Consider the following 71,878-nt stretch of genomic DNA (forward strand, 5'->3'; position numbering starts at 1 on the left):
CTGACTTCAGTTGTGGGATGCATTAACTCTCTTCCCTTCTCCTTATCAAGGATCTGTCCAAATGTGGGGGAATAGAAAATAGAAGGTGGCACGAGGGAAAATAAGATGCTGCTGGTGTGGAGCCCATGCCCCTGAACAGTGAGGCAATAGAGAGAAGGATAAAAGTCACTAAAGGACAGAGAAAGACATTCTCCTCCTGGTTTTGACTTTGTCAGGGACATCAGGAGGTTTCTGGTTGGCAATAAAATAAAAAGAGGAAAAACCCAGCAGCCTGTCCTTTCACTCAGGAGAACCACAGCTGCAGGAGAGCTGTGACTGGTTCAGTGTCTCCCATCCACATCTCTACCCATCCTGGAACTCACTCCTTCCCTCATCCCCTCTGCACAGTGCCGGTTGAGCCCCACAGAAAACCATGAAAAACCTCACACCTCTCACCATCTGAAAGCAAATTTCCATTCCTGGGAGCCCACATCCACAGGAGCTGAAAGCATCAAGCTTAGTTCAGCCATGGCATTTGCACCCCTGACAGCCACCCAAAATAATTCAGCACTTCCAGGCTAAAATAAGGGAATCTCTTCCTTGGTTAGGGGATCTGACCCCAGGACTGCCACGAGGCAAAGCAAACCAAATGCTATCTGGGCTGCAAATGAATCTTTACATACCCCAACCAGGGTAGGCATCTGTTTTTTGGGCAGAGGGACAGCTGCCACAGCAGGAGAGAACAGCTCAGACCCAGCGTTCAGTCTTGGCTGCAGTGACCTGGCTCCTCAGTTTCCACATGTGAAATTTCTTCTGATGTAAACAGGGGAGCTCCAGGTTCTGAACAGCTGCAAAAATGCAGATCTGAGCAGCAAGGTGCTTCTCCAGGGTGCCCAGGTGGCTCACCCAGCTCTGGCTGTGCTCTTACCAAGGAGCTGTAGGCTGTGCTCTTACTCAGAGGATTTGCTGCAGGATGCAGGGCTGAACCCTGAATTTTTCCCAAAGTTGGCATTTCACCCTCTTCTCTAGAAGCAATTGCAGAAGCTGACCTAAGACACCCGCGTGGGGGATATTATATAACAATGGAGATTGTGTGTGTAGTTTATGTAAAAACACTTAATCTCACAGCTGCTTCCCTCCCCTACACCCTGAGCAAAAATTTTCCTTCCATCTCCCATTTAAATACCTGGTATTTGATCATTTCACAGGGTTGGCAAAACAAGCACAATGGAGGTAATATTTGCTCAGATCTATTTTTGTGTGTATGTGTGCGTGTGAATTTTTGGCAGAATCAGTGTTTGCAAGGAGCAGATAAAACTTTTCTGTTGAAGAGCCACGGACAGCCAGGAATTGCTGCCTGCCAGCAAATCTCTGCTTACTGAGGGAGATCATGTCATTGTCAGCCAGGTGGATTCTGGAATCTAGAGAGCTTCCTTGTTAGGCTACAAATGAAGGAGTTGTTTAGCAATTACTTTAAGACAGTAAATCTGGGTATGGACCCACTTCAAGATAAAATCCAAACTTGCTTTTCCCTGCTTACACAGCACAGATGCATATGCATCCTGGAAGCTACATAACCCAGTCATATTTTATTCACATCACACTCCAAGGAGCTCACTGACTGGAATTCAATAGAAACTGTTCTCTGTGTGAAAGTAATTTCAGAAAGTAATCTAGTTTATGGAAATGAAAGGCATCAAAACACAAAAAACACTGTTTCTGTACAAGTGCTTTGCTTCAAATATTTGACATGGAAATTTATATAATCCCTCTGGGGCACATGGGTTTCACGAGTGTTAACATCTTTTGAAATGAATTTCACAAATGTTTATTTGGAATACCAGGCATACAAATAATTTAGAATATCAAGGCATCTTGTTGAATCAGTCTTAATGATACAGATCTCAGATGGCTGTGGAGGTTAAAAGGTATGAATTTTAATTGGGTGTGTGGAAGATGTCATTTTCAATCATTGCACTGCATTGCCAAAGCTATCACTTTCCAATTCTAAGCTTCCTGCTACCTCCTCCTCTGCTCCTTCTGTTGCTTAAAGACCAAAATGAAACATTTTTCACGTTTTATTTGTGTGCTGGGCATGTATTAAATACGGAGTTTTGCTGCCTATCTTGGTTTATACAGGACCCCATCACCGTTGTATTGCAACACTTCCCAAGCAATAAAGAGGTTGACTTTTTCCAGACAGATAGTGCTGTATTGTCATTCCAGTTTTAGAAAAGTTAAATTATTGAAGGCAAACAGCATTAAGGAGGGAAAAATGGTTGCTAAGACTGGTCAGAGTCAGATTTTACAGGTGCCTCCTCTCTTCCCTGTTCCCTTGGTGGGCCCTGTTTACATTATGGGATAAATCAGAAGTAAAATGGTTTTGCCATTTAAAATATGCATGTTTTTAATTAGTAGAGCCACATTTACATCTGGCTTTGGACAACATGATGGATAAGCATGAAAAGAAAAACCAACTGCGTACCTGTGAAGAGATCTTTGTCCATCTTGTGTGGCAAAGGAGCAAGGATCCTGCGGGAAAAGATATTGTGTGATTGGGTAATTAAAAATTATCATAAGCCATAGGCAGTAGGAAGGCAAATTAAGCCTGCAGAGGCAGTGTGAGTTCTGAGAGCTCCTCAGCCACTGAGTGCTCAATATTGCAACTTTATCACTCATTTTAAGTTTGTTCATAACCCAGATTTGTAATCAGCAAGATTTTATCCAAGATTTTTATTTTATTTTAGTATATTAAAAAAATAATAATAATTTTGAGAGTGGTTTATTCACATGGAACAAAGTGTTGGGCTCTTGTTGACTTGCTCAATGGCTACCCTTAGATGTGCTCCATCAACACAGGGAGCTAAGTCAGACACATTTTGGGGAAAAAAGTCCCTTTCCCATTCAACAGCCTTGGGCAGACCATGTCTTCAGAGAAATGAAGCAGCCAAATTTCAACAAACCTCTGAAGAACATGCATTCGACTGATAACTTGGCCAAACATGGGTGGATTTCAAGGAGGGCGTGAAAAGCACTTTGTTCACAGGCAGCACGCAGCCAATTTCCTTTCTGCTCCCAAGAGCAATGATAAAAGCCCAGCAAATGGCTCTGAGATTTTTTTTTTCTTTTTACAAGCATATTTTATTCCAAGAAATCATCATTGTTTTCTTTGAAAATGCCCATTGTCAGCAGCAGGAGCAAAATGAGCAAGGCAAACATCCAACCCACACAAGTCTGAGCCACTGGCAGGGAAAAAAACCCTACATTGGTGTTCTGCTGGAACACATTAAAGATGCCCTGGTATAGAATTGTCAACTCTACCTGCACCCAAAGTGATTCTGATTTCAAACACTTTATTTCCTAAGGCTGATGGCCTAAAATATTTAATAGCAGCCATTCTGGGTCAAGCAACTGATGGCCAGACCAATGGCTTTGGCCACTGTTTACAGAATCATAGAATCAGATGGAATCCTGGAAAGGTTTGGGTTGGAAAGGACCTTTAAGATCATCTCATGCCAACCCCTCAGCATGGACAGAGATGCTAAGGAAAAGAAAACATTAAATATGTATTTGTGCTTCCTGCATCTGGAAATCTGTGTCTTTAGGACTTATGGACATGCTTGCCATAAATTTGGAGGATTGAAGGAGACTGACCTCCTGTGTCCAGAGCATCCCTGGGAGATGCTGCACAGGCCCTTTGATGAAAGAGGAACCTGTGAGCCTTTGATCTGGCTCAGGTTATCAACACATCCACAAGCAGAAAGAATTTCCCAAAAGCATCTTTAAGAAACTCCCACTTTAGAAGGTGTGGATTTTCCATAAAATTCCCCTTTTTTTTAATCCCCCAGTTTTCTGCTTGTCCCCACTCTGGTGGGAGGCTGGGCCTGGTGGGGCAGTCCTCTCTCCATGGTGTGTGAGCACACACTCCCCAGTGCCAGCCCTGAAACTCCCCCCTCGTTAGGGCACGGGGCAGGAACACAAAGCCCTGTGTCTTGCTTGAGTCCCTCCCGTGAATAGGCGGAACAAATGATAAGCACAGAAAGAAAGAAGGAAAGTTGTCCGAAGGAGGCATCAGTTTTCCTCCTGGGAAAGGCTTTCCAAGCCCTCCCTTTCCTCTCTGCCCTGATTGGATGGGATTGAGCTTTCTGCTGAGCAGCCTGGACACCATTTCCCTCCATCCTTCACCTTTTGTTCCCCTTCCTTTGCACGTCTCCTTCACTTCAGCTTCGCAACACTCATCAGCAATGACAAGGTGGTTGGGCTGACTTCCAAAACTCCTCCTGTGGATTCTCTGTTTCTTTTCTGCTAAGGTTGGGATTGAGTGCACAAGACAGTATTTTTTGTTTGGAATTAGATGTGTATTAGTTCTTATATATGTTACAGTCTCACAAACTCTGATTTCTACAGCACTTTAACAAACTAAAAATGGAGGCCTCTCTCTCTCTCTCTCTCTCTCTCTCTCTTTACAATGCCTTTTAAGGATAAACTGTCCAATTAAGAAATGACACCTAAATTATTTTTACTTTTAACCCAATAACCAACCACTTGTGCCCCACAATGTGGACTTTTTTATCCAATTACACAAAACCACCCAAAACATGAAGAAGAAGATGGAAGAGGAAGAAGGACCAGCCTCCACCCTAAATCTTCTATCTTGTTTTATATATATTACTATATTCTAAAACCTTAAACTCTAAGTTTTCCACCATGTGATATCATACACTTCTATTCAAACTCCACACCCATAATCCCAGTTCTATCAATCAATTTTGGAAGCCTTCTCCTCAGCCTCAGGTCAATGCAGTGTTCTCTTGGGGGTCTGTGTCTGACAGCACAGAAAGTCTGAAATTCTCAGCAACCAGGGTTCCAACATCCTCCCTTAGCAGAGCAGTGGCAGAAGCATCCTTTGGAAGAAGAACCCTGGCAGGAGATCCTCAATTATTTCCTGAAGAATGCTTGTGATGTCCTTTCTGTGCAGCAAAGCACCCTGTACAGGCTGCAGAGCAGGGAGGAGGAGAAGGGCAGTACCTGCCACAAAGCTGCTGGGTTGGGGAATGAGTTCCAGCAGCAGGCTGGAGTGAAGGAAAGAATTCCTTTTCTGGAAATGAGGCAGTGAAATGGATCTTCTGCCATGAAATTACTTTGCTGTCCTCCCTCAGGGAAGCAAATCACCCCCTGGTGCTGCTGGTTTCTGGTGAGGTTTGGCTGCATCTACCATCAGTAACGCGTGGAAGATCTGTCCCAAGGACACTCAAAGTTTTGGGGTGCAAGGGGGTCCCTGACATGGGGAAAAGCTGAGGATAGATGATCTGACCCTGTCTGACCCTGCAGTGGCTGCCAAGATGTGTCCCTCAGCAGAGCATCACTTTTGTTTACAAGAATGTCCTTATTTGTTAATATCCACCAGAAAAATAACTTTCTACAGCTTCTTGGAGAGGGTTTCACCATTTCAGGGATGAGTTCAACCCCAAGTTTTCATTTCACACTGACAGCAGCCCCATTTCACAGGTCAGGCCCACTTTGTTCGTCTTCAGTGCACTTCATCTGCTTGCCTGGCATTGACTGATGCACTCATTCTGCTGGTGGCACTGATTTTACAGATGTCTGAAGAAGAGAGAAACCAATCCAGGAATAAATATTTCTGCTTTAGAGCATCTGTGTGTCTGTATATAATAGACTGTAGGATATAAGCCTCTGGGAAAACCCAGAGTCTTTAGGAAACAAAGGTTCTGTAAGATCCCTCAAGTGAGTGGCTGGGGAACAGCTGAGAGGAAAAAGGAATGAGGATCTTGAGTATCTTCCTACAAGACTGCAGTAGAAAATGAGCACCGAGCAGCTTGAGCTATCAAATCCAGATTCCTGATCCAGACTTGTGTCATGTGCTCCCTTTCTCCAACCAAGTGCCAAGATGCCAGTTTGTATTACAGAATGCACAACAGGCAGCCACTGGACTGGCTACTTCAAATGCAACATTTAAAATGCTGAAAGTGCTAAAAATGGTCTTTTGCAGTGTATGTGATGATACATTAGAGACCCCAGTTCAAGGGAAGGGCTCAAAGGAGTCATTGACAGTTTCACATCTTTTGAGGATGTGAAAGCAGCACAGACCACCGAGAGGTCAAGATGGAACATTTGATTGTACCGAACCCACAGCCCTTCATTCCACAAGCAGAGTGTGCCAATCCTTACAAGGAGGTATTTCTTTAGCCAGGGCACACTCACTTCATCCATGTCTGTCAGAATGTGCCAAAAGCCTGAAAAGCAGCGTCGATTGCCATGGTCATCAAAACATGACAGCAGCTCCAGGACTTTCTGGGAAGCACCTCCAGCACCAAAGAGGAAACTAAAACATCCTAAAACCCATTTGAGGACAAGAAGGGTCCCCTTTAATCACCAAGTCCTTCCCGTCACATTCCCCAGCAACCAAGTCATACAATCCCATTTCACAGGCTGAACGAGCCTCAGCTTCAAATGAGCTGGAGCATTTGCCCCAAGGCCATTCCCAAATCTCTGTTGTCTGAGAGTCTCAAACTCCCTTCTGATATCCAGCCTGAATATATTCTCCATCAGTTCCCGTCTCTCTGTATTTGCAGCAGCACGGTCCATTAAAGCTCGGCAGCCTCAGCCCTGCCACAATCAGTGTCTGCACAACCAGCAGCCTTCAGCACGCATCAAGCCAGGATAAATCATCCTGGATAAATCATCCTGTCTGTGCCCAGCTCTTCTCTTCATTCCTGCCTGAATTTAAACCAGTCCCCTCTTCTGTTCCCATCAGATGTCCCCAGTCTCAAACTGAGGCATTGCCCTAAAGGAGCTCATTCAAAGATTTATCCCCAAAAGCAGAGTGATGCCAGAGTGACATCACATCCTTCACTACAGAGATTAAATTGGGGTGGACAGATGTCCACAAAGCCTCCAGATGCTGGGACAGTTACACCAGCCCAATGCAACCTTGAAGATTGTCACCCTTTGCAGAATATCTCCTCTGCATGCAGTGCTGGTAATTTTGGGAATCTCTCTTAAGCTGGGCCAGGTGATCTCTGCTCTCATTGCAAATGTTTCAGAAATGAGCTTCACCAGCAGTCTGGATCTGTGTTGCTTGCCTGGTAATTGGGGCACACATTTTTTCCCCCCCACTGGATACAAAGCCCCAAATAAGCCAGCTGTGCAGGTCAGCAGGAATTGGAGTTTCTTCTTTTTTTTTTCTTCCTTCCTTCTTTTCCTCTTCATTTCTTGTTGAATTGGAGGTACTGGTTAAAAATAGCTTTGTAAACCCACTGCAGGGACTGAATGTCCTTCCCTCAGCACTTCCAGGCAAGTCCAAAACTGTTTACCAAGGCTGTGTGTGCCCATGTCTCTCCCACCCAGCAATCCCATTCCTCACTTTGGAATAACAATCCCTCCTTTGGCTAAGAGCAAAGGATAATTGGTCTCTCTTGCTAGACAAGGCTCTCAGGCATGTGGTAGGATTGTTGGGGTGTCCTGTGCAGGGCCAGGAGTTGGACTTTGATGATCCTTGTGGGTCCTTTCCAGTTTGGGGTATTCCATGATTCCATGATTGTACCTGTCAGGAGGAAGCTGGTCTTCAGGGCTGTGTCCTTGGGACAAATCACACAGGAGAAAAACGGGACTGCCCTAGAAATGAACGGCTTCAAATTAAGAAGGTGATCAAGAATCAAAATTCCTTCCCAGCCATTGGTTTTATTTCATTCTTGCTTGAAGAGCCTTTTTGGTAGAATTTCAGACCCATTCCAGTATTTGTGTCAGTTTGATCACACTCACTGCAATCAGCATTTATTTAATTTGGACAAAGATTGTTGAAAATTGTGGTAAGGGGAGATCACATCTACAGGTTGTCATCTTGCTGGCAGAAAAATAAGTTAAAAAAACCTCCAATCAGCATCAAATAGATTGCTTGGGAAATAATTTTCATTCCTAAATGCAATCATCTATATTGGATACAATGTTTATTTGTTAAAAAGAAAATAAAAATTGAGTTGGGGAGCTCTCATCTCTATAAAAAGACTACTTTTCCTGGCATTTATAAATATTAATTTGGAATGCTAGAGAAGAACAATACATAACAATAATGAGAATCACCAAATCCCATCATTTTTGACATCGTCGTATCAACAGCTTAAGGATTAGCAGGTGAACTTTAAACATATTGCTTCCAAATAATAATAATAATAATAACAGTAATGATAATAACATCAGAATGTAAAAAAAAACGCAAACCCTTACTGCATTATATATTCCTGATGGCTTTCTTCTTCTAATAGCGTTTGCAGGATCACTGCTTTGAACGTTTGGATGACACGCTTAAAAAATTAACCTGGAGAAGGGGGAGGTCTTCTTATCTCCCTCCATTCTTGCAAAGCTTTGCTTAGCCCTGTCTTTGTTTCCCACTAACCCCTGACACTGACAGAGTCAAAGGCCTATCAACTAATACCCTAATTTCAGCAGGATTTTATACACGCGGTCTATCTATGCGCATCTGCAAACGTTTTGTGCACGTGGGGACGTCTGTGCATAAAACGAGGCAGTGTTTGCAAAGATAAAGTTGCACCAGGTGTCAATTTTCACACCTCCCGCTAAATACGCGTGGCAGAAAAAAAAAAAAGATGCCACAATTTCATTGAAAATCCAAGCTATTGAGATCTAATCGCTGCTTAAGCTGTGGCTTTATTCAAATCTGGATCACCAATAGGGCTCAGGATGTAAATGAAGTGCAAAGAGAAATAAAGCAAAGGAAGGAGGGGGGAAAAAAGAAATCTATGATAGCCCTTTCCTTCAGCCATTTGATTCCCAAGTCCTTATCAGTCAATTAATGCATACTAAAACTTTAGTGGCAGCCTCAGTTTAACAGACCTAATAGCTGCAGCGAGTCCCCAGCATTAGCCAAACAAAACACACTTTCAGCTGCCTTAATATGAGACTGAAAAAAGGTCAAAATAGACAGGCTTTACAGAATAAATCCTGAAGATCCATTCTAATTTCCACTCAAGGATCTTTTAAGCAGTTCTTGGATGCTCTTTATGGTACTTTGATCCAAGCATAGTTTCATTAAAACTTTGTGGCTTGGTATTTTTAAACCTGATAGCTTCACTAAACTAGTTCTCAAAATGTTAGCTAAGCCGCTATGCATAAAACTACTTTACTGTCATGGTGTCTTCTAATATCACCTAAGTACAGGCTGTTGCAATTTTGAAAATGAACCTTTTCTACATTCACCAGATCTCAGCTTGGGAATTTCTGCTTTCGCACTTGAAGGCTGTCTCACAGCATAAAGGGAAGGTGCTGCCTTACCCCCTTCCTCTCCCCCTCCTTGAAACCTAAAACTAAAATTAGCTGCTGTACCTTATTTGTTCTGGAAGCAAGTTACACAGTACTTCTATCCTCTGTGGTTTCCAATTGCAGGATTAACACTGGATGCTAAAAAAAAAAAAAAAGAAAAAAAATCAACCAAAAAACCGACCCAACCACCTGAGAAAAATAACAAAACATTAAATGGTGGTTTAAAATCCAGTTTAATGATGACAGGATAAATTCCCTTAAGACCCAGGAAAACAAATGTTACTTCCCACCTTCATAACGTGGCATGTTAATAAATCTGATTTAACTGCCACAGATTAAAAAAAAAAAACCCAACTCCAGAGACTGTCCTTTGCTTCCCTGAAAATGAGGATACCTGAAAGTTTAGGTGACAATTTTCTTCCTCAAGCCTGGTGTTCACAAAAACCTTGATTTCTCGAGGAGCTTTTGTGGTGAGTTTGCATTACAGTAGTTAAGAGAATTACAGAAAGATGGCTTCAGAAGGGCTGAGTTTTGGAGAGAAAATATAAGCAAAGGATTATTAAAAAAAAAATGTAGTTAAACTGAAGAGACTGGTTTAAAAGTAGTTAAACTGAAGAGAGGCACCCTCTTCCCATCTGAGCCAAGGGACAAACTCCCACTAATTTTCATGAGAGCAATGGTCATTGTTGGGAAACAAACAATAAAAACTTGCAAGACAGCCCCAAAAACATCTCTGGCTGGGACATTACTTTCATGCATGATGGTCATTTAAGACCAAGGTGGACAATTAAGGCCAAAACAGGAGCTTACCTGTATAATCCTACATGGAAATACAACTTCTGTTATCTGCAGTCACCCCTGTCCTGGATGGGTACAAATATCACCTGAAATGGGCCTGGTGCTGGTTTTAACCACAAACCAGTGACTCTCCAGTCTGAGCCCAGGATCGCCCTCTAACCACAGCTCTGGCCCCAAAAAGTGCTTGATGGGACAGATTTTGCTCCAAACCCACGAATATGAGTTTTTATATGCCCAAGGCTCACTTCTTGGGCCAGGGTTCCTATTGACTATGTTATAGGAAAGGGCACCAACTCTTGGCTCTTTAATTCTCTCAGACAGTCTCTCCAAAAAAAAAAAAAATTGAATTACTGATTTTTGTGAGCAGCCTCTGCCCAGTGCGTCGGGACAAGACTGTCCCACTTCTCCTCCTCACCTGGCAGAAATGGTTCGGTTGTTTTCACTGCTTCACACACCTCAGAGGGGTCAGCAGAGAATCCTGTCAGCTGAAGGGCTGACAAAAGCTCCTGATGTCAGGTATAAAGAATGCCACCTACAGCTTAATGTCTGCACAAACCCCTCCGACTTCGGGCAAACAATGAACGTTTTTGTCTCCTTAATGCCCAGTATGCAATCGAGTGGAAATGCTACTTCCATCCTTAATCTACAAATGAAATTAAAGTTGTTGAAAGACACACGATAAACCGGGATCCTTTGTTTCTTACAGAAGAGAGGGAAAAAATTGAAACCACTAAATATTTTAGCAGATTTACTAAATTTCCAATTAAATCTGGAATTATGGCAGAGCCTGTATCTCCCCTCTCACTCCACCACACGCGTTTTCTATTTGAATAAAGTAGGTTAGACACAGCGCTCCCTCCACCCGCCCACCCCAGCAGGAATATTAATGAAGCAGATCCGTGCTGGGCCAGCGGGGATGCTCGGGCATCCCTGGACCCGAGCATCGTCTGGGAAGGGCTGGTTTATAGGGGAACAGCCTCGGCCATCCGGAGGGAGCGGGATATGCAAGGCAAGAGCACCCTCTGCCCGCTGGCAGGAGGGTCTGGCTCTGCTAACATGCCCCCCATCCCTCCCCCTCCTTCCCTGCGCCGAGGAAAGGTCACGGGAAGCAGCTTACACAAGCCAGATGAGGTGGAGACCAAATCGGGACCAAGATTATGTGTCAGGGACTTAGAGAGGCAGCGGAAGGGCTGCGTGCGGTGCCAGTGCGTGCTCCCTGCCCGGCTCCAGCCCTTCCTGCCAGCCCACGGAGCCCTGCCCGGGACAGGGATGGGTCAGGGGCATCCCCTCGCTCAGGGGGGTCCAGGGCACGGGGCCACCTTGGCCAGGACTTGGTCAGAAAGGTTTGAGACAGGTGGATGTGCTTATGGCTCTTCCAATCTGGTGTCCCGTTTAGAATTGGAGGTGTTGGCCTCCTTCTCCGAAAGACTGGCTTCTGCCCTAAAACCTCTATCTTGCTATATTACTATTTATTCTAAAACACCAAACTCTAAGTTTTCTACTTTGTGATATTACACACATCTAAGCAACTATACACTTGTAATATTAGTGGTATTATTCAATTTTGGAAGCCTTTTCTAACACCTCGGGTCAAATGCAGTGCTCTCCTAGGAGTTAGTTTGTCAACATAAAAAGTCCAAAATTCTCAGTATCTATACTATATTCTCAGTATCTATTACTATATTCTAAAACCCATACTTTTCTACTTTATGATATTACACACTTCTAATCAACTACACACTTGTAATCATTATTAATCAATTTTAGAAGCCTTTTCTACCACTTCAGGTCAAATGCAGTGCTCTCCTAGGAGTTAAAATTCTAAAATTCTCAGTGTCTAGGATGTCAGCATTGAAGGGTGAGCACCCCCACGCTCAAGGGTGTCCAGGGCACATGGCTACATTGGCCAGGACTTGGCCAGAAAGGTCTGAGACAGGTGGATGTGCTTATGGCTCTTCCAATCTGGTGTCCCGTTTGGCATTGGAGGTGTTGGCCTCCTCCTCCAAAATACTGGCTTCTGCCCTAAAACCTCTGTCTTGCTACATTACTATATTCTAAATCCCCATACTTTTCTACTTTGTGATATTACACACTTCTAATCAACTACACACTTGTAATCTTAGTGGTATTAATCAATTTTGGAAGCCTCTTCTACCACTTCGGGTCAAAAATGCAGTGCTCTCCTAAGAGTTAGAAAGTCTAAAATCCTCAGCATCTTGGACTCCAGCACTGAAGGGTCAGGGGCATCCCCTCGCTCAGGGGGATCCAGTGTGTGTGGCCACGTTGGCCAGGACTTTGTCAAAAAAGTTTGAGACAGGTGGATGTGCTTATGGCTCTTCCAATCTGGTATCCCGTATGGAATTGGAGGTGTTGGCCTCCTCATCCAAAATACTGGCTTCTGCCCTAAAACCTCTATCTTGCTCTACATATACGTATATATATTACTATATCCTAAAATCCCAAACTCTAAGTTTTCTACTTTGTGATATTACACACTTCTAATCAACTACTACACTTGTAATCTTAGGGTTATTAATCAATTTTGGAAGTCTTTTTTCAGCATGCAGCAACCAGGGCTTTAGGGCTGCCTTGATCCAGGATGCTGCATTTGGGACCATCCCCTTCATGTTTTGGCTCTGTGACATTTCTGATGTCTGTGGGGATGTCACCTCAGAGGCACACAAACCCTGGAGAGCTCAGGGAGACTGTCCCCATGCAGCCACAGGAACAATCAGGCAGCTGAGTGAGGAATGCATGGGGAAGGATGCACAAAGGCATGGAGAGACCTTCCAGAGTGGCTTTTGGTGTAGCTTATCCTTGCACACCTTCTGTCACCTGGAGGTGACACTGCTCACAGGCACAAAGCTCTGCTCCACCCTCACGTCCTTGGACACCCTCTGCACCTGCAGGGAGAGCTGAGGAGTTTCCTCCTGGATAATGCTGTGGCACCTCACCTCAGTGGGAAGCACGGTGGAAAATGCTTCTTGTCTGATGGTGACACCTGAAGAACCTTGAGCATTTATTTACACAGCCAGAACTGAGCCTCTCCTCATCAGCCACTGTGACAAACCCAGACACAACAGGCACTTCTCCCAGGATCCTGAGCTGAACTCTGTGACCCTGGACAGCTCTCAGCACACCAAGAATTCCTCAGGGCCACCAGGGACAGGGCTGTGTGACAAGAGGGACTCACATAAGCTGCCTTTGCCTCCCCACTGTGTAGCATTCACATTCTCTGGAAAAAATCCCTTTGCTCAGGATTTTTCTCTTAGGAAATCAAGAAGCTTCAGAGAAAAGGAAAACAATTCTTATCTCATTTGCTTCTCCTGTGTTTTGCTCCTTTGGAATGTGGTTGGACATTGTTTACCCACAGGTGATTGTTTCGTTGGTTTCTGCTGTGAATTGTTTTGACTCAATGGCCAATCAGGGCCAAGCTGTGTCTAGACTCTGGAAGGAGTCATGAGTTTTCATTATTATCTTTTTAGCCTTCTGTAAGTATCCTTTCTGTATTCTTTAATATAATATAGTATCATAAAATAATAAATTAACCTTTTGAAAACATGGGAGTCAGATTCATCATTCCTCCCTGCCACAAAGCTTCCTGCAAATACAATACCACTGACCACATATCATTTTTCCTATGCATTAGACAAGGCTTTACCTCCCTGGGCTCTGTGTCCCTCCAATCACCCTCACTCCCTGCTCTGGGTGCTCATTGCAGGGCTCAGGAACATCACTGCCCTCTTTTTCTATTCCTTAGCATCATCTTGCATAGGAGAGATGTTTTTTTCCTGCCAATAAAACAAAATAAAAGAGTGGAAGATCCTTTTCTTTTCCTTACATAGCAGCTAAGCCTGTGCAAATTCATCACAAGTCTTTGCTATGGCACAGAGCACTTGAGAACAAGGCCAAATAAATCAGCAATTGCCCTTATTTTCTTCTCTTAAAAACAGCTCAATTGGCCCATTGCAACTTATTCCTGCTGTCTCTATTCATATTTTTTCTTTCAGGCAGCTGCCAATTGATGCTGCACATTTGCTTGGAGTGTAATATACCGGTGGGCCTGAGCTCTAAAATGTTGTTTCAGTCATATCTCAATATTTAGCTTATACACATCTGTATAAATCCTGTTTTTTCAAAACCTTGTGCACAAAGAGAGCTAAATGGGGTTATTTCCTTGTTTGCTGTGGTCAGAAATGCAAATTCCAGCTGCAGAAGGTTTTGCCACCTTGTGTGGACCTTAGGATGGGATGGATCACCTGGCTCTGTGCAGCCCTTCCAGGAGATCCTTCCCTGGGAAAGGCTGAGATGCAAAGGGGGAATTGGAGAAGTGTCTTCATCCTGTGCTGCCCCAGCCTGGAGAGCCACTCAGGAGCCAGGCCAGGATGTGTGCCATGTTCCAGGAGACATCAGTGAAGCTGAGGAAACAGAGGGAACTGTAGGAAATTCCAGTGGAACCTACAGAGACATGATTTTTTTTTTTCCTACCAAGTATATATTTATCATGATTTTATATTTTCAGAATTTAGGTCTGAAAATTCAGGGGTGAGGGGGTTTTGTTTGGATTTTCTTTTTTTTATACAAAATATATGACTTCTCATTTTCAACAGTTTTCATTCTAAAATGGTCCTATAAGGAAGAAGCCTTTGAAATCAAAAGGCTCAAATAATTCTCCAAATGGGGCAAATTATTCCACTGCTGTTGAGTGGAGCATCACAAAGAAATGTTTCAACAGCAGAAGAAAAGTGACCGAGTCTAATCTAAACTGGCTTCAAATAATTTCCATATTTCCCAGTGGGAATTCCTGTTTACCAGTGCCTTGTGAGTTGTAGAAATATCCACTACCATCAACCTGCCACGAGCCTGAGGAGAGCAACCACCCTGTTCTTAGCAAAGACTCAAAACCTCCCTCATGGCATTCAGGCAATCCCTTGGCTTTTACTCCCTCTAAAGGGAAAAGGAATTGCCTGCCAGGGCTGCTGCACATTTCCAACATATTGGGTGAAACCCAGGGCAAGAGCAGCCTTCCCTCCTGCTCAGATCCTGCACATCCAGTTCCAGGGGGTGTTTTGGCTCAGTCCCACCAGAACAGCAGCCCCTTTGCTCTCCTGCCTTGCTGGAGCTGCAGGTTTGCCCTTCTCAGCAGCCTCAGGCTTGGCAGAAGGGGTGGGAGGAATTGGGGTCTGAGGGACAGCTCAGTGGTTGCACAATGGCTTGGGATTATGAGAGTTGGAACCAGGGATCATTTAGGTTGGAAAAGCCCTCTCAGATTCCAACCATTCCCCCAGTACTATATTTGTGGGATTCCCAGAAAAAGGGAGGAAGGATGAATCTCACTGCATGTTCTTAGAAGGTTAATTTATTATTTTATGATACTATATTATATTAAAGAATACTAAACTATACTATACTAAAGAATACAGAAAGGATACTTACAGAAGGCTAAAAAGATAATAATGAAAACTCATGACTCCTTCTAGAGTCTAGACACAGCTTGGCCCTGATTGGCCATTGAGTCAAAACAATTCACAGCAGAAACCAATGAAACAATCACCTGTGGGTAAACAATGTCCAACCACATTCCAAAGGAGCAAAACACAGGAGAAGCAAATGAGATAAGAATTGTTTTCCTTTTTCTCCAGGGCTTCTCAGCTTCCCAGGAGAAGAATCCTGGGCACAGGGAATTTTCCAGAAAATATGACTGTGACACCCCAGCACTGCCAAGGCCACCACTGACCCATGTCCCTAAGTGCCACATCCACACAGCTTTCAAATCCCTACAGGAATGGGGACTCCACCACTTCCCAACTTCACAAATTTGTGGATGCTTTTTTTTCTTGTAGAGATCTACAAATAGATCCTGGATCCTCCTAGCCTGGACTGGGGGACTTTGATCTCTGTCCCTAAAATCAGAGACAACAGAATCCTGGACAACGTGCTCCTGCAGGTCTTGTAGGCACTACCCTGGGTTATGTGCTTAAACAGCAACACTGAGTCTGCAAAGCTGTCAATCCCATAACTTTCATCAGCACTTCATTCACATTAAAAAAAAAAAAAATCACACCAGCCCTTAAAAGCTTTGGAGCTGCATTTCTCATGGCTGCAATAATACTTACTTACAATATGGACTCTAGCTGCTTTTTATGTAACTGCTGCTCTTAATCAGCTCAGTATTAGCAGCTCTAACCTGCTCTTGCTTGATTTATTTTATTTTATTTCTAAAACAAACATAGCTTTACAATCTCTCTGATTTCCCAGCTTTTATGCCACTCCACTGAGGCGCTTTAAACATCTCATTTATCTCCCATACGTTGGGAAATTACAACCCCCCTCCTCTCCAAAACAAACAAGCAAGCAAAAAAACCTCCAGCTAAAATCTACACAGTTGGAAGGTGTTGATTTAAACAAAAAGCCTGAAACAAGATAGGGAGAGACTAGAACATGAAAACAGACTCCTTTTTTTCCTTGCACAGATTGAGCTCTGAGGTTGTTTGCATGAAATGTTGACTTGTTCCAGGGCAGCATCTATTTAGGTGTTGGGAAACTGGAAGGAACCAGTGTGAAATACATTTTTCAGTTGTTTGAGAAAGACTGTGCTGTTGTATTTCTCTTCACACACATTTCCCTCTCTTCCTTCCTTCCCACTTGTGCAAAGGGGGCTGGAAGCAGTGGGAATAATTTGAAGTATCAGGCTTTCCAAACGAGGATGGGTGGGAAGAACACGTTAACAGGGTGGTTTTCCTATCTGTATTATTTAAGAAAAAAATTCTTCCCTAATCAGAGAGGCTGATTTAAGGGTTGTGGTTTATGGTTTCCCCTGGTTCCTGGGGATGTGCTTCTGAATACTGACTGTACATAGGAATACCTACCCTCTCTGCACTAGTGAAAGCACTGCTGTGCTCCAATGGTCCATTTTTCTAATTGCATAATTAACTGAATGCAAATTTCTAAAAAAATCTGTTGTTTTAGGCTTCTATTACATGTTCTCCCCTCCTCTTCCCTGCCTAGTGCCATCACAGGATTTATTCTATAGTGTGTGAAACTAATGGGAAACTTTCTCTTCCCAGTCACCGTTTTGTTATATATTAACCAGTGACTCACACTTTTCCATAAATAAAAGTGACAATATTCCCCTCCTTATAATTGTCTCCAACCTGTTTTGCCTTAGGGATTTTTTTTCACTCTGTAACATTTTTATTTACCCCTAGAAACCCACACAAAAACACTGTTGGAAGAACACACTACCACAAGATACATCCCTGTCAGCGGCCAAGATTTAATTTTTAACTGAAGACGCCACTCAAAAGACCAAACCAGCTTCCCACACTTTACCAAACCAACCCCAGCAATTTAACAAAACACAAAGTGGGCAAAACACGAAAATGTTTTATGGGGCTGATGGGGGAGGAAGGGTTATAAATCTAAACCCTCTATTCCAGACCACATCCCCAAATGGAAATAAGCACCAAAGCATGTTGCTACATATTTTTGCAGAAAATAATTCCGAGCAGCCTTATCAGTGGCGGCGGATCCGGCGTCTCACCCATCACTTATCTGTTGTGCCCTCTGCTGGATGCAGCACACAAAGGCAAGGAATATTATTTCCAATTAATTTTTGGCATCATCCCTTGGCATCTGCGTTAGGAATGCAAAGCGTGAAATTTGTAGTAGCAGGTTTAATATTTGATCCAGCCAAAAAAAAAAAAAAAAAAAGAGAAAAAAAAAAGAAAAATGTTTTTTTGCTACAAGGACTTACCTTTGGTAGTGTTTTCCTCCCTGCTCACCCCCCTCCTCTGGCTTTGCGTTGTGTCGCTGCCACCGAGCCTTGTTTGTGGTCCAAACGGAGAAATCTGCCGCCGAACGCCATCCATGGCAGGAATAATTTCATGCTGTGCAAAATTTGTTTCATTTCACATCCTGTAAGAATAATTACTTAGCATAATGCCACTTAAGCTGTATTTCTAGCTGCAAACATTAAGGAAATGGTAAAAAGCTAGATCGCGGTTGGGAGAGGGGGGAAAAAAAAAGGGGGATATTCAGGGGTTCCTGGGGTTTCTTCAAACTGGTTGTTTTTAGCACCAGGAACAACTGGAAGAATTAAAGTGTTGTGAGCGATGTCACTGAATTTAAAAGCACAATGAACCCCAATATTTTCAATGATATTTGAAGTCACCCATGTGCTGGGGACCTTGATAGGACACTGCCTTCAGAAAATGAGGACAAAACATGTAGCCCATATTGGCCACCTTTCTCATGTTTTCTGCAAATAAGTTTATTTGAAGGTGACCGTTGCTCAAAATGGTTCTAAATAAAACAGCAAGTGAAGAAGCTTCATGTCACGTCACAGATTCCAATTTTTAAGTGACAAAGAGCAGGTCTCAGTAGGTTTGGAGGAGAGTCAATGGGATGGGTGAGCAGGGCGTATTGACCAAATATCAGCATAAGCTGATACACTGAGCCAAAGAAGGCTCCGACCTCCCTCCTGGGCCCCCACAAGATAGAAAAATCCTCTTTCATATCTAGTCAGAATTATCCATGGTTCATTCTTACCTTCTAGCAAAACCAAGCTGCTGTCTTCAATCAAATGCAAGACTGGCATGGTCTAATTGAATTAGTTCAATTAAGTTTAAAGATCAAAATTATGATTGTGGATTTCTAAAAAAACCCCGCTTTCTTGATGCCAAAACCTTACAGCTTGTAACTGAGTAGTAAATTCTGACTTGTTCTTTCCCAAATGCTGGAAATAATCACTTCCAAAGAACTTCTCTTCCTCCAAAAATGGCAACCCTCGTGTACACAAAGTATCGGGGCTGACCTTCATCTTCCTGGAGGCCATCATGTCTCATTCACCAGCAAAGCCCAGTTTTGAATGGGAACATCAAGGATTAAAATACACATACTGATAAAATACACTGGGAAAAGTATGTTTGCCTTGGGTTTGTTCAACCCAACAGAAGGCAAAATCTCCAGTTTGTTAGAAGCAGGCTGTGAAGGATGGATGGATGGATGGATGGATGGATGGATGGATGGATGGATGGATGGATGGATGCTGTCAATCACAGCACCCTCTCCAACCAGCCCTCCACCGGCACAAATTCCCTCCATTCATCTGAATAAAGTGATTTTGTATTGATTCTTTGTTTTCATTCTGTTCCAAAAAAAGCCTTTATTGAAAAGTCAACTTTGAATGTAACAGGAGCTTCAAGATGCAGCAAAGGAGAAATAATAAATTTTGGGAAAAAATTTGGGCAGCCAAATCCTTCAGGCTTGAAGCAGACAGCAGATCCTCCTTGGGCTTCATGAGCAGGGGTCTTTTCAGATGTGGTTTTTTTGTTTTTTGTTTTTTGTTTTTTTTCAAGTGGTTTTACTACTTAAATCAAAGAACATGACCCCAAAACTACCCAAACCCATGCTCCTCTTACATGTTTTTTCCCCAAATTTCAGCAAGCTGCTGCTCTATCTGACCAGCAGCAGTATGCTACAGCTCCAGAACAACAAAGAACACTCAAGTGCTCCTGAGAAGGGACAGTGTGGTGCCACCAGCACCCTCCAATATGTGGGGCTGGGCAGTGTCTCACAGCCACCTGGCAGGAGCAACACTCCAAACCCACCAGGCAGATCCAAACAGCCTTTCCAAGGGTACTGACAATGATGTCTTCATTCCCCACGGTGTGATGGGAGAGCTTCAGCTGCTCTTTTGCCCAGGTAGCACCATTTCCAAGTCCTGGAAGTCCCTGGAAAAACATGTGGGTTTTGCAGGGTACACGCACTGGCATCCCAGTGGGAGATGCTATCCTTAGTGTGGACACCTTGGTTCATGAGTCCCTCAAATGCAGAGTTTGGGGGACACATCAGTGGGATTTTATGCTCTGAAACCCTCAGCTCAATGCCTTCCAGGTGGAGATTGCCCATGACATTCTCACTTCTCATGTACAAGATGCTTTCATAACTTTGCAAAAGTTTCTGTCTTTGTTTAAAATGCTCAGTGTGGGGGGCATGAGGAGAGAGGTCAATTAGTACCTTCAAATTCATGCAGCACTTACCAAAATCAGCATTAAAAACCAATTTACATGGGAACATCCATATGCCTCCATGCTGAAATACTTCCCATCTATAAATCCCACCACTAAATCCAGGGGTACTCTAGGTCAGCCAGAATTGTCCCCTGGCATATGGAAACCTCAGCACAGCTCTGCTAGACCCTGCCGTGGTTCCAAACTGCCCAGAACAGTGGTTCCCCCTCAGAGACCATCTCCCACTGCTTTTGGGAAGTCCCATGAGTAGGTTTGGGTAATGCACACCTATAGGATACATGAATTCCAACTGCATTTCTGGGTGGATCTCCCTGAGCCACATCTGCTTCCGTCACTCTCTTTTAAAGAGCAAACACAAGCTGCCAACATCTTCATGAAGGAAAAGCCCAACAATTTTGCAGTTCCCTCTTTTTTTTTAAAATATATTTTTCTAATTTTTTTTTCTAAACACCACATCAAATCCCAAAGGGATTTTGGGTGTTTTGTTTTAATGGCAATGAAAAATTTGCTGATCCTCCCCGTGGCGAAGTTACTTTCAAGTCAGTGAAAGTTCTTGGCCCGCAATGAAAAGTCTTTGCCAATTAGCGCTCAACAACTTCAATTCATCCCTCCTGGTTCAAGATGAGTAGGAACCTAATAAGGCTGTGATAAAAGGGCAAAAGGCACCGAGTACCCAAAGGGGATTAATGGGCTCTTCCATTTATTTGTCTTCCTAACAGCTGAACTGTTACAAGTATTGACGGTCTTCAAACGCCGGGCGCCGGGGTCTGCAATGGCCAACTCCAGCTCCGGGCCCTGAGGGGCGAGGGCTTCCCCCTGGGCGATGCCAAAACCAACAAAGCCCCGGGGATCAGGTAATGAAACTTCAGCTTTTCCCCCCCTCCTCCTTCTTCTTTGAGATTTATTTACTGGCAGCTGACAAGGGGCAAATTCAGCTGGAATTGTGTAGTCAAGGCCCTGTCAAGCCTTCAGAGGCACCCTTATGTCGAATCACCTTCCTGACTGGCATGTCGCTGAAAAGCCCTCGGCGCTGGTCCTTAACAGCTCCCGACAGCACAAAGGACACTCCAGACAGATGCCTACATGGCATCCTGCAGCATTTTAAAAGAGAATTAGTGGTTTTAATTATGGTCGTCGTATGAAAGGAAACCATGCAAGCTCGGCAGGAGACCTTTGATCAAACCCTTTTGCTAGCACAATGCCGCGGAACTGTGACTATTCCTAGCAAGGGGCCTTTTCTCGCTGAATGACTCACCAGTGATCTTTGAATGCAGACAAGTTCCTCACCCTCCCTCTTCATTAGCGAGCATTTCTATACAGCCCCTATATAGTGCGCCGAGTCTTGGAGCTATACAATGGGGGGGAAAAAAGAATCCCTACAGATTCTGGCCTCTACTTAGGAAGTGCTGAAGGACTCTGAGTGACTTTATTCATTAAAACAGGTTGCTATTAATTAACTGTCATAATAAAATAAAGAACTATTATTTGCATTTCTTAGTGCGCTCCCTTTAGTAATATGTATAAAAGATGCTTGTAACAAAAATGAATTTATAAGGGAGAAAAAACCCTCAGAAGTCTTTTTTCCCCTCTGCCCCCACCCCTTTTTTTTTTTTTTTTCAGGTCTAGGCAGCAGGAGCCTGACTAATTATTAGGACCCGTTTTGCAAGAGAACAAATAGAGGTAAAACACAAATATGAAAGTAATTAGGAAAATGCAAAATCCTGTTTACTTGGCAACCGATTCATGCAACTGAGACTAACGAAGAGCAAATCAGCTTTGCTTGTTTGATAAACTTCAGGGTGCCACCTAAGAGGAGCTGATAAAAATTAAACTCTGCCAGCATCCCTCCGCACCGCCTTTTAGCCAACAGGCTCAGCAACATCCACGCAGCGGCTCCGTCTGCGAGCACCAGCAAATCTCATTTGAACAGGTTCAGGGGGAGGAATTTTGGAAGTTCCATCAGTGCTGGATATTTCCCCCTCCGTGGCATATCTTGTGCTGAACACCCAGCACGGATCCCTGCATCTCGTGTGAGCAGGATTTGTAAGGACACGGAGCACGTCAACGGCACGGTTCTGATTTTCTCCCTAAAAAAGGCATCACCATCCCACTGCTCTTCACACCTGGAAGGCTTTTGCTGGTGGTAAAGTCCTTTTTTGCAGCCTCCACCACTGCTTATTACAATATAGGGTGATACTTTACTCAGCACAGCCCCTCTTTTCTCCCGGAGCAGATAGTGGGGTCCACAAGAGCTTCCAATTATTTCAAGACTATGCGGCTAAGGAGGGGCATCTAATCAAGATAAAGAAAACCCTCAGCTCAGTATATTTGCTTGAATGGATTTGCAATAATGCAGGTAACAAAAGCATTCAAAAACTGGATTCCTGATGCTTTTCTGCCAGGGCTGGAGGACTGGTTTGGAGAAGGGAAGGAGAAAGCCTGCGCTGAGAAAGCTGCATGGAGGAATGTGTGATATTCCCTCTCTCTGTACAAACACTTCTGCAGGGATTGAGAGGAGGGAAGAGATTTAAGTGAGGCACAGCCGACCTGAAATGTAGTCAATTACAACACAAAGAGTTAAAATGACACCCCTGAACTGCTCCTGCTCCCTCTCACCCCTCTGCTTTGTGGCTCTGCAACCCAGAAGCCACAGTTTTCCCTCTTTTTATTGCTCATTTCCCATCTGCTGTTCGTACAGGGATGGTTCACAGGAATTAATGGGGAATTGCTATGGAAATCATATACTACAAAAATAAATCAAGAGTGACAGAGTGAAAAATAAAGGATGTTATTTTGCAACTGGAGTTAGAGATTCCTAGACAGCAGCTTGATTTTTATATGGGAAGCATTCAGTGAAAGTTGGAAAAATAAGCACTTGGAGAGAGAGAGAAGTGATCCACTTTTAAAATGATCTATTAGGAGTAGCAGCCACGTGTATGATTTTTATATGGGAAGTATTCAGTGAAAGTTGGAAAAATCAGCACTTGGAGAGAGAGAAGTGATCCACTTTTAAAATGATCTATTAGGAGTAGCAGCCACGTGTCCCTACACACACCTCAAACTCCAGACCAGCAGAGAATCCACCTGCAACACCCCTCTCTCCTGCCCCCATCCCAACCTGCTCCAGAGATGCTGTTTCATAATGTGATCTTTACAGAAGTACGTCTTTCTTCTCTGACAATGTTACCTGTCCAAAAGAAATCCTGACCTGGCAGCAATTTGTCTCCTGCAAAACACTGGGCTGAGGTATCACAAAACCACAGAATAACATCTGAAGTTTCGGATGAACGGGGCTTTACAGGAACACCCCCAGAGTTCTGGGTCTGTTTTAAGTATTTGAAGTACTGTTAACTTACGAAAATATTGAAAACCACATTTTTATTGAAAAGAAGATGAGTTCTTGTTAACCCCAGAAGTCACTTGGCTGTTGGGGCAGATTAAAAAGCAGAGTGGATCCACACCAAATTCTTTTGGTTAAACCCCTGATATCTTCAAAATTGCAGTTCTGGCATCCCCAGCAGAGCCCAGACAGGCGACAGCAGGGATGCCGTGACCCATGGAGAGAGCAGCATCCAGGGGAGCAGCATCCCAGGGGAGCTGCTCTTACATCCCAGGTGGGTCTCAGGACCACAGTCCCCCCACCCCAGTGCAGATGTCACACTGCTTCAGCAGAGATCCTCTGCAAGGGAAAATACACAAGTTGCTTGCTCACTGTTGGAACTCTAAGCAATAAAGTCTATCCCATCATAAAATCCCAAGGGAAGGAAAGGAGAAATCCCTGAAAAGCACGGGAGGCAGAAAAAAATGGGTTGGTCTCTATCCACTCCATTCCAGCAGGACACCCTGTCCTTCCAGTACCTAAAGGAAGAGCTGGAAAGGAACTGTTTACATGGGCATGAAGTGACAGGACAAGGGGGGAAGGCTTCTAAGTGAAGGAGGGGCAGGGTTAGATGGGATATTGGGAAGAAATTCTTCCCTGGGAGGGTGGTGAGGTCCTGACACAGGGTGCCCAGAGAAGCTGTGGCTGCCCCTGGATCCCTGGCAATGCTCCAGGCCAGGTTGGACAGAGTTTACAGCAACCTGGGCTAGTGGAAGGTGTCCCTGTCCATGGCAGGGGGTTGGAATGAGATGATCTTTAAGGTCACTTGCAACCCAAACAATCCTGGGATTCTGTGATTGATTCTGCAGTGCCCTTGGGCACAGGCACAGCCAGGGCTCAGAGCACATCCCAAACAGTGAATGACCAGGCTCCTGGGAGGGCACCATCCCACAGCTTGTCCTGCTGGAAACCCACCACAAAAACACACAGGCACAGCACAGCTAATGAAAAATGGCTTTAGGAAACCTCTTGGCTCAGCAACAGAGGAAAGAATAAAATGCTAAATACATTTTTACATCAAGAATGGATGCTGCAGTCATTAAAATATATATATTCACAGTACAAACTCAGAGTTTTCTTGTAAAAGAAGACTTTCTTTTTTGAAACCTGATATTTTATTTAGTGGTGAGCTTCTCCCCTACCCCCCAAAAAGTTCATTTGGCAACAGAAATCAAACATCACTATGTTCCTGCAGAGGGGATCACACTGGATTTCCTCTCTGCTGCCATTTCTGACACCTTTTAAAACCACTCTCACGCTGCCAAGGACTATCTCAGATTTTAAGTTCCAACTTCAACATTTCAGCAGGACCAGGAGCTACCCAGCTTTGCGCCTCAGCTCCACTTTCCTCCTCCTCAGCCCCTGCAGCTCCTTCCTGAGGTGCTGCACAGCCTGCAGGATGTCCTGGCACTGGGGATCATCCTCTGCCCTCTGGGTGTAGAGCAGGAAGTGTTTCACAGTCTGGGAGAGCAGCGTTTCGGGGTCCCCCCGGCCGAGGCGCAGCATCCTCTCGCAGGCGATGGCGTAGTTTTTGTGCCAGTTCACCGGGTGATGGGGATGGGAGTTGACAATTTCTTTGTATGACTATAAAAGAACAAAAAGAAAAGAAAAGAAAAAAAAAGAGAGAAGTTAGGGGCAGCAAATTAATTGAACAAAGTGGGAGCAACAGCTTTTAACAGTGCTTCAAAACTGCCTGGAAAGAAACAGATGCTATTTAGATGTCCAAGTCCAGAGCTGGAGTATTTCTGTAATTTGCTCTGTGTTTGCCATTCAGCAGCATGAATCAGAAATCCAAGGGGGGCTGAAACGTTTCCCTTCCAACAGCAGCTGTTTGTTTAGAAACATTACAGATGATGGTGATAACCCCACAGCACATTATGTGCTTCCCCTGGAGAGGTGTTACACCAAGCTGGGGGAAAAAAGAGATTTAACTGCCGCGCCTGCAAGACATTTACTCAATATTTCAGGAGATCAGGATGTCTTCCACAGGACTTAAGCAGTCTGTTGACTTGAGTGGGAATATTCATAAGCTCAACAGCAGGCATGTGCCCGGGAACTTTGCAGAACAGCAAAAATCACAGCAAAATGGGCAAGAATTAAGGAAACCATTTGTTGATTCTGTGCTGGAGTATGAAATACTGCTCCTCTCTGCTGACACACACTGATCACTTCATGCATCTGTTGGCATCTCAGGCAGTCCAGTATTTCCAGAGATACCTACAGCAGCTTATGGGTGTTATTCTTTGGTGTGAAATGCAGCAGAATTAATTTGCAGCGAGAAGACTGTCGGATTTTACACTTGCTGGCTCAGACTGCACTGTGTAATGACAGAGGGGACAAGTGCATAGAGGGGACTTCAGGACAAGCAATCTCTTGGCATGGGTTTGGAGCCCAGCACAGACAACATAATTATAGCAAAAGCAGGGTGTTGACTGGTTTGCTGCTGGCATCCTCCATGAGCGAGGGGCAAGCAGGAATGGATCAAATCCCTGAACAAATCTCTGTGAATCGGCTGTGCTCCCAGTTTGGATGAACAAGGGGAGTGAAGATTGCAGCGTAGAAACACTGTATTTACATGGACTCTAGAAATGTAAAAGAAAAGGGGGTAAAAAAATTATGAGGGAGGCAAAAAAATTAGGATGCAGGGAGCAGTCCTAACCCAAACCCAGGACTTACAGTGTATGCAAATGTGTAAAGCTGTGCTTTCATTTCTGCAGTCACACTGGCCGTTTCTGCGAGGTCAAAGATGAAGAAAGCTGTTTTCATCCTAGGAAAAGGAGAAAAACTTCCATGTGGTAACTGCTTCATGCAACCAGCTCCCATCACAGGGTTATACACAGCTTCAACACGTCCACATGGGACAGCAAAGCCACCAGTGACATAAATTTCTCTCCATAACCTATTTCCTCACGCTACACCCCAACTACCTTTGAGACACTTTGAGCAGAACCTTTTGGTGAACAAAACAGCCACTTTCCTGAAGGCTTTGCTGGCAGCCTTGCATGCTTCATCTCATCCTGCCAGCCTTTTCCTTCTAAAGCCTGGCACGTGCACACCCAATAAGGCCACGGCCCATCAAGCTGCCTGCTTTGGTGGGTGTTTCCACACCACTGAGCTGGCAGTGCCCACTGCCTGTTGGAAGAGAGCAAAGGAAAATTACCTGGCTTGCCACATCTCCTCATTGGCGACAGCTTCCCAGGAAGAGGGGCTGAAACTAAATGGGAATGGAAATAAAATTCAGCCATCAGATCCACGTCGCTGGGTTTCACCCACCACAACCCTTCCAGCCCAGCTACAGACACCCCAGGCAGAAGAAAACTTGTCATGAAGCCTGTGGCTCTGACAGCAGGCAATTCAGCTGATTCTCTGTCATTCAAAAAACTTTGTGCCTCTCTCTCTACAGAAGGAGCCTCTGGCATATCAGGTGTTTCACAGCATCCCAGATCTCAGAGCCAGAGATGTTTTTTACCACCACAGGTCAGCCTATGACATTCAAACCTCTGGATGTCTCAATAATTTTAGATCCTGATCAAGTTTTAAGGTCAGAATTGTACCTCATATTTGACTAGAGATGTCCTTGCTGGTTTTCACACTCTTAAAAATCAGAGATCATGGAATGGTTTGGGTTGGAAGGGACCTTAAAGATCATCTCATTCCAACTCCCTGCCATGAGCAGGGACACCTTCCACCATCCCAGGTTGCTCCAAGCCCTGTCCAAGCTGGCCAGGAACACTGCCAGGGATGGGGCAGCCCAGCTCTCTGGGCTGTGCCAGCATCTCACCACCCTGACAGGGAAGAATTTCTCCCTGCTACCTCTCCAGAACACAAAATATTGAGATTATGGCTCTTGTTTGATTTCTTTAACACTGCAGTAGGTGTGGCAATGCTGCTGGCAGAAAATGATGAGCAGGAAGGAGCAGAGGCTCCTCTGCCTTGTACCTGCCATAGTCTTCAGTCCAGTTATAGAGATTCCTTGTGAGACGAATCCACTCTGCTGGGTCAAACACAGCCCCAGAAGGAACCAACTTTTCACACGTCCCCCAGGGCCACAGTGAGTGGCTCCTTCTCCAGGTCGAGTCCCCTTCATGAAGACCTATGCAGACAAACACTTCCTTACTGCCAAAAAAACCAACAGAGAGAGCAATGGTGAAGCCACCTCAGAGACCATGGGCTACCCCGTGTCCCTGAGCAAACCAAACCACACCTTTTGGGGCACCTTTTGGGGCAGTCTGGAAAACAGAATTCCCATCTGCCCATCCTGAGCAGCTGGCACATCCTGTCCCCTTCTCCTGGACCTCCCAAACAGGCCAGAAGCTGTAGGAGAAGCCCATTTCTGCCCACTGGCACCTGGCTGTGCTCCTGTGCCTCCCCAGCCTCGCAGGGCTCACCCCAGCTAGTCTAAATGCAGATGCTATTCTTATTCGTGTGAGTATCTAATCCTTTCTCCACTCTTACTAAGCTATTTTTATATGATGATTATTCCTGGAATACATTCATTCTATGCTAATCAGTTGGCCACAATGTTCACAAAGGAGAAGCAGCAGCAATTTGCTCTCCAACCATCGTCATTCTGAGTACACAGGAATGTTCCTATTCTCTGTGATGAATTGTATTGACAACAACAACAAAAAAATCATCAGTAAACACTCTGCAGATCACCTTTTTTCCCTCTCCTTCCTAAAAACCAAACCAACCTCAAAACAACAGGCAATATTATATCCGGATGGAGTTACTTCTGCAGAGATATTTTGCTTTAATTGCAAAAATAATCTCACCACCGGGGAGGAAGTCAGTGGAGAAAATTGGTCTTTTGGATGCAGTACCAAGCTGTTCCATAAACAATTTCAAGAGGAAAAAAAAAAGGTCAGAGATTTTAGGAAAGCTGTTACATATGAAATAAATGCTTACTGTTTATTTACTTTGAGGAAACGATGGAGATTAAAGGCGAGTGTCCCGTCGGGTAATGTTCCTTCCACAGGATTCCACCGGTTCCCAGGAAAATAAACACCAGGTAAATGCTTTGCCAGCTTGGGTAAATACCACCCGTAAGTCATCATCTGGAATAGAAGCCATTGTCACCATCTGAACAGCCATCAGAAGATTTGCATCCAGAAGAAATGGTTTCTGCAGGAGCAATGACCATTTGCTCAGGGATGTCACCAACCACGTCAGCAGTGACACGAGAGCAGGCTGGGTCACCACGGTTAAATAACAGCACCAGACTGGGTCACCATGGCCAGACTGGGCCACCATGGTCAGATCACAGCACCAGACTGGATCACCATGGCCAGACTGGGTCACCATGGTTAAATCACAGCACCAGACTGGATCACCATGGCCAGACTGGGTCACCATGGCCAGACTGGGCCACCAATGGTCAGATCACAGCACCAGACTGGGTCACCGTGGCCAGACTGGGTCACCATGGTTAAATCACAGCACCAGACTGGATCACCATGGCCAGACTGGGTCACCGTGGCCAGACTGGGCCACCATGGTCACACCACAGCACCAGACTGGGTCACCGTGGCCAGACTGGGCCACCATGGTCACACCACAGCACCAGACTGGGTCACCAGTGCCTTTTGATCACAGGTACATGGTCCTCACTCCACCATAAAATAGCCACTGCTGGTAAGACGCACAACAGGGATTTGGTTTGGTTAAACACCAGGAACTGGGTATGCAAAGTTGCAAAGACAGGTGTGAGGATGATGTGGCAGTGGAAGTGTGGGTGACCCATCCTGTAATTGTTTGTTTTCCCATTTCTCACTGAAAAAGGAATGTGCACATTCCATCCCAGGGTTACCCACAGTTCTTTAAAAAAAACATCAATTTTATTAATTTCCACATCATGAGTTTTAAGAGACCTTCTCAAAGAACAACTGAACTGCAGCTGATGTCTGAATCTGCCTTTCTAAACAGCACTTTCTGAACTTACCTCCTGGTCCACCAAGGTGACATCTGGCCTCATCCCCTCACAATAATGAAGGTAACGAAGAGCATTCCCAGGCAGGTCTCCTCTTAGCAGGATCACTGCTCCCGTTGGCATGGAGGACAGCACGTTCCTTGCAAACTTATCAATAACATAGTTGCTGCTCTGATCACAAGTGCTGAAGAGAACAGATGGAAAAACAGAATCTTTAAACCAGGTATTTGCATGGCTTTGCAGAAATTCAGGACAATTTTATCAATGGGCACCCACAGGGGAAACCCACCCTGGTCAGGTTGGATCACAGAGTCACAGAATGGTTTAGGCTGGAAGGGAGTTTAAAGAACATCTCACTCCACTCCTGCCATGGGCAGGGACACCTTCCACTGTCCCAGGTTGCTCCAGCCCCATCCAACCTGGCCTTGAACTTCCAGGAATGGAGAGTGTCAACAACTGAATCACTACAACAACTTAATATCTCCATTTCCAGAGAAAATGAGATGCAGAAAGAAAGCATTTAAAGCACAGACCCCCTGCAGAAAGCACCACCCACTACAGTTTTGCCAAAATACACACTAACTGCACACTTTCACCTTAATTCTGATTTCTTTTTGGGCGAAATCTAAAAATGTATTAGATGGTACTGGAAGTGCCAGTACAACAATGGTTCCATAGAGTATTTGAAATCTTCCTCATCCTTTAATGTTTCCATTAAGGTGGAAAACCCCAAGTTTTTGTAGTGTCAGGCAGAAGTTGGTTTACATGATCTAAGACTGGATCCTTTTCACTGAAGTTGTGTCCACATACTCCAGGTATGGATTCAGATGACACTTGAGGACAGGAGCTATGATTGGCTCACCTATGGACAAGCCTTTGGCAAAGGTGTGCCAAAAAAAGGATTCCTGAGGATGAAGTCTACACTTCCTTGGTCAGCCTGTCCCTGAGCATCCCTACCAGGACACTGATTCTATCCAAGTGACTGCATAGGTTATGGAATAAGGAAGCCCAAAACTACAGATTTAAATCTACAAAAATGGGGGAAAAATCAGAAAAAAACCTTCAGGGCACAAGGTAGTCTGAAGGAATGCAAGAGAAGTTTGGGCCACATGAATTCTGCAAACCTCCTTAGGAGAAAAAGCACAGATTTACAAGGGTTTTTTAGAAGTTAACGTACCTACAGAGTTTTTTTCCCTCAACCTCTGTGACATCCTCATTTACAGCCTGGAGTTGGTGACTCTGAGGAGACCAAACCAGGAGGTTCTGGAGGCTGTGAGCATGTAAGCTTAGGTGAGGTGTGAAAAGTGCCCTTCCCACTCCCAGCCAAGCACAGAAACCCCAGCAGCACCCCAGGTCACCCTGCAAGGCGACACCGAGGGAACTCCTCACCTGTAATTTGCCCAAAGCTGAGAAGCCACGAGGGCAAGAGCAGGAAGCCACTCCAGGCCTGGCAGCAGCCAGGAGCCCTCCAGCACAGTGCCCCTCCCAAGGCTGGCCAGTGTGGCCAGCCCCAGCCCTGCCAGCACAGCCACCACAGCACTGCTCTGCAGCCAGAACCGCTCCACCTAGGAGAGAGAATCCCACAACTGGTGTGGGGTTGGAGGGCACCATAAAGATCATCCCATTCCACCCCCCATCCCACACCTTCCACTAGACCAGGTTGCTCCAAACCCCGTCCAACCTGCCCTTGGAGCTGTATTTTGGCACCTTCTGGAGTTTCAAGACAAGTGCCTGCTGCTGGTCAGGTGGTTTTAAGGTTTTGAATGTTTCTCTCAAAAATTAACATGCCACAGCAACTTTGGGAGTGCAACTTACCACGCCTAGAAACAGAGGCTTTGTAACATCCAAATTTGCTCTCCAAGCAAAGAAAAGGGAATAAAGGCAGAGCATTCCAGTGAAGAGCCAGATCACAGGTGATTTCTGCTGCTTTTTCCTATTAAAAAAAAAAAAAGTATCACTCCTGAGACATGATGGAAAACAAAGCAAAAATTATATGTGCTTGTACTTGCATACCTAAATGCATTTAACACAAGGAGCTGATGAGTCTTTCTTTACCTTTGCCATCTATGACAGTTCTGTTTTCAAAGCACAAAGCCATCAGCATTTCAGGAGTTTTAAGCTTGCCACCTACCAAGCCACAGGGTTAGGGATATTTTGCTCTTAATAATTGATGACCACAGCCAATTGCTGCAATTTCTGCAGCAGCAAGCAGAAGGCAAAACAAGCTGCCCATGCAGGCAGTAAGAAAAATGGGGAAAAAAATGCACATTGAAGCAAATATTGTTCAACTTACAGCAGTGCTGTGCTCACACAGGCCACCAGTGCCAGGGCAAGGACAGGAAGGGAGAGCTCTGACTTCATCTGTGCCAGCTGGAAACTGTGGAGAAATTAAAGCATTTGTAACCCCAAAATCTTCCCTGCACTCAATGAAAGTGTCAGAAGAGACAGGGAATAAGCACAACAGAACATATTCCCATTCTGCTGGGATTGAGTCTATCAGAAATGGGACATGGGTGGGTTATATGGAAGAATTTTGAAGGGAAAATCACTGGGATGGAGGATTCAATGTTTCTCCTTCAGTGGGGAAGACAGAGGGCAGGAATGCTGTCCCTGTGCTGGACAGACATGGCCCAGCTCTGGACAGGGTGAGGAAAGGAAGGACAGGAGCCACTCTGGCCCAAAGGACAGCAGCAGCAACAGGTGAAAGGCACAGCCAAGGTGTTACTCACAGCAGCATCTCCCCCATGCTGGATCCTGTCTCGGACTTGGCCTGAAATAAAAACAAAGGAAACCCATGAGGAACCCACACACTGACTGGGTATCACCAGGGCAAGGAAAATCTTCTCATTTTCTGTTTGCAAGAAAGGCAGCAGCCTCTGCTCAAGCCTTCACTGCAAGGTGTTCTCCCACATCCCTGTTTTATGTGATGACACTGAGGGATTCACCCCCTGGACAAGCATTTCTTCAAGGTGCTGGCAACTCATTATCCTGTGATTAGAGCATGTCATATGGTTTAACCATGATCTCTGCTGTATCATGGAATCATTTGGGTTGGAAAAGCTCTCTGAGGTCATTGAGTCCAACCACTCCCCCAGCACTGCCCAGGCCACCACTAACCCATGTCCCTAAGTGTCACATCCACACAGCTTTCAAATTCCTACAGGAACAGGGACTCCACCACTTCCCAACTTCACAAATTTGTGGATGCTTTTTTTTCTTGTAGAGATCTACAAATAGATCCTGGATCCTCCTAGCCTGGACTGGGGGACTTTGATCTCTGTCCCTAAAATCAGAGACAACAGAAGTCTGGGACAACGTGCTCCTGCAGGTCTTGTAGGCACTACCCTGGGTTATGTGATTAAACAGCAACACTGAGTTTGCAAAGCTGTCAATCCCATAACTTTCATCAGCACTTCATTCACATTAAAAAAAAAAAAAAAAAGTCACACCAGCCCTTAAAAGCTTTGGAGCTGCCACTGGAATGGGCTGCCCAGGGCAGTGTTGGAATCTCCATCCAGCCTACTCCAATTCCTGACCATTCTTTCTGTGAATTTTTTTTCCTAATATCCAACCTAAACCTTTCCCGCCACAACTTGAGGCCATGTTCTCTATCTCCATGATGCAATTATTTGCTGTGACATCTCCCCACATCCTGAACAAGCTCAATTCCTCCTTGCTTACCAGACTTGCTCCTGTCTCCTCTGCCCTGACAAATGCAGAGCTGTACAAAATCTTTGTGAGATAATGAGAATTTTTATTGCAGAGACCTGCAATCCATGGCACAGGTCTGGGAAAAAGATATGCTGTGTGGAGGGGAGGAATTCCCTTCATTGCTGCTTGTTGGAAAAGTGGTGGCTACCAGATTAAAGATAAGGTGAACAGATTCAAGAGTTCTGAAAGGAATATTTAATCTCAGTAAAAATGGAATACCTAATTGCATCAGGATTTGATTAAAAAATAAGTGTTAGAGGATGGAGAGCCAGCTCACAGCTCCTGAAGCCCCACCTTGCTGGCAGCTGATGGCCTGGGACACATCCATCACAGAGATGACATTTCTGACCCATGGCTTACAGGTGGAACCCTCTCCAAAATATTTTCTGGGCTTTTTTTTTGACCCTGCCTACCCTTAAAACAGAGCTATGGGATGTAGAAGCTGTCTGTCCATCCAGCAGTGCTCTGGCATTATCCCAACTGGCACCAGGACCAAGCACTTGGATTTGGCTGTATTTATTGCTCCTGCTTCAGACAAGTTCATCCTAAATGTGATTTGTGGTGCAGGATTACACACAGGCCATCCCTAAGCCTCCTGAACATCAACTTGAATTCATCACATTTGATGGAGAGAGGAGTTAAGGGATTTGCATGCCTTGGTACTGCTCTGCCCGGTGGAGGCTGATTCTCAGGAGACAGCTGGGAACAGGACAACAGGGGAAGTCTCACAAGTCCCTCAGAGGCTGGACCTGATCTCTGTAAGAGTTTTTGGGCAGATTTAGTGGCAGCAGCAGGAATTTTCATGTCTTTTGACACACATGCTACAGCCACACAGCTCTCTGAGAAGGGTGGAAGGGCACAGTGACAGTGATGCTGTGTCACACTGGCTGCATGAGAAGGGTGATTTCTGAGGATCTGGGGCTTCTGGACTCCAGGGAGGGACAGAACATGTAGACCACACCTTTTTATTGTTTTGGGGGGTTTTTTTGTTTGTTTGTTTTTTGGGGTTTTTTTGTTTTTTTTTTTTCCTCCAGTGGTGTGATTTCCCAGCCCTGTGCTCTGAAAACTTGGAAGCAGGACAGACTATGAGGTGATGGGCTGGTGATTTCCTTGGGGAGCCAGAGCCCAACATTCAAGTCAGGGCAGGAGGAGGAGATGCAAACCCTACACTCTGAAAGCAACCACAGACTCTTCCCTCTCTTGGCAAGAGCAGAGACCTCAATAACTCAGATCAGAGGTTCCTGAGAAGCCTCAAAACAACCATTCACTTAAATTCAACACTAGTAAGTTAAGAGGAATAATTTAGAGCCCTCAAACCAACCACTCACTTAAATTCAACTTCAGCAAATTAAAGAGGAATAGCTTTTAAATGAAAACTGCTTGTGACCTCTTTAAATGTCTGAGTTAAAAATAGAAAAATAAGACAATATTCATCTTAAAAACACTATAAAATTGATGTCACAAACTCCCTCTGGCACAGTTTGTTCTTTGGGCTCCAACACACACAAGACACTCATACAGCTCCCAGGAAATAATATGGCTCACCCCATAAGGCAATGAGAATTATCTCTTTGCTTTCCCAGCCATGTGATTCATTCCCAGAAAACCTGACAGGTCAGGAGGTCGAAATCCAAAACGAATGCTTAAAAAATGAAACATTTTCAATTTCCTTTCCCGCGAGCCCTTAATCGTCACAAACAGAACACTTCTGCTGTTGCATAAGTGAAAAGGAAGCAATTTAGGAAGTGACCCTTGTTTACCAGATTGAATGTCCCATATTCTTCCCTCAGAAAGTGGGTCAAAAATCCTTGAAAAGTCGTCTGGTCTCCCCATGTCCAGCGGGCTCGATTGAGGTAGGACGAAGCCGGCAGATAGAGATAAGGCAGCAATCCAGCCAAAAAGCATAAACCCAACTTCAGCAAATGGCCTAGGGACAATTCCTGCACCAAAATATGTCATATTGCATAACAATGTTTATTTTAGTTTAATCACGCTGGAACTTCAAGAACAGATAAAGAAAAAACATCAAATATATTTACACAGAGCTGATCTCTCAATTTATAGTAAGTCCCTACAAAATGCTATGTTAAACCTTACGATTTTGTGGATTACTAGGAAACTGCATCAAACTGATCTCCTTTGCATGGCAGGGTGAAATTTAAGTGAAGCAAATAATATTAGCTAGGACTCATGAGTATCATACTCATTGCATCTTTCACATTTAAATCATGGCATGACATGCATAGATGGCTGAAGCACTGCAAGGCTGAGATAACCCACTTTGCAGCGATTAAGAGTTGGCTGGTTTTCCATCTGGCAAAAAAAAAAAAACAACAAAAACACCCCACATAAATGCTGCTCTAGTACAACTGCACACATCATCACCATCATCAGGAGTCAGTTTTGCCATTTCCTTGATCGTGATTACGCTGGCTAAATTGGATAGGCCAACTTTTGGGGTGGGATTTTCGACACTGCCTAAGGGGTCAGGGAGACAAGACTTTCAAAGGGACTTCTGTGCCTAACTCCTTTAAGTGCTTTGGAAAATCCCACCCTAGAATATTGCACGCTTGCTTTGTCGTTAGCCACTGCCCTGTCAATCAAAGCACTTCCTCAGCATTTGGGGTTACTGGGAGTGATGATCTATGGAGCAGAGAAAGGAGCTTGATAATGATGGTGGTCAAAGCTCCTTGAGAAGAAAGGTGGCTCATTTGTACTTTAAAAAAGCAGTTTTCCATCCATTTCCATCTTATTCAGTGGTTTCCTGCAGCAGGCACTACTGGGCTGTGCAAAGTATTTCCCAGGATTATCATATTGGCACAGCATTGTCTTTGCTGGAAATCACAGAGGTCTCTCTGGACCTCCCTGCTCAAAAAAAAACCCCCAAACAAACTACAAATATATTGCAGAAGTGATTCTTGATTGTGTTAATGGAAATACATGGCCAGAAAAGAGCGTTGCTGGGGATGCTGAAGAGATTTTGGATCAAGCTTGTCTGAATTGCATCACATTTCTTGCAGCTCATGTGCTTCACCCAGGCTTAGTTATGCCCTGTGCCACTCCTGAGAAGTGGCACACTTCTCAGGGTGGATGTGGCTTCTGCTGGTCACCACCAGGGAGCCAACACACAGCAACTCGTCTCCAGGGGAGCTGATGGCATGGGGAAGTCTGAGTTTTTACTTCCAACTATTATTTTAGCTCATAGGGTATTTACAAGCAGCTGGGGCAGAGCACTCCTGTGCCAGGGACACAAGGGGATCACAGATCACCAGCATGAGCAAAGACCTAAACTGTGATCAAAGAACCACAGAATAGTTTGGGTTGGAAAGGAACTTAGATATCATCTTAACACCCTGCCATGGATAGGGACACCTTCCACTGTCCCAGGCTGCTCCAAGCCCTGTCCAGCCTGGCCTTGGACACTTCCAGGGATCCAGGGGCAGCCACAGCTTCTCTGGGCACCCTGTGCCAGGCCCTCCCCACCCTCACAGGGAAGAATTTCTTCCTAATATCTAAATCTAACCTACCCTCCATCAGTTAAAGCCTCTTGTCCTATCACTCCATGCCCTTGTCAAAAGCCCCTCTTTAAACCAGACCCCTTGAGATCAGTGGCTGTGGTGTCAGACTGTAACTTCTGTGGGCCATGATTAATCACATACATCAACTTAGAAGTGACCCAAGTCCTGAGGGAGAAGAAATAACCCCAGCCTTAGAAAAACAGAGGTGTGAGTGTGTAAATGTCTATAAATACATACCTTCTTTCTGAAAAGCTGTGTGAGAACCCAGGGCACAACACAAGCAACATAAAGCACTATGGTGTGCTGATTGCACAGACTGAGCCCACAGCAAAAGGCACCCCATTTAGAGATCTGGGAGGGAAAAAAAAATAAAAATCACAATTACTATTTACAAGTTTTCAAAATCATCCAGAGATCAAAAAGATTCAGCACAGCATCCTTAGAGGAGAAAGGCAAATACACCAGTGAGCAGTGGTCAGTTGTAACACAGAACTCAGGGGACTTTTGATTTGTTACAGGGAGATTTCAAGTGTTTAACAGAAAACATTCTTTAAGAAGTGTCCAGCTGAACAGCCATGCCTCCATGCATACAGAGAACCTGTGCAGCATCATCATATCATAATGATGGGATGAGTCCAATTCCTGAACCCAGCTGCACAGGGGAGGCTGCCCAGCAGTTCACTCTGTGATTTTTCAGAAATGTTCTAAAATAAAGGCATTATCTAAATAAATATAATTTTCTGTAGCAGGAATGATTTTTTCCTCTTTGTTAGGCACAGATGGCTAAAGTCAGGGCTGCACAAACTTCCTAAGCCAAAGGAATTAAAGATGACACCTCATTATTCTAAAACCTCAAGCCTGTTCCAGTGCCCAACCACCCTCTGGGGAAAGAACCTTTTCCTGATATCCACCCTAAACCTCCCCTGCTTGTTTCAGCCCCTGGTGAGGGTGCTGCGTGAGATGCAAACACTTGTCTTGGTGTACTGATGGGATCACCTTGTAATTTTTAATTAAGTGCACAGCATTCCATGCTGGACACTGCCCTGCCATGGAAGCACCTTGCCGTAAGTTCAGAAAAACCTTTGTGGGTGTCAGAGCTGCCTGGCAGAGCTCAGAACCACCTCAGTCATTTTTTAAGTACATGGATGAGCTCCAATATGATGTCTGTATGACCATCTGATTTATGAAAAGCACTGCAAGCTTGCTGTTGGCAGCCTGGCTTCTTCCAGGCGTGGGATGCCAGACACTCCAAAAACCATTGGAACAAGCTCCTTAACTGCTTCTGAAAATCTAATTTTGAAAATCCCATTGGAAACTGGGCATATGTAACATGGGAGAAAGCTGGAAAATGCCCAGCTCCGTGTCTGTGGAGTTCAGGTTGTGGGGATCTCGGGACGCTGCTCATTAGAAAATAATAATAATTGTTAAAAAATCCAATGGTAAAACACGGTCTCTGTAGCCATTGATAAAACATGTTATTTGAGAACTCATGAAGCTGAGTAAACTACTACTGCAGACTCCTGAAATTCTAGCCTAGCCCGACAAAAATCCCTTTATTCACACAATTTACAGGAGTCACAGCAGGCAAGTCTGTCGGAGGAAAGGAGATCAGATGTTCGGGCAAACAAAAGTAGAAAGAACAAGACTGCTGAGCAAAAATATCATTTGGCTGACTAGTCTGCTTATAAAGTAGAAAATACAGCATGAAATTTAAAGTCTCTGTGTTTAACAATGCCATTATTTTAGGGGCACATTTAATTTCAAAAGAAAAAATGATTGAAAATTTGCTCGTTCCTGTTTTTGAGTTGGAACCTGGTTTCTGATTAGATGAAGTTTTCTGTATAATATACCCATTTACCCCCAAGAAAATTACCAATTCTTAAAACAAAACCTTGAACGCTCACAGCCTAGTTTGTGTCTTTGATGCAGGATGAACTAAAATGTTCAGACAGAAATTATTTTCATTTTCCTGCTTCCATCCTGTGAGTATTAAATAAATCAATCCCAAACCCATCCAACAGGTCCCAACTCAATCCTTAAGCAAAGTGGGCAGGGTTTTTTCAATGTTTGTCACTTTTGAACATCCAGGTAGGTCACAGATGGACCCCACCCAGCACAGGTGCTGAAGCAAGACCCAAAACTTGGCCTCTTTATTTAAACAAAACTAAATCAGCAGTTAGTGAACAGGAAATTAAACAAACAGGTGCAAACCAATTACAAAAAAAAATAAAGAACTATTCACTTTGCTTGAGATGTTTTACCTTTGATCTCTCTTTTGCAGTGGATGCCTCCTCAAAATGAGCAGTGAGAGCCATCAGCAGCCCCACAAACAGATTGTTTAAGCTGAAAACCTCCGCCGTGATGGACCACTGCCATGTTAGACGGGAAAATGAAAACACCCCCGCAGCAAGGATTCCTCCAGCATATGAGCCAGAAAGCCTGCAAACACAGATAACATGAAATCTTCTTTTCCAACAAAAAAAAAGCCTACTTTATTGTCCTTCTTTTTTTATTTTTTTTTTAAACCATACTGCAGCAGCAGCGAGTGCCACCCAGCACCCTGCCAAAATATTATATGGTTAAGATCTCCCTAATAATTTCTCTGCTAAGAATTGCCACTGGGAAGAGCAGAGCCTGTTTGCCAGCCACCCAACACCAAAGAATTTGCTTCTTCTTGCCATGAAAAACTTCCAGGATTGAATTTGCTTCAGAAATCCTGATGAGGGAAGGCCCAGAGGGTGCAGGGAGCCAGGGAGTCATGGCTTTAATGGGATACTCTGGAGGAGATGCCAGCAAGGGTGCAGCCTTCAATTCATCCAGGAGCTGAATTAAGAGTGGATTAGAGCTATTCAGGATGGACAGCATTGGCAGGGCTTTCCTGGGTGGGGGTTTGCTGTCCTGGGGATTGCAGCACCCACAGTCCTAGCAGGGAGAGGTCAGGAGTGTGGGAAATGGGTGCCAGCTCCAGCAAGAGGGAGGGAGAGGGTGAAGCACCCATAGCTGGGATGGCTGTGAGCCCAAAGCTGGCCATCCCTGTGACTCCCAGATGGGATTATGGCACGTTCCCCACGGAGCTGCCTGCCCAGCTCAGCTGGATGCTGCAGCCAGCACAGGCAGCCCACGAGGTGGAATTCAGGAAACCCATTCCACCACAGTGCTCTTCCCACCCAGCCTCACTGGGAGCAGCTCTGGCTCTGCCTGTCTGGAAGCCCTCTCCTTTAGGAAGTCACCCTGAAAAGAGGCAGTGTAGGGCACCACAACATGCTCAACCAAGCTTTATCCAAAAATACAAATAGCTGTGGCTGTGGTCAAAGTTACACTCCAGAAATTCACTATTCCACTGTAAGACTCAGCTAGTCTCCACCACAAATTGGGTATTTTTCTAATTTCACCACAGACACAAACAGTTCCATTTAATCCTAACAATTCTAGCAGGTTTAAGCCAAAAAAAATTATAAACTACCCAACTCTTCATCAAGCTACACATGTGATTTCTACATGAGGAAGCTCCTGATAGAGCTCTCTCTACAAGGGCTCCTCTGCTTGGTTTGCCAGAGTACCTGAAGGTATCTGGAAAATAGGACTAATGATTTTTATCTCCTTTGTGAAGTATTTTGAGATCTGCACCTGCAGGATGTAGCCAAAGGGTGAGAAGTATGGAGTTAACATTGGGAAAAAAGGAAAACAATTCTGAGGTGTTCCAGGCCAGGCTCAAGGTGACAGCAAATTCAACATCAAGACTGTGGGAAGAAGTCTCAAGAAATCACCAGAACTGGAAAAAAAAAAAAAAAGAAGAAGAAAAATACCAGGAAAGGGCAGCAGGACCATGTGTAATTAAAAACCAAGAGACCCCCAATACATAAATCCACTTCATAATGTTCCTGTTTTGACTAAACCACTTAAACAGTTCAAACTTTTAGTTATAAAGAAACAACTCCATAAATCCCTTTAAAATTCTTGCAGTGACCTTTAAGTTCCCTTCCCACCTGAGCCATTCTATGATTGTTTTCATGATTCTGTGGACAGACAGGTCTGTGGGCTGTGCTTAGTTTGGGCTCCTGACCCTGCTCTGCTTGGTGAGCAAGTGTCCTGTGTCCCACATAGCTGGGATAAGCCTTTAAGCTTTGGGTTGAGTGGCTTTTGCTTAAGCCTGGTTTCATAAAACTCAACTCTCAGGTTTGAGACTTTTTGTCAAGAGGATGGGATTTCTTTCATCTCATTTGAACTCTCATTATATGTTTGAGTCTTTTCTGGGAAAGACAAGGAGAACTGGTGAATGATTGGGACATTTGCCTAAAGTGCTGCTTTTCTGAAGATTTTTGGAAAAGTTGTTTCACCTTTTTTTACCTTGCCTGTTCTAACTTAACCCATGGGCAGGGACACCTTCCTCTAGACCAGGTTGCTCCAAGCTCTGTCCAACCTGGCCTGGAACACTTCCAGGGATCCAGGGGCAGCCATAGCTGCTCTGGGCACCCTGTGCCAGGTCCTCCCCAGCCTCACAGCCAGGAATTCCTTCCCATATCCCACCTAACCCTGCCCTCTGGCAGTGGGAATCCATTCCCCCTTGTCCTGTCACTTCAGGCCTTTGTCCAAGTCTCTCCTCATCTCTCTTGGAGCTCTTTTAGGTTTTGGAAGGAGCTCTAAGGTCACCCTGGAATCTTCTCCAGGCTGAACAACTTTCCCAGGAAACTCATGGGAAAGCCAGGCTGCTGAGCCCCCTCTGTGACAGCCCATTTCATGCTCAGAGCACTAAGCTCCTCTAAGTACCACAGATGTCAAAAAACCAAACGGGAACATGTTGCATTCCTGAAAAACATCAAGAAAACAGCTTTGGGAAGTGCAAGCTGGAGACCACAAACCTGCCTGTCCACAGAATCATAAAAACAATCATAAAATGGCTCAGGTTGGAAGGGAACTTAAAGATCATGCTGTTCCAGCCTAAGCCATGGGCAGGGACAGCTTCCTCTAGACAAGGCTGCTCCAAGCCCCATCCAACCTGGCCTGGAACACTTCCAGGGATCCAGGGGCCCACTAAGCTCCTTTAAAGTACAACAGATGTCAAAAAACCAAACAGGAACGTGTTGCATTCTTGAAGAACATCAAGAAAACAGCTTTGGGAAGTGCAAGCTTCCCAAGACCAAGAGACCAAGTTTTTCTGCAGGGTCTGTTACCAGCAATGGAAATGATGGGTTTGTGAGTTTGCTGATTCAGAGGGAGACTCTCAGAAGTGGAAGCAATCAGAGCAGGTATCTCCAGAGGAGGATGAAGAGCACCTGGCAGAAGAAACGCAACAATCCACAGTGCAAAGTAGCACCAGCAGGACAAACAGAAATTAATCCCAGGCAATTGTCAGCGTGATTTTGGGATAAATTAAATCAATCCTGCCCTGCAGCTGGGGTAATGTGGTTCTCCAGCTCATTTTGATCAACATGAGGGTCTCCATGCTCCTCCGCCTCTGCAGCCTCTTGGAACTCTCCAGCACAGTGACAATGTGCCACATTTCTGCTGCCTCAGAGCCAAGATGACCTCAAATGCACACCCTGTCCAAGGAAGTGATAAAAAACCTCAGGCAAGGAAAGCTCAGCCACCTACACCACTCTGGACCAAAGACCAACCTAAAGGTGGAAAATACACTGATGTGTGTTCAGTGATGGAAGGCAAAGGGAGATCAAAGAACTCTCCAGAAAAGGCACAAAACCTAGAGTAAAACAGATTGGAAAAACCGAAAAAGCAAAGGGATGGGGCAGAGCTTTGAAACTAAGGTCAAGAACCCCAAGGCCAAGATTTTTTTTTCCCCCCATCCCTGGAAGTGCTCCATACCAGGCTGGATGGGGATTTGAGCAGCCTGGTCTAGTGAGAGATGTCCCTACCTATGGCAGGGGGTTGGAATGGGATGAGCTTTAAGATCCTTTCCAACTCAAACCATCCTGGGATTCTGTAATTCTCTAAAAAGCACCAAAAAAATTGCAAAGGAGTGCAGTGCAATCTACAACTGGAGATGTTGGTGACATGTTACACAAGGAAGCAGGACATTAGGGAGCCAGAAGATAATGGCTGCCTTAATTACAGGCAGAGAATTCTTGTGGTTAAGACAGAGTATTTTGTGGAAGAAGGTTAATTCAAGAGCTCAAGGAGACCTCCCATAAGCCCACAAGAGCTCAGCAACCCAGTGGCCAATGTGGAGACAGAGGGAACAGGATGAAGAGGCCATTTGTATGGAAGTTAAGAAGTTCTTCATGGCACGTGGTCACTTGTCTCACCAAAATCAACACCAGGCCTGCCAGTGACAATGCACATATTTCCTGCAGTGAAATATTTGGACAACAAGGAACAGTATCTGGACAAGAAGGAAGCACAGAGCCCTTGGGCTCAGACACCCTGCCTGGAACCTCACACTCTGCAATCTGCACTGGCTGGAGGGTTCCCACGTGTGTCATGGTTGGGAGAAGGAAGCATTTGGGGTTTTTTCCTGAAAATACCTTCCAGCTGCTTAACACTGTCTTTCCTTTGGACAGCAGATCAGGACTGCAGAGCAGAGAGCAGCAGAGAATTATCCTCACTCAACTTCTACTCGTGCTTCTGTCTTTAAACACATTTTTCGAAGAGAGTTGAGGTGCTACAAAACATGGCAAAGACACCCAGCAGCTGAATCCTTGACTGGCCTCATGGAAAAGCAACATCTCAGGAGAGCTTTATCCCAAAATTCTGGGGAGCAGGGAGGGTAGATGGCTGCTCCCCCAAATCCAGCTTGTTTCCCCAGTCTTGGGCCCAGGATGAGAAAGAACAGCCTCAGCACCAGAGCCAACTCACGGAAGAAGAAAAGAATCTAAGCCATGGCAAAACTGGGGAAAGTCTTCATGACCATCATCTAAAAACACACTCAGAAAGGACAGAAAGAGTCAGCAAAGGAGAGGTCACACAGTCCTTTCTGAGAAATACTTTCCCATGGCATCCCTAAACATAAAACATCCCTTTTCCCTTAGGAAAAGACTAAAAAAATAAATTATGATTTTGTTTTCTTTTTCAAGCATGCAAGTGAAAGAATGTGCTGCTGAGCCTCAGCTCCAAGGATGCAGCCAGTAGGAATTTGCCTTAATCAGGACTATTTTAGCTACAAGTTTTTAATTAAGAGTTTGCAGGAACATTTGGGAAAACTGAAATTAAATATATTAACCTGGGTTTTTTTTTTCAAGTATAGTTTTTAGCTTCTCATTTGTTGACAATCACTAAAACATGCAAGACTGCAATTTAAAATTTAGCCTTTCTTTTAAGTTTAGTAAAATTTTCCTTTAGCCAAGGTTACAAGTCATATGCCTTTAACAAAAAACTCCACCAGCATCTTTACTTTTTATTTATAAAATAAACAGTAGACATTCTCTATGTAATAATTCCCCAAAACGTATTAAATGATCGGCATAAAGCTACACATGGATGGGAACTGGAATTTAATTAAAATGTTTCTGTTAAATGCAATCTTCAGTGCACTGGATTCATTAAGAAAAGTAAGATAATGGGAATGGTTTATATTTGAAGCTGATGTATTTAACACTGGCAACACCTAACTGTACCTAGTGAAATAAGCTGATTATTTCTGCTTTCTTTTCCCTCCAAAACTTTATAGGCAGGAGATCTTAGCCTTGCATCTTTCATTAATTTTTTTTTAGGGAGTAGAATAATAAAAAACTCTCCTTATTTTTAAAATCTCCCCTAATTAACTAAATAATGGATTTAAAAAAAAAAATTCTGTCTGTCCCTGCACCTGCAGATGATGACCTTGATGTCAGTGGTTCCCTGTTCACTTCCACAGACTCCAGGTACATCACCAGTGACTTCTGTCTCTTTGCAGCAGCAATGTATTTTTATTTCAAGGCAGTGCACTAAAGAGTTAACATTTTGGATTTAAGAGGTTTGCTTGTTAATCAATCAATTTAAAAAAAACAACTATTTTTTTGATGAGGCCACACAGAAAAGGACATAGAAGACTCAACAACCAAGCTTCCCACTGATAAATTGTAAGTGTGCATGAGCATTGGCACTGAAATAGAAGAATTATTTAAAAATTAAAATCCAAACAGGAGTTTAGGGCTTAAGTAACAATAATCATCCCCCAAAACCCCAATCCCTCTGGGTTTGCCTGCCTCTCAGCCACAAACACTCCATGACAAAAGGCGGTTTCTCTTGCTCTCAGCGCTGAAGAGCCAGCTCAGGTACTACAGGGAATAGCAAACCAGATTTTATTCTTCCTCAAGGACCTGGAGCTCAATAGCCACTTAAGCCCTGCCCGCAGCAGGAGGAGGAGGAAGGAGAGCAGGGCTTGGCTCATCTCTCCTGGTTGAGCCCCATGGTCACAAGGAGCCAAGGGAAAAGAGACCGAGCAAAGAGGCAGAGCCACCATAAAATAAAACCAAAGCAGTCTGGTCACAACCAGCTGCTGTCCTTGGTGTGAAACGGGACTTCAGCATCCCACAGCTCCAGCATTCCCACAGACTGTGATTTCTGGGATGGGGGTGAGCAGACAGCATTCTCACCTCCCACCACATGGGATGCCTCACACCCAGCCAGGCACTGCCATCAATTCCTGACTCTTCCTTCTTGTAGTTATTTTATTGAAATGCCACAGTTTGGAGAGGGGATGGTCCAGGGTGGTTAAGGAGTGCTGAGCCAGTGAGGATTTTGGCAAAGGGGAGCTGGTCCTTGCACTCTCTCAAACACATCCTCCTAGACTGGAGGTGTCCAGTTGGGACACCACCTCTGAAGGATATTGTCTCTGCCCATCCCTTTGGAAACGTGGACCTGTAAAGGTCACCAGCACGTGCAAGAGCCATCTTGCACCCTATCCCTTGTGTCCTGGGGCAGAGTCACCTTGGGTCCTCTTGCTGGGAGGATCAAACTGCTCTGGGATGGCAGCAAGCACCTCTGTGGGTCTACACTGGGTCTGGACACCAGGGATGGCAAGAGCCCCCCGTGACAACTTGTCAGGGGAGCGAGGAATGAGACATCCAACCTCACACCTTGCATGCTCCAGGATGTCCATCACCACTGGAGCAGAGCCTGCCTGCAGCAGCCCCTTGCCAAGGGAGTTTGGTATTTAAATTCAACACTTCCATGCCAAGCTATTCCAGAGCAGCTCAACGAGTGGAACAGCTCATGACAGATCCATAAAATGCTCACAGGGCTGCACTGCTTTAAGGAATATCACCCCATACTCACATTTGAGTTGTACAAACTGTGCTTCCAGCCATTACAAATGAGAAATTCTCTCCTGGTGTCTTTGCAAGTGCAAAGGGTGTATTAGTTCAACCCATTATTTGATTCACAATCCTTGGAAAATAGATACACCTTTATCCCAGGCTCCTGTAATAACCAGCGCCTGCTTCCAGCAGCCAAAAAACCCCAACCCGCAGTAGGAGCCGACTTGAGCTATTTAAATGTTTTATAAGTTGGCTTTTTCTTTTTTTTTTTTTTTTTGGGTAATTGCAGAAACTTTTCCTAATCTGACATTTGTTAAAACCCCTTATTAGAAATTATGCAGCCGCATAAAAAAAAAAGAAAGAAAAAAAAAGGAGTGAAGGGGGGGGGCGGAAAGGAAGGAGTTGAGGGGGGGAGAAAAAAATAGAATAAAATATAAAATAAAATAAAAATGAGCTGGCTTCACAATTACCAAGTCAGCCCATGCAGCCCTTCGCTATTGTACGAGTGGCATAAACCCCCCGGCGGCCTATCAGCTCCCTGGCAGGCAGGGGGCTGCGCTATTCAAAGCGAGAGATACAAGCTGCAGGGCAAAAACCTGGCAGCTCCCATCTGACCCCCCAATCCCCGGCTGGTGACAGCTCCAAGCTCCATGGCAAATTAGCCCTTCTCACATTACAATTGCAGGAGACAGATTCCATTAGCGGTATCTGAAATTGAGTGGAGAGCTGCTCCGTTATCAGACTTGACTCATAAGCGCCGCTATTAATCAGAGCTATGATAGCATTTATATATTTCAAGCTATCTGCCGCCGCTGTGATATTCTGCTACAAAGGGTTGATGGGACTTAGGGAAGGGAACAATGGAGCTTTCTGGGAAAAGCAGAGTAAATCAAGAAAGTCTGTGACTTCCGCACATTCTGAAGGGATTGCGGTTTACATAAATTTTCTCCCAATTGGAGATTGAGCTCTTCCTCATCTTACACATGGGATTTAGTTGTCACTCAATGGTAACAGCTGTGAAAAGGTGAAGCGGCCCACCGCTCAGAATATTGCCTCCGCTTTTAAAGCAATTAACCCATGAACAGGAGGATACCTGGTGATATCAAAGGGATTAAGCCAGGCAGTGCATTATTAACATTTCCTTGAACTAATTCTAACTCTGACTAGCTGTCAGAAAAGACTCTTCAGTCTTTTTTTTTTTTTAAAAAGAGGTTTTTTGCCCTGCTTTTCTTCCCCCCACCCCTCCCCAACCCTTTTCAAAATGAAGCAGAGTTACTGCAGCCTCGTGTGCCTACTTTAGAGCCAAATGCAAATGAACAGATTTGGCAGCGTCTTCAAACAGACTGAACTCAGCGCCGGTTTATTCTGGGGACAAGTGGGAAAAAAAAATAAAAATAGATATGTGATCAATTAGCCAGGGGTCACAGCAGATTTTCTAAAAGCAAATTAGTACCTGAGTACATTCCTTTCTTCTCTCTCACCTAAAACTTTGTAACTACTTCTCACTAAGCACAGCTGCTTCCCCAACGCCCAAGACGTTCCTGCTGTGCTACAACAGAGATAATCTACGATAATCTGGAATCTGGAAAAATCCAAACACGCCCTCTAAGGAGATTCCTCCTTCCCCAAAGCCCAATTTCTTAATTTCCCACTCTGGTTGAGCAGGCACTGACTCCTCTCTCATCCCTCCATCTTCCCCAAGTCATGTCCATAAAAAACGGAGTCAAACTGTTCTCAGGGATGAATCCTGCTCTGGCAAACCCGTGTACCCAGGGGCATGGAGCATTTCCTCACTCACCAGGGGCAGAAGACAACTTTTCCCAGCACTGGGCAGTTTTAAGGGAGCATCAGCCATGGGGCCCCTCTGGGATGGCCATGAAGGTCACTGATGGTCCTCCTTAGGGACCTTCCCACAAGAGCTCCAGGACACACACCCCGGGAGCCAGAAAGCTCAGTGCCATCAAGAGGGTCAAGTGGCACTCCCAAAACATCCCTATGATTTCAAAATGATGGAATTATTTTGATGATTTCATTATCCAACATGCCTAATTCTCCTCTTTGCTGGCGGTGGGAGAAAAGCTGGCTCTGGGTTTTATAAACACTCACAATTCATTGTCTGGAAGTTTTAGTGGGCAGGGAATACACACATATATATATGTAAATATATATGTTTGTATAATGTATTAGTACCAAATTTAATATGATACCCAGAACAGCAAGCCAAAGAGATGTGAATTGCTTAATTTAATGCAACATCCTCCCTCTTTTCAAAACCCGGTGTCCAACTCAGCCAAAGTGAAGCTGGCAAAAACTTCCTACAAATACTTGGGCAATGACACCATTTACTCTGCTACTGCTTCTGCAATAAAACAGCTTTGTGTATTCAGAAACCCCAAAACAGCCAAACTATGAAAGGTATAGACTGAAAAAAAAAGCACTTCGAGCAGGGGAAAGCTTCCTATTTCTCTTTGCAGCAGAGAATGCAAAGAATGCATCCCCTGTGCAGAAAATGACACTTTGGCAATCATATTATAAGAAGATAATTGGTTTACTTTGTAAACTTGCTATGCTTTGCCTCCCACAGTAAAACAAATAAATAGTTGTTTCAAGAAACAATCCTACAGCCGCACTTGCTGAGTCCTGAAAACATAAAGCATCTCCCCCTCCTTCAAAGCAAAGATGAATTATTTGCCTCAGTTACAAGCAGTCCGAGAAAACTCTTTGTAAATGGCATTTTATGATAATTACAAGCAATTTATTAAGACTGTGCAGAGGGGGGGAGAAAAATCCATACTTGAGAAGTAACTCAAAGGAGAAATGGCTCGTTCAGTGATAGTCTGGATTACTGACAAAAAGCCTTTCTGCACCAATGTGCTGCGACATAATTTCACTTTGAGAACAACAATCCAGGCTTAAAAAAATAATGTAATTAAAGGAGTAATATCATACACTGCAACACAATAAAATTAACAAACAGACGTGATGCGGCGGCCGCTTCCTCTCAACCCCAGTGTGGAGCATCCCGCCAGCCATCACCTGGCAAAGGAGAAATCTGCTCAAGGAATAAATTCCACCCTAATCCCACACGTGCCACAACATCCCAAACACCACAGAGGGAACCACAACTCTTCTCCTTAAGCAATAAAATCATCCCGACCTGCCGAGGAATAAACTCCGGGAAATGACTCAAACAAAAAGAATCGATGGGGAAATTAATTAAAAAAAAAATTAAAAAGGGAGAGATTTACTGTATGGGGATGTTGGGAGGGAGGGAGGGAGGGAGGAGGCACGGGGTGCGAGGGTAAACAGCAAACGCTGCCCGGCTGGCGGGGAGAAAAGAAAGGTTTTAGAGGTTAAGTTCAGGTCAGACGACAAATGAAATCGTAACAACCCAACTGACATTGTATAATGTCTTCTTCACTCGATCAATAGGGCAGCGTCAGCCCCATTTCCATAGAGATGGCTTCCTCCCCGCTGGAGGGTGGCTATTGTTTGAGCAGGCAGATTTGCCACTTGAACCGTGTTGCTCCCGAAGGATGTGTACTTCATCAATTATTTGTACTCCTAACATCTACATATTTTCATATTAACATCCGCGTTTCACGCGGCAAGAGGAGCAGGTGCTGATTTTGCCACTGGTACCTCGTAGGGGTCACCCCACCAGATAATTTTATTTACACACAAAAATAAGGGGGGATTTGATAGACTTGTTTAGTCTCTTTGTGAGGACGGACAAACCCGGTTTAAAACACACCACACCACCCTCAGCTACAGCTTCAAGCAGACAGTGCCAGTGAACACTTTCTAATATTTTTCTTTTAAAATAAATAAATGAAAAAGCAATAATTTTTCTTTTTTTTTTTAGCCAAATGAATGTCCCAAAAAATACATCCACTTTAATGTGCTTGAAATGAAAAATGTAACATTGTAATTTGGAAATAAAACTGACCTTAGAATTATTTTTAAAAAAAAAAAAGCAATCACTGTTAGGCTGAATAATTGATCCTGTCAGTATCTATGAAATAATTTCTGTAAGTCTTAATAGTTTTTATCATCTCTCGCTTCCACGTTTTCTGTTCCTTCATGCAAATTCTAAATTTGACAGAAGCGCCGTCTTCCAAATCCAATTAAACACCAACAAAACACCTAAACCTTCAGAAGTGCTAAAGTAATTCCCAAAATAATTCTCAAATTTAGCCCATCATTTCTCTCCTGTATCCTTATTTCTATAAAGGAACGATTGCATCATTTCCAAAGCACAAAGTGGGCACCCAAGGAACTGTCACATACAAACTAAAAACTGGGGAAGATCTTCCAAATAACTGCAATAATGGGAATAACCACCATTAAAAAAGAAATCAGAACCAAATATAGAAAACCTTTAGCAACTGCTTGCAGGAGTTTTTAACAGAATGGAGCTGTGCTCTGATGCTGCACCGAGCACTGTGCACGGGAGGGCAGCGCCACTTCCAGCTTCCCAAATAGGCTGTGAAATACAGGATATTAAATTAAATAACGCCGACTTAATTACATGTATTAGCCACAGTGAAAGCAATCACTTCAAATGCCTACAGAAATATTTAGGAACTACTCAAGCAATTCCAGTAGGTGTGCTTTGGAGCTGATGTGCAAAAAAGCAACTCCTCTTCAGCAGAGAAAGATGGACCCTGTGGAACAAAGTTTAAGCGAGCTCAGGGCTCTCAGCCTGTACAGAATCTGCCCCTCACCACCTCCCCATTTATTCCTGCTTTTATTTCTAGGTTGCTGGGAAGGTTTCCCTAAGGGGTGGCTCTGGAAACGGGTGGGAGAAAAGGGCTTTTGTCAAAATAATCCCGGTGGTCTCATCGCGAAGCGCCCCGATACCATTTGCAGCCTCAAAACATGCCCTATTTTCCCTGCAAAAGAACATCAGAAATTGTTTATGCGGGTTGCCATAATCCTCTCAAATATGGGTCAGGCTGAGGTTAGGAGCAGCCAGAACTTGCACATCAAAGACGAGCAGGGTTAACAAAAACCCCACAACCACGTGAGCATCCCGATTGTTCCCTGTCCTCCCAAGGTTAGAGGTGCAGAGAGGAGGCTCTGGACATCCCTCCCCAGCCCGGAGCTGCTCCAGGGAAAAGCAGGGATGCTCTCCCTGCTCCTTGGGTACCACGGGCAGGCAACTGCCCACCCACCTCCGCCGGGAGCTGCAATTAAACCAAGTTCACGGTTTCCCGATAGGTGAAGCTCATCCTGTTAATTTAAACAGACCATCTGCATCTTTCGAGAACGACAAACTTCATTAGTTCTGGTTAGTTAAACCGAGCGGTGATTTGTGATAATGAGCCTGAACAACCTGTCACGGCTGGGCAAGGGAAAGGGCGCACTTTTTATTATTGCTATTATTATTATTTAACAGAAAAGAAAACGGGGGGGGAAAAATATAAAAGAGGGGGAGGCTTTTGTGTGGGAAAGAAGGTCAAATTCAGATTAAGTTGCTGTTAGGTTAATCAGAGGAACTAATTAGGGAAGGGGGGCGGGAAACGCCGGTCCAAAGGCCAGAAGGGAGCAGAGGGAGCCTTTGGGAATGTCCCGAGCCGCCAGGGAAGCACCACGAAGCCAAGGAAAAAGCACCCCCGAGGACTTTACCTGAAAACCGTGCAAAAAAGCAAAGAGGCAGCAGCTGCTCCCAGCAAGCCGCAGAGGAGATTGACTCGGAAGGCGGGGGAGCCGCCGGGCAGCCCCGTGGCCACTTTGGCCAGCAGCGTGAACAGGGGGTAGCCAGGAGGGTGGGCGACCTATGGACACAGGGACACGGGGTTGGAAAGGGGGAGAGGCTGGGAATGAGAGCAGGGCAGCCCCGAGCGGCTCCGCTCCCCGAGCCACCCTCGGTGCCCATCCCAACCCTCGGTACCCATCCCAAATCCCCATACCCATCTCAAATCACCACACCCATCCCAACCCCCAGAGCCCATCCCAAATCCCTTTACCCATCCCAAACCCCAGTACCCATCCCGACCCCAGCAAGATTTTTTCCTCAGTGGATCTGGCTCCACGTCTCGCCCATAATAATAAGGCAGCGAGGAAAAGGAGGTGCCACGTTTCATTAACGTGCCTTAAAGGGCTCCTTGTTTGGGTTCACAGTATATTAGGGTCATTCAAAAGGCTGTTGTTTTTTTTTTCCCCCCCTTTTTTTTTTTTTTTTAAAAAAGAACAGCTTCTCAACTATTTTATTGGTTAGCAAGTTGAAAGACCACACTGCTATCGGATTACCACCGCGCTGACAGTCCTAAGGTCTTGCCTAAAGGGATCATGCACCATAATAAAGTTTATTAAATAATAAAACTTATTAAAATTGTTAACCCGATTTATTTTATTCTCCCCAGCTTATACAAAATTTGGGTTGATAATAAGCCAGCTACTGTATATACAGTAAAGCCTTTGCTTTATAATTTAGTTTAATTGGATTTAAAACTTGAAGTAAATTGTCGCGTGCTGTACTTATAAGTTAGTAAAAACTGTGGTTTGAAAATAAATTAATCTACTTTACTCCATGCTTAATTAAACTTCCTTAATTCCTAAAACTGTTAATGAGAGCATTGATTAAACAATAAAACTAATACTTACTCCAAGCTCATATGCGGCTGTGATCAGCTCCCCTGTGAAAAAATAATGTAAAACCAATAATTACTATTAGGAAATGACACTCCTCCAAAGTTTTCAAAATCCAAATGCTTGCATTGGGGTTTTGCATTAATTTGACTGGATAAAACTGTAAATCTGTGGAGATTTAACAGCATGAAATTTTCTAAGAATATTTTCTCCCTCTGATGTCATTGCACAAAATATCTTTTGTATGTTTTTCGCGAGACTTTTATGAACAGATAAGTGAAAATATAGGTAGGCTCGGGCAAAGAATGGCCTGAGACACTCAAAATGCAGATGTTTCTCTCTGTGTATTTTTAATTTAAAACCATCTGACTCAATAACTTTCAAGCACTGCGTTTGCAACGCTTAAGCTGTATTGTCTGTTCAACAACCCAGTTGTTTGTCAAAAAAAAAATTATAGAAACCAACACAAAACCAGAGCTTTACAGTTTTTAAAAAGAAATATAATCACTGATCATGCAAATCTGCATCCATTTATGTGGCAAGGTTGCTCTCCCTCGATGCTAAAGCAATTCTGCTTCACAAGTAATTATTTTACCTGTCAGTGATGCTGCACCCAGCTCCCAACAGAAACAACATTGAGATTTTGCATTTGGTTTGTATTTCATGCCAGGACAAATAACTGCCACAAAAAGACCCACGTTAGCAGAACAGTTGACATTTTTAGAGCACTTGACACTGGAGCATTTTGCAGCAAACTCTCCTGAACAGCATACATTGAATATATTCAATAAGAACAACATATTCAGGGAGAAACAAAATTAAAAGTTACAGTTGGTTTTCCTTCTTTCCCTCAAATTTCATAATCCAATTTTACTGTCCTGTTAATTTTGGAAGCACCAAGGTCATGGCAGCATTGTTAGATAGGAAAGAACCACATGAAGGGCACCGGTGACTTTAAATGCTAAATTAACCATATTTTAAATTTCTGTACAGTCACGTCCTCACCACGCCATGCAAAGGGGGGCAGGGGGGATTGTACAAATGGCACCTTTAAATCCTGACAATCAGGATTAAAAGCAAAATGCAGTAAATGCTGCATTTTAAAATGAAGATTCAAGTCAACCCATTACTGCTGGTGACAACTTCTGCAGAATTCGAGCTGTTGGCTGGCAGTGACCAGCACCAAACCTGCCCCTTCCTGCACCAAAACCTCTCTGACATGGAGCTTCCTGCCCTTGCAAACACTGGCTTTTCCTATTTTAGGAAAATTTCACCCTACGCTGCAAAACAGCCCCTAAAAAGTGGATGCAAGGGGAAAAACATCCATCCCAATTCTGAGCCCTTCAGAGTTCAGAAGCTCCAACACTTCCAGGGCACAGTGAGGCTGGGAAGGGATAAATCCTCCTGCACACAGCAAAGGATGGTGAGAATAAAGCAAACCCTAAATTTGGCACTGTGGGGTTCCCCAGTGTGCAGCAGCTGGTGATGCCCATCACCCACCACATCCCAGGGATTTTCCTCCACTAAAATCCTGCTGGGATGCAGCAATATGTGCATGTAAAAAAGCAAAAATTTAACTTCATTCGCATTGCTGTGACATTTATATCAAAGGCAAGAATAACCCCAAAGAAACACAGCCACAAATCAACCAGGAAGCAGCAGAAATAATACAAATAAACCACTGGTGGAATCCATTGCCAAGCTTTGAAAGACAACAGCACAACTTTGCCTTGTAAGAATTAAGGGAAAAATAAACCCCAAAAAGACCTGCAAAAGATAAGGCCACAGGCCTGTTGAATTCCAGTGGGAAAATCAAAATAAGTATAAAACAGCCACTGCTCTGGATAAGGTTAATTCTCCATCTCCTTCCCACACACCTGAGCATCCCTTACAGCCTCCATGGGCTGCAGGAGTAAGGAGCACTGATATTAAACAACAAAACACACAGAGGAACAACTACAGCACCCCCAAACTTGGTTTCAAGGTCTTGTGAGACAGAATGACCTGTGGCATCTTCAGGCACTGGCTCAAACTAAAATATTTATTCCCTCCAACACCACAGGGCCAGGAGCTGGACTCGATGATCCTTGTGGGTTCTTTTTAATTCAGAATATTCTGTGATTCCTGATGTAAACAGGAAGTTTCTGTCTCCCCCATAAAGGTGTTCAGGCAACAGGCCCAATGCTGCCTGAACTCTGATTTATTCCCAGCAAGTTTGGGAGCTGATGTTTGAAACATCACAGAGAACATTTGGTTGGTTTCTTTTTTATCTGATCCCTTTTTAAGCTGTTTTAACATCTGTGGATATTTCTGAATTATAATTCCATCTCCCCCTATTATTCTCCCATTCATTTCTTTATTCTAACACTAGGTAACACGAGCAAGCTGCCAGTGGAAATACCAACTGCCTTGGACATTTTGGATTACTGCAAACTTTGGGAACAATTAAAAATACAGACAGCTCAAAAAATAAAATAAAATAAAATAAAATAAAATAAAATAAAATAAAATACTAGGCTCCCTGCCTGGAAGCAGATACAGCAAATCCTTAAGCAGCTCTTCACTCACACAAGTAGCCTCAGTGCTTTTGGTGGCAGAAATTTCAGGCACAAACACCTCGAGCAGGGCTATGCACAGACATTCCAGGGACTCCAGCTGGGGTATTCCATGCTCAAGCCATGAGAAACCAGGAGAAATAATGCCCAAAAAAGTCCTGACACTGTGATGGGACATGATTCTGGCTGGGACAGGCACAAGGGGACAGCAGGGATGAGCCTGTGGCTGCTCAGTCCCAGTGAACACATGGAAGGCAGGCAGCAAATTCAGAAGAAAATTCAAAAAATAAAGAAATAAGGAGAGACAAGGAGTGAGGATTCTGTCCTGAGGGATTTCCTCTAACACCACAATAACCTGTGGAAAGTGGGGTGAACCCATGGGCTGTTTGGCTGCTTGCTCTGTCTACTGGGATAATTCACATCAAACAAAAAATCAAATCCCAGAATCCATCCATGACATCACCAGGAGAACCTGCACCCCTCTCTGCAAAGGCTGCTGATGCTTATTTGCATCCCACAGGGAGAATCCAGGCTCAAGCACAATTAAGAACCAGGTTCCTGAGGCTTCGTGCAGCATGAACAGCTCAGAGCACAGGGTGCTTTCCACAGACAAAAAAATAGCCAAAAATTATCATGAACACCAAAATGCTAACAACTGTAAATATATCAATTATCACATATTAATTAACAGACCCAGAAGGAGCAAACCCAGCCCCCTTTCAGTAAATTGGGAGCAGAAGCAAAAGCCATCAGGATGCACATGGCCAGCCTGGCCAGTGCCTCTCTCCTCTCCACACATCCTGAGCCTGTAAAATACATGAATCCATTAAAATGCCATTTATTTAGAAGGAATTTCATGCACAGCTTGGATTTGAAACCACTGGTGACCAGGAGGCACAGCATTAAGCAGAGCCACTGAACTATTTTGGGATGACACAGAAAGAAAGTATCCTGGACACTTGTTCCATGAAATAAAAATTAGCAACATATTCCCAAGAATAACCAAGCCACACATGCATTCCATCTCCAAACCACACACACAAAACCAAAGTATTTTTACAGCAAGAGCAGGTTAAATCAGTAAAACCAGAGCAGGACCAAACAGGAGAACTCTGTTCCCCTGTGGGATCACAGTGCCAAACACCAAAATTCAGTCAGTCTGGCACTGCCAGGAAGCTGCACTTGCAGACAGGCAGATCCAAAGATTTCCCAGGACAGTGACAGCACAGCTGGCAGGATGGCACATCTGTCCCCTAAAGCCACCAGCTAAATCCTTCTCTGAAAGGCTCAAACACAGGCAAACCATTGTGGGGTGGCCAAGGGCACCAGCCCAGGGGGGACCTTGCTGTGCTGACCCCTCTGGGTCACTGCCCCGGCCCCGAGGGGTGCACACCCCAGGGCAGGGTGTCCCTGCTGCACCCACCTGTGGGGCCAGTGCCCCTTTGGGAGCTTTAAATGCACCGGCCCCAGTGGGGTGAGCACCCCAAAAGTGGCTACAGGGACCTAATGGGGCCAGCAACCCCAGGGGGTGACAGCAATGCAGCCGTGCCCATGGGATCAGCATCCTTATGGGGTGACAGTGAAGTACCAGCCTCTATAGGATGAGCATCCTTATGGGGTGACAGCAACCCTCTGCAGTGACACCAATCCCTGTAGGATAACAATCCCTGTAGGATAAGCCCCAGTCCCTGTAGGAAAACAGCAACCATAAGGGGTGACAGTGAAATACCAGCCCCTATAGGATGAGCTTCCTTATGGGGTGACAGCAACCCCCTGCAGTGACACCAATCCCTGTAGGATAACAGCAACCATATGGGGTGACAACGAAGTTCCAGCCCCTATAGGTAAGCATTCTTACGGGATGACAGCCAACCTAACGGGGTGACAGCAATGTACCAGTCCCTATAGGACAACAGCAACCATATGGGGTGACAATGAATTACCAGCCCCTATAGGATCAGCATTCCTATGGGATGATAGCCAGCCTAATGGGGTGACAGCAATGCACCAGCCCCTCTGGGGTGAGCAACCCTATAGGGGTGAGAGGCATGAACCAGTCACGCTATGGGGTGACAGCAACGCACCTGTCCATATAGGATGAGCACCCTTATGGGGTGACAATGAAGTACCAGCCCTGGTAGGATGAGCATCCTTACAGAGTAACAGCAACCCCCTGCAGTGACACTAATGCTCCTATCCCTGTAGGATAACAGCAACCATATGGGGTGACAATGAAATATCAGCCCCTACAGGATCAGCATTCTCATGGGGTGACATTGAAGTACCAGCCCCTATAGGATAAGCATCCTTATGGGGTGACAATGAAGTACCACCCCTATAATATGAGCACCCTTATGGGATGGCAGCAAAGCACCAGGCCCTCCGGAGCGAGCAGCCCTCGCTGGTGACAGCCCAGCGGGGTGACACCGATCCTCCAGGGGTGACACCAACGCACCGGCTCCTTTGGACACACCGACCCTACACGGGTGACACTGCAGCACGAGCTCCTGTGGGGTGACAGCATCCCCGTGGGGTGACAGGGATGCTCCGGTCCCTAAGGGCTCGTCCCCGCCCGCCCCCGCGATGCACCGAGGCCGCTACGGGCCGAGGCTCCCCAGCCGATACGTTACCCGCATCCCCGCCGGGCAGGGCGGGCGGCAGCGTGGCCGTGTAGACAGCAGCCACGGCAGCGCCCAGGGCCCCGGCGGCTCCTCCCGCCCCGTTCCCGATCCCTATCCCGGTCCCGGAGCCGGCGCCGGGCCCGGGCCCCGCGCCCATGTGCGCCGCCACCTTCCGGGTTCGGCCGCGCGGGGCGGGCGGGCTGTGCCATCCACCGCCCGCGGGGGGAGCACCTCTGTCCCGCCCGCCGTCTAGCTCTCCCCAAAGCTCATTCCGGCACTTCTCTTAATACAAATGTCAGACAGAGAGAAGAGAGAGCGGAGAACCAGGTGAGGTGATCCAGCGCGGCCTTCTGTTCTCTTCCATCCTCCCCCGCGGAGAGGAGTTGGTACAGCCGGAGAGGGTGTGGCTGAGGGTGAGTGAGGCCGGGCGGCCGGGCGGGACCAAGGCGCGCGGGGGGGGACGGGCCGAAACCACCGCGGGGCGACCGGTCCTGCCTTTCCCTCGCTCCCGGGAGCGTCCCTTCAGGACGAGGTTTTTTAAGGATCAGCTCCTTCTGGCCGCTCTCATACACATCAAAGCCCTCCTCGGACAGTGCTGGGTGCAGGCTGCAGTCCCTCCACCACAGCCCCGGTGTGCCCATACACAAATAATAAAGATTTAACCCCTGGATGGGGTAGCACAAGATGCCGGTGAAGGAAAAGATTGAAGGTGTCAGCGCACGGATTATTAAAAGCGGCGATTCCCGCTGTGGGAAGCAGTTAAGGAAGGCAAATAGCATCCCGAGACCTATCGATAGAGGACTAAAACACATCCGTGGAAATCATTATGGGATTGTACGAAAGAGCGGCGGGGCCATACCTGCAGAATTGAGACAGATTAAAGAGAGGCTTTTGAATACAAATGAAAAAGGTATAGGAGAGGGTAACGAGGATAATAAACAGCCTTATGGATTAGATCTAAGTGGAGACGTTAGAAAATTAGGTTTGCATTTATTAAGGAAGAAAGAGCAGGATTAAGGGCTGACACAACTGAGGGAACGTGAGTCGTGTTCTGGGGGCTGGAGAAGCGGCTGCCGAAGGGCCCCGCTGAAACAGCGGCACAAAACCCCTGGAAGATGAAACCAAGGGAGGCATTAAGGGAAACCCAGGGTCCCCAGCACAGCAGGGACATCGAGCTGCTGGAGCGAGTCCTGAGGGGGCCACCAAGGTGATCTGAGGGATGGAGCCCCTCTGCTGTGGGGAAAGTCTGGGGGGGCTCAGGGGAGGCTTTGGGGGGACCTCACTGTGACCTTCCCGTGCCTGAAGGGGCTCCAAGGGAGAGGAGAGGGACTTTCACAAGAGCATGGAGTGACAGGACAAGAGACACTAGAAGAGAGTAGGTTTAGATGGGATATTGGGAAGAAAGGGATATTGGGAAGAAATCCTTCCCTGTGAGGGTGGGGAGGCCCTGGCACAGGGTGCCCAGAGAAGCTGTGGCTGCCCCTGCATCCCTGGAAGTGTTCCAGGCTGGGTTGGACAGGGCTTGGAGCAGCCTGGGACAGTGGAAGGTGTCCCTGCCCTTGGGTTTTGAGGTCCCTTCCAACCCAAGCCATCTACGACTTTATGAATTTAGGCAAGCTCTGTGCACTCAGCCGGGCTGTACAGAAAAGCTGAAGTTTTCACCCACTCAGGAGTCACTTGGAGGAGCTGGTGTTGGAGGCCGTGAGCACCACCTGGGCACAGCAGCTGCCTCCCATCCCAAAGGGAAACTCCCGGCTCCGTGGTGACCGAGAGCTTCCAGGGACCCAACTCCTTGGCAGGTTTCTGCCCGTGTTGGCTGAGCACCATCGCGGAGAGGAAAAAGACACGTTCCAACGCTCCGCCAGCCATTGTCACTATGGAAATGAGCGGGGTCATTGTTCCCGCGCCCGTTGGGGCTCCTAAAATGTAATTTTAGCAGCAAAGTGCGCAGCCTGTGTGTGAAAGCAGGCTGGTGGTGAGGCTCTTTATCCGGAGCGTGGCTTTTTTCTTTGCTGTATTTTTTCTTCTTTGTGTTTCCCTTGGAAAAGGCATCCAAAGACAAATGTGAGCCGTGGCTGATTACAATTATATTGATGGGGGAGGTAGCAATTTACGGGCAAATATCGAAACGTGGAAGAATGGCTGGTAATAATAGGGTGAGGACAAACTGTTCTTTAATTGTCCTGCAAGTTGTTTTATATCTTTGTCATGCAGAAGCTGGAACTTTTAGGGTGCCAGTGACAAAGTACTTTGCTGTAATGTGGTAGGGCAGGCTCACAGCAGCCTTTATCTTACTGAATAACTACCACCATTTCAAAGGCTGGGATTACAGGCACACTTTATGTTGAAAAGGGGAATTTACATGTTTCTTCTGTAAGCAGAAATCTATTAATTCGTGAGATTTGCCTCCCCTTTCTTCATCAGCCATGACCCAGGGGTTCGGCCGAGAGAGGATGCAAACCTCCTTTTTTTGTTTTTATGGACAGGTAAGATTTTTTTGGCCATTTTCACCCACGCTCTGGAAACTGGGAGTTATCCAAACCCAACTTAGATTCACCTCACCACAGAGCGACCCTCCTGGCTTTCTCAAAGCTTTGACTGTGTGCTCAACAGCAACGAAAAAAAAAAAAAAAAAAAAAAGTCTTATTTAGGAAAAAACCCAATTTTTTTTGACAACAGCAACTAAAAAAAAAAAAAAAAAAAAAAAAAAAAAAAGTCTTACTTAGGAAAAAACCCAAACCACTGAGGCAAGTGGAAAGCCTTTGAAAGACGGCCTCGTGCTACACAGAGTGATTTATTTCTAAAAAATCCTTGGAACTTGTAGCACGAGAGCATACTCTAGTGGCAACCGAGCAAAGAAAGTGCTCTGGTTTGTGCAGTGTCTTGATGATAAGACACCTCCCACCTTTCTTCGAGAGGCTTTTCCTCTCCTATCTCCTCCAGCTCCACGCTCAGTGCTCAGCCTGACAGGAAATACCCAAGGCAGGCAGAGAAAATAAACAGGAACTGCTAGAAGTAATTTTAAAAACACAGCTTGGGAATGTATCTCCCCACAATGACTGTGTACTTAGAGAGTTGTCTTTTTACCAGGCTCTGTTGCAGATTTTCTCCTGAGAGACACAGTTTAGAGGAGGCAGGAGATAGGAAAAGGGAGAATAATACTTAAAGCAAATTCTATTCACCCATAGCAGTGTCATTACAAACTTGAATGAGCACAGTTATTGCAAATAAATAAAAACAATAGACCAGAACCAGTTTTACATAAGAAAATACTGAAATACCATTCAATTAGTCCTAAGCTTTAGTTAAACCTTTTCTTTTGCCCATCAGGTGATAAGGTTAATACAGAAAGCACTCAACTGCTGTACTTGTGTAACAACAGTCAGCACCCATTTAATGAACTTACACGTACACACATTTAGCAAAGCCTCAATATTGTCAGCACTGGGCTGGCACGGAATTTTAATGGCAAAGTAGCCAGCCCAGGCTTCATTCTGAACAATATCCCCATGCAAGGAGAGCAGCTCCTCATGGGGACCACCAACCATACAAAGCATAGCTCCTATATTTAAACAAGAAATTTGGCAGAATTTCCACTTGTGATGTATGGCTGCCCACAAAGAACGAGAAAGGAGGTTATGCTGCTTTTATTTGGTCTTAAGTTGCTTGAATAAGCTGCTTTTTATGACTTGTTTCTTGAGGGGGGCAAGACCAGGCTCCCATATCCCAGCTACAGCAACGTGGCTGCACTGGACATGGTGCAGACGGAGTTTCCAAGGGGAATAAAGTGGAATGAAAGCACACCTGGTCCAGAGAGCATCCTGTTGTCCCTGGACACGTGTTGGAACCTGGATGCTGAGAACTTTAAACTTTCAGTGCTGAAGGGCACAGACCCACAAGAAAAAACTGTATTTGACCTGAGGCCATGAAGAAGGCTTCCAAAATTGATTGATAGCACTGGGATTATGGATGTGCAGTTTGATTAGAAGTGTGTAATATCACAGGATGGAAAATTGAGAGTTTAAGGTTTTAGAGTATAGCAATATATGTGGGGCAAGATGGAGGTTTTAGGGTGGTGGCTGGTTGTTCTTCTTCACCTTCTTCTTCCTTCTTCTCCATGGGTTTGGGTGCTATTTTGTAATTGGACAGAAAAGTCTGCATTGCGGACTTGGAGTGATTAGTTATTGGGTTAAAAGTGAAAATAATTTAGGTGTCATTTCTTAATTGAATAGTTTAACCTTAAAAAACCTTGTATAGAAGGATAGTTAGCCATTTTATAGCTTGATAGTAGAATGCTGTAGACTTCACAACTTGTAATACAGATAAGAAATAATAAACACCTGAGCCTGAACACAAAATACTGTCTCGAGAGCTTCAATCCCAACATGCACACAGGTAGAAAAGAGAAGCCAAAACCCAGCAGACGTGGGGTTCTCTCTGCCCCATCCTGCAAAAGCACATTTTCAAGGTACATCCAGCCATCAAGGACATGCCTGGATGTGGCTGGTCACCCAAAGCATGTGGGGAAGCTCTGTGCTGGTTCCTGGTGTTCTCCCTGGCCACCCAAGGGATCCAGATTTGTGCGCTTCACATCCACCAGGAAACCCCCAGTGCCTTGTGAACCCCTCAAAATTCAAAAGAAAGGTAAAGATCTCCCAGGTGAGAAGGGATCAGAGGCCTGGGAGAAGACAGGGGCTCAGTTCCATAGGAAAATAGACTTGGTTCCACTGCTGCCAGGACAGCTGGTTCTTTGTTTCAAAGTTCAGCTTCATTTTTTTCCCCAAATAGGAAAATAGACTGAACTAATTTTCCCATGTTTCTTGGTTCAATTTTTAATTATAATTTCCCCATTTCTTGTTTCCCACAGTTTTGCATCTTTGTCAGAAAGGCTTTATTGACTTGTAGGAGAATCGAATCTCTTCCTGCACCAGTCTCAGTGGCCTTCCAGCTGATTTTCTGTCACAGTGAGCAGTCATGGATCCCATTTGTCTCAGCTGGTTTTCCCAGAACTCTGACAGTCATCTCTATGGTTTCACACCTGGTTTCCTTGAACTAATATTATTTCTTTATCCCCATGCCTTATTGGCAATGCCTGTTCTGCACAGTGACTCCACCACCACCTCCCAGACCATCTTCTCTGGCTGCTGCACCACTTGAGGGCCTTGTTCCCTTCTTTCCTGGGCTGCTCCATTACTCTCTGGTAAATGTTTGGAAAAAGGGAACATTTTTTACTAATTTACACATTTTCATCCTTTTTTTAATTACAGGTGTAGGACATCAATTTCTAGCCCATACCCTGGTGGCCAACCTCACAGCCTGGCCCAAGAAATGCCCATACACAGCACATGGCTGAAAATCTGTACCAGCAGATCAGGGTTTAAAACTCTCATTTTTTCACCTGTGCTCACAGGCCCAGTAAAACTCATCAAGGAACTCTTTCAGGTAAGAATTTTTCACATTCCATATCAGTTCTCTCTGTTTCATTCCCATTTCTTTAAGCTTCTGTCAGAATTGTGTCAGCTGAGGATCATGCTCAGGGAATTTGCACAATGGCTGTCAAGTAAGACAGGAACTGTACCCTCCAAAATTGCTCTCTGTACCTGGTTTAACCTGTCTTTTCCTGCCTGGCCCCACCATATCTTTGTTGTGTTCCTCCATTGAACAAATCCTTGGTGCTGCTACTCATGGTTAAGCTGCCCCAGGTTGTCTTTTATTCCAGCTGGAAATTGATGCAGCTCCAGAGTCAGCTCCAAAACCTGTGTTCTCCCACAGGGTTTTTGTATGAATCTCATTCTGGTAAGATTGTGATGGGAACCTTTCCTCCCCCTGTTCTGCATAGAGGAGGTCACAGACAAGGACTCTGGTGTGTTGATACGTGGCCAAAATGAACTTGTGGAGATGCTGAGCAGCAGGTAGTGTTGAGTGGAGGAGGGATGGTGGCTTGCCCCATCCTTGGAAGTGTCCCAGGCCAGCTTGGACAGGGCTTGGAGCAACCTGGTCTAGTGGAAGGTGTTCCTGCCCATGGCAGGGGTGGAATGAGATGAGCTTTAAGGTCCCTTCCAACCCAAACCATTCTGGGATCCTGTAATTCCCATTTCCCTGTATCCAAGCAGCCCTGCTCATGGAGCTGTGCCATTTTGTGGATAGCTCACATTACCTGGAGCATTGCCTCCAATGTAATAAATCCAAGTTTTGGAGGGAAGAGAACTGGGAGGTCAACCCTTGGATAGGATTTTGAGTTGGACTGAGTTGGCTGGTTTGCTTTTCCCAGGCTGATCCCTGGCTCAGCCCTAGTTCCTGTCCCAGGGGGTGACAGTCCCAGAGCTGCTGCTTTTATTACACAGGAGCAGAACACAATATTCTTCTCTTACACTCGCAGTAACGGCTGAACCATTTAAGCATAAACCTCACAAAAAATTCAGGCTGGGACAGTGGGATTCTCCAGAGCTTCAAAAAACAAACCAAACCTCAGGCATGTTTCCTTCAGCATGCTGGTGGCTGACAGGAGCATGTCCCAGCTCAGCAGCAACCCCAGAGGATGGAATTTTACCCTCCAGACAAATCTCCTGAAACTTCTCCATCCCCTGGTTTCAAGGTCTGCCCAGGTCCTGCAGCTGTTCTCCTTAGAGGTCAGGAAGCACAAAAACAGGATCAGGATACTTTGGCTCCATCTCCATTTCCTGTGGAAGGCCAGGCTAGGAAACAGATTAAATGGATTACATTAAATCCAGATTAAATCCTGGCATATTCCCAGACCTGGCTTGCCCATTCACATCACCAGTTGCTCAGCACCCATGTGGCCAGAGCACTCCATGGGAAATCCATGGCCAAACCAGCTGTCTTGTGGGAGATGTTGTGGGAAGGACCCCAAAATCTTTATGGAATGGTTTGGGTTGGAAGAGACCTTAAAGCCCATCTCATTCCACCCCTGCCATGGGCAGGGACACCTCCCACTAAGCCAAGGTGCTCCAAATCCCATCCCATAGTGAGACAAATCTTCCAATCTGGTACTGCCCAGTCATGGATTTGAGGTAAAACGAGCCTTCCCTGAGCATCTTTTTAGCACTAAATGCTGACAATCACAAGAAAACAACATTTAACATAAAGCCTTCTATAGGACAGTGCCTGAAGTTGCCACAGTTTCTAATTTAGGAGCCTCGGACTTTTGTTCCTCTGCTTTCTGTCATCTGGCATTTGCAGGCTCCTCTCAAGCCACAAAGAGAAAAATGCATCTCATTTTTCAAAGGCCAGAACTGCTGGTGCAGAAAATAGCAAAGTGCAAGGGGCTGAGCTCTGCTTCTGCCTCCACTGGGATAAATCCAGCTTCCCTCACTGCCTTCAGCTGACTTACTCCCCTTTTGGTGTAACCCAAAGCAGAATTTGCCTCTTGATGTTTTTCCATGGCATTAAGGCCTTTAAGGAAAATCCCACAAAAAGATTTAGGCGCAAACAAAATCTCCTGCTTTCCACAAATCTGCCTGAACTTACACTGCAAAGGGAAGCACAGGGGAACTGAAGCCTCTTGCAGGGGACAGGGGACTCTCCAGCAGGGTCAGCTGTGCATATATTTACACATGATATTAGCAGGAAAAAAAAGGCAAAATGGGTGCAGAGTGACCCAAGGTGGACCAAATGTTCTGTGCTATCATTCCTGCTGGAGTCAAAGGCCTTGTGGGCTGGGGCCTTGATAAGCCTGGTGAGCTAATGAGCGACAGCTTAATCAGCACAGATAATTCCTTTGCAATACAGGAGGCAATTGCAGCCTTTTTTCCTGTTTTCTAGGAACCTTGTGGATTTTTTCAGTCACAAATATGAGATAATGCCGTACAACTTGACCTTCCCAAACAAAGCTTTTGCAGAATAATATCCACTGGTATTCATGAATATCAGCTTATCTGGGCTGGGTTTTTGTCCACTGTAGCTGACCAGCTGGTAAGAACACCAGGAAAACTAAGAAAAACCTTTAAATTAATTTGATTTTTCTACATATGGATGAAATTCATTGTGTGCTGAGTTCAAGGAGTCACTCCAAGCATGGAGATATCTGTGGGGTCTAATCTCTTACCTACCCAGGAATGACCCAGCTCTGCAGCACCTTTGGGGAAGGAAGTTTCCAGCTAAACACCACGAGCTCTGCATAACCCATCCTTTCACCTGGCACTTTTTACCCCTGTGCTGGCCAAAACCACACCTGTGAGAGGCTGCCAGGAGGACCCCCAGAAACAGCTGTTGTGTCTGGAAGCTGGAGACAAAGAGGCTCTGCTCAGACACCCCCTCAGAGTTAGAAAAGGCCGTGGCAGAGCAGGAGGAAGGCAGGACAGTCTGCAGACCCCAGGGTGGCCGCCTCGAACCGCTGCGTTCCCCCAGACAAAATGTGTCACCAGTCCAGATTGGAAGGTGGGGGATATCCTGTCTCCCACCTCCTTTGGCTGGCTCAAATTTCCCCTGACTGGAATTAAGATAAAGAGTCAGGATGGTGTGTTGCCAGGTTCCCTCAGTGGTGGTCAAACAGGAGCGGCTGCCCATCCCCGCCCCTCGCTCGTTGGTTTGTGCCTGTAATCACTGGATTTCCCAGCTGGTCTCCCAGCCCAGGACCTGTTTAACTCCAGTCAACAAACATGAGTAGGGGAATTTGGTCCAAGCAGGCAGGTGCAGTGGCTGGATAGCTTGTGGATTTCCCTTCTGCCACCAAACAACAGTTACTGCACGTATGTTGGGAAGATAAAGACTCGTTTGCTGTCAGAAGGGGAAAAGGCAGAGGTTCCCTGCAATTCCTGCTGTTCAGGAGATGTGGGAGAGAAACGTGTGTGTGAAAATAAGGGAGGATGCTCTCCCAGCAGCTGAGGAGTGAAAGCTGAAGCATTTTGATCTCAAATTCTTGCCAACAGGAAACAGCAGTCATGGAGTTACATTTGCGTCCAGCACTGATGGGAGCATTAGGCTCAGGTTAGGCTTCCCAAGGAGGATCCTTAAAAAATAGGGCAGGTCTAAAATTTGCTGTGAGCACCAGTAGGGGTGCAAAAAGCCCCTCTGTAATTCCACTGAGCAATCTACAACTTAGCAGAGAGGAGGGTGGGCAGTAACGTGGCCGTGGGCTGCGAGTGCCCCATGAGGAGGAGATTTCTGATCCTGAAAGGATGATTAATTGAGCAGACAAAGCTGAAGTGAGCCTGAAGTGCTAAAAGCTGCAATTAGACAAACTGCGCCTAGAAGAAAGGTTCTGAGTGGAGGGAATTAAACACTGAGAAATCTGACTGGGGTGGCAGATCCTAGTCCACTCCTCTGCACGGTGATGGCCACACACACCATTTTCTCTTCTTGGTGTTCCCTGTTTCTTTTCCAGCTCCCTTTTGTCTTTTCCAGGGGATGCAGGGGACATCAGGGCTTGAGATGACTTAAATGTCCCTCCAACCATGAGTGAAGACAGAGAGAAGAGATCCAGCCTAGCAGGGTTCAGTGTTTACCCACCCAGACCAGCTGGAAATATTTGGCTTTCCCCTAAATAAAGACTCCAAATTTCTTCCCCTGTCCCATGAAATGTTTCCAAGGGACTAAGACAGGCAGAGAGGCCCAGCCCCATGTACAGACAACCTGTACATAAAACCAGTGCCACCAGTGCCTCTGGCCTTATTCCACCCCATAAAGCAGCACCCAGTCCTGAAGTCCACAGAGCTCCAGGAGGCCAAGGCTGAGAGGAGAGCAAGACCTCCTGTTCCTAACAGCCTCTAATCCCTGCCCTCCATAATCAGTTTTAAAATGGCCATCAAATCTTCCCTCTGCCTCTAATTGAAAAAGTGATGTCAACGGTAATCTGCTGCCCCAATTTATCCCCATATATTTGGGGAGGTTTTGGGCTAATGCATTGTTTCATAAACATATGTTTTAGCCCAGCCCTGTGTGCACACACACAAAGAGAAAGCTCTGAACACACCACAGCAGTTATGGATCCTAATGCCTTAAATATTACTTTTAAGACTAATGTCAGATTATTAAAAACATAATCCATTCTCCTGATTGGACCTAATGTAAGCAGGAGGATAAGAGGACTTCTATCCATGCATTAACACATTTCATGTGGTGTAAAGCCACTTTCTTCCTCTTAAAACATAAGGTCAGGAACTAATAGAATCTGTACTTGAAGTGGGTTTTTAAAACATATTACACAGAAAGTTTAGTGAAAGTTAATCTGTCGATAAGTGTCGGCTGGAGCCGTATGGGTAAACAAGAAATAAATGTAATTCACATGCAATTTTTTCCCCTGTTAAAAACCTATCTGTGCACTTTAAAACATTTATGTTTAAATAGAGCAGAGACCAGCACTAAGAAGCACTCAACCCAAAGCAGCTTTATATAAATGTATTGCAAGGGACTAAAATAAAGTAAGCTACCCAAATCTCCCAAAGATAAAGGGAGAAGGGCTCTGACCCCATGTGAATTCTCCCCTCATCCCAACCCTGAGCTGCTCCTGGGCCTCATTCCCTGTTCTTGTGCACCTCTCTGTGGCAGCATTCCCCATCCTCCCACATCTGCTCCGTGCCTGGGCAGTGCTGGGGCTCAGGGGCAGCTTGGCAGTGCTGGGGCAGTGTTCCTGGCACCCTGTCCCCACCAGCGGGTCTGTCACCTCTCCACGGTGCCCAGCCTCTGCCAGCTCCTCCCTGCCAGCTGCAGGACCCTCTCAGCCACACATTCCCACTGTGGAGGGCTGGGTTGTTTCCCAGACCAACCCCCTTTGCCCATTTCCTTTGCCCAGCCTCTGGAGAGGAATTTGGAAAGCCCAAGCCGGGTGCTGAAGCAAAGACAATATCGACAAAAGGCTGATTTTTGGCCCCAAATTTGGCAATGCCATCATTTTTAAGCAGCCTCAGCTCCCCAGTGCTGGTGGAGGCCAAGCAGCTGACCCTGCTGCACTTCATTTATTGCTTTTTTGGCAGCTTGAGGCCTGGCAGGTGGTTTGGGAAGAAGATTTTGGAGCATTGGTGATGCCCTCCCAGGGGAAAGCACACAGGCAGCTACCCAGCTCTGCCTCCTCCTTGCTCCAACAGCACATCTGGGCTGCTCCACCACCAGCTTTATGCAGGAACCATTTGGTTCCCCTGAAACGGATCCAAGAGTGGCTGCAGGGGGTGCTGGCTGCCAGGGGAGGGAGACAAGAGGGCAGCAGGAGAAGTGGGAGGTGGAAGCTTGTGCTGGCAGGCACCAGGACTTGGCCCTCGTGCTCCCAGCCACATGCCAGAGATTTAAGCTTCATGGGCAGGCTCCAGCCACCAGAAAGAGATTGATGACATATGGATTTCGTACATCCAGCAAATGGGAGAAAAGCTCTCTATGGCTGCATGGGATTAGCAGAATTTCCTGATAGCCAGGGTCCTGCAGGAGGGATGGATTGCTGAGGGCACGGGGAGTGGGGGCTGTTCAAACCTTTCCACCATCACTGCAAGTCACTGCTGCTCATCCTCATCTCAGTGGCACTGCGAGGGTTGGCACCATGCAAAACCCAGGTAGGAGGTGTAGGGAGAGTAGCAGAAAAGCCATAGGGATGGGCAGCTGGAAGGAATCCAGGTCCAAGTGGGTCCATACCCTCCCTAGAGTAAAAACAAGCAATTCCTTCCTTCCCTGTCTTTCCATGGGCAAACATTGTGATGGGTCATTCAGGCAAGTGCCCAAAGGTGGGTGGCACAGGGCCCTGTCTGTGTGGAGTGGGTGTGTGGTGTTGGAATTTGAAATGTAAGGAATTTTTAGAATTTTGGGTTTGTAAGTTAAAGCTTAGAATTAAATACAAGATTTGATTTGAGACTTTGGGAAAAGCTTCTAAACTTAAGTGTTAGAAGTAAGTATGTGGATTCACAGTTTATAGTAGAGACACATTAAGGAAAGTTTAGAGTTTTAGAGTTTAAGATATAGAAAAAAGTAGTTACAGACGTAAATAAAGATATTAGAATGTAGTGCTGTAGGTTTGTGTGTCATAACATGACTAAGAAAACTTATACTGTAGTATGAGTCTCTAAAACGAAATATTTAAAAATTAAGTTAAAAATGTAAATATCTTTGTTAACAATGTTTTACTAGTTAATAACTCCTTAAAAAATCTTATAACTAAAAGTCTTATAACTTTCTAAACAATCCTGTAACAATGTAAAACAAACTCACCCTTCCTACCGATGTAAAAAATAAGAAAATAAACCACATGATCAAAAACAACTCAAAAATTCCATCTCTAACTTATTCAAGACTCCCCACAAATAAATTATCACAGTGTGGCCTCTTCTCCAGTGCCAAAACGAAGGTGGTGCCTTGTGGGGAAAGGCAAAGTGGAATGAAGGTCCCAAAGGGGATGAATGCCCACCCAGTCTGGCACAGCCTCCTTCATTCAGGGCTAAAATCTGCTGTGTAAAGCCTAGAGAAGAAAGGGTGGAGAAAGGGGTGCATAGAGCAGAATAAGTGCCAAAAGTTTGGTTTTTCTGCACTTTGAGGAAAATGCGAAACAAAGTGATTGCCCCATCCCTGAAAGTGTTCAAAGTCAGGTGGGATGGCGCTTGGAGCAACCTGGGATAGTGGAAGGTGTCCCTGCCCATGGCAGGGGTGGAATGAGATGGTCATTAAGGTCCCTTCCAACCCCAAAAATTCTGGAATGCTGTGTCTCTATGATTTGGCATTTCCCACTCTGTCACACAGGTTAGGCAGACCTTCCTAGTATGGACATAAGTTGTGATGCTGCATTCAACACAGCGACCTTGAGCTGCTGCAAGTCCTGTGGCCAATTACTCCAGCACCACAAAAATCAAACAACAGGGTCTTTCACTCAAGAGGCTCAGATTTCAGAATGAAAAAACCCTTTTGCCTTCAAATATCTTCAGGACATAACCCATCGTGCACCAGTCCGCAAGCAAAGTCACCAAAGAAGGAAGAGAAAAAAAATTAAAAATAAATTCTAGGATGCTGGGTAGTGAGCCCCAGACATTGTGCTACCATGTTATTTTGGGAAAACAGTAGGAAAATGCTTTGAAATAAATGAAAATTATTTTTTGAGTCTGATGGTGTTGGAGGAGGAGGGAGCTGCTATCTAAACCCTTTACATGGCTTGAGTCCTTAGCAGGAGCTGAGCATCCCTCAGGGGATCAAAAATCCCTACAAATGGGAATTCCTTGGCCATCTCTGAGGCTCTGATTTTGTCATGGCAGCCACAGGAGCCATGCATTCAAATTAACTCCATGAAATCTTGCAAATGGTTGGAGAAATACCTCTAATTCAGCAGGTTCTTTCTTTTGCTTCCAGAAGATGGTGTTTTGCCACTGACAGCAATTCAAATCAGAGGAGATATCACTCAGCAGGGAATTATCTCCTGGAGCTGTGCCTGTGCCCAAGACATGGAGCCGAGTGGGGGTGTGGAAGGAGTGAGGGAATGTGACCAAGGTCGGGACGAGATGTGGAAAATTTGATCAAGAGCTGGCCTTGGGCAGAGCAGCATTGCAGATCCATGAGTGCTGGCTCTGAGCACCAATTAAAGAGGAGGCAGAAATCAGAGCTAACGAAGAGACAGCTGCTCTGGCACTGCCAGCTGGGCAATGTCCCTGGTCACACCGCTGAGTGCTTCTCTGTACTGGAAAATTTACCCTGTTTGCTCAAATTCAGAGACTTCAGGGGTGAAAATTCCAATTAAATACTTGACACCTGCAGAACCTCAGTGCCACCAAAGCCGTGGCATTCCCACTGTGGCCAGTGCCCTCCAGGATGGTCGGATGGTGGTGGGTGTGACCTCATCAATGGCAGTTCCAGCTCAGGGTCACACCTCCACCAGCTTCTCTGCAGAGTAAATTATCACCCCCTGATGCTGTTAATGAAAGATGGAGCTGTCTGTCTGTCTGTGTTAAAGTGCCCCAGGCAGGTGTTCAGCACAGATATTTTATTATTTAAAAGCAACTTTAAGCCAGCCTCATCATTTGGGATCAGTCCAGGGAGTTTCCCCCCTCCTCTGATCTCCATTATTAAGTTAAAAATGAATACTCTGAACCCACAGACACATCATCTGCTGGGAACTCCCTTCTTCTTTATATTCAAGTATCCCTTAAGCAGTCACCAGCATGGCAAGCACTTGTGGGTTGCATTTCCTTTCCTCCCTTTTGTCAACATGTCAACACCCCAACCTCTCCGTCCCCTGACCCTTCAGGAAGACGTTATCATGGCAGGAGTGAAAAGGAGAGAAGCAAAGACCTTGCCATGAGAGGAGTCACTTTTGGGAGGCTGTCAGGTGAGGCAGAAGGTGGACACTGCCTTC

General features: G+C 45.3%; 1 protein-coding gene across 2 annotated transcripts; it reads right to left on the reverse strand.

The window, feature by feature from the left end:
• Positions 1-24,583: 24,583 nt before the first annotated feature.
• On the reverse strand, positions 24,584-57,781 carry TMEM260 (transmembrane protein 260). Of its 2 annotated transcripts, none has more exons than XR_005627868.1 (16): positions 57,616-57,781; positions 52,446-52,477; positions 51,468-51,616; positions 38,907-39,084; positions 36,883-36,996; positions 34,888-35,067; positions 32,146-32,186; positions 31,710-31,793; positions 31,232-31,349; positions 30,806-30,981; positions 29,429-29,600; positions 28,407-28,544; positions 27,427-27,580; positions 26,648-26,701; positions 26,164-26,254; positions 24,584-25,071 (listed from the first exon to the last, which is right to left on the reverse strand). XR_005627868.1 is itself a non-coding variant. In XM_039712903.1 (16 exons), the coding sequence occupies exons 1-16, from the start codon at positions 57,761-57,763 to the stop codon at positions 24,805-24,807; spliced, it is 2,130 nt and encodes a 709-aa protein (XP_039568837.1). In that variant the 5' UTR covers positions 57,764-57,781; the 3' UTR covers positions 24,584-24,804. The 2 variants fall into 2 exon arrangements, 1 of the variants encoding a protein (XP_039568837.1); XM_039712903.1 differs by having other exon boundaries at positions 27,427-27,603; positions 28,396-28,544.
• Between the last annotated feature and the right edge of the window lie 14,097 nt (positions 57,782-71,878).

This window comes from Passer montanus, unplaced genomic scaffold (genome assembly GCF_014805655.1).
Source record: "Passer montanus isolate IOZ18808 unplaced genomic scaffold, ASM1480565v1 scaffold27, whole genome shotgun sequence".
Taxonomy (NCBI): domain Eukaryota; kingdom Metazoa; phylum Chordata; class Aves; order Passeriformes; family Passeridae; genus Passer; species Passer montanus.

Excerpts from the sequence above, each read along its gene's own strand:
- TMEM260 (XM_039712903.1), bottom strand. The coding sequence starts at position 57,763 with ATGGGCGCGGGGCCCGGGCCCGGCGCCGGCTCCGGGACCGGGATAGGG. Across the intron at positions 39,085-51,467 it reads CTTTTTTGCACGGTTTTCAG|GCTTTCTGGCTCATATGCTG; the intron begins GTAAAGTCCTCG and ends CTGTGTTTGCAG. Across the intron at positions 27,604-28,395 it reads TTCCTCAAAGTAAATAAACA|TAAGGAAGTGTTTGTCTGCA; the intron begins GTAAGCATTTAT and ends TTTTTTTGGCAG.